The sequence below is a fragment of the Dendrobates tinctorius genome, unplaced genomic scaffold, assembly GCF_039654945.1.
Source record: "Dendrobates tinctorius isolate UK_male_01 unplaced genomic scaffold, ASM3965494v1 ptg000039l, whole genome shotgun sequence".
NCBI classification, from domain to species: Eukaryota; Metazoa; Chordata; class Amphibia; order Anura; family Dendrobatidae; genus Dendrobates; species Dendrobates tinctorius.
In genome coordinates, this window is record NW_027361707.1 from 12,639,812 (window position 1) to 12,711,900 (window position 72,089).

A 72,089-nucleotide genomic window follows, 5' to 3' on the forward strand; every position below is an offset into this window, starting at 1 on the left:
AGAAAAGGGGAAATCTAAACTGCCCCAGAGCAGACCCCAAAGGAATAGACTGCCCCCAAACATATATTGTCAGTGAGACAAGATGAAAACACAAACACAGGTAGGAAAATAGGCTGCGCAAACGATGGGGCCCACACTAAGTAGAAAGGACAGGAAAGGAAAGACACTGTCTGCAATCATGCAAAAAACCCTGCAAAAATGTCCAACACTTCTGATAGCAAAAACTCTAAAGTCACTAGACTTGTATCCATGTAGTTTCCAGTAGCGGAGAGTCTGGACTGGCTTAGTGAGATTGAAATATATGCAAAGATTTAAAAGTATCACAACACTGTATACTGTTGTACGCTTCGACTACCTTTCCCTTTTTCTGCTTGTTAAATTCTGGTGTATTACATACTGAGCCTGTGAGTGTCTGTGTGTCTGACTCAGGAAGTATAGACGGAAATTTACAATTACCCCTAGACTGGATACACCTGGTATGAGCTGATACAGTACCTTTGTTCAAAATTTTGTATTACGGTATCATCCATAGTGAGTGAGCGTGTGTGGTTTATGCCTTCTATATATACGGTGAATCGGAGATACCGATTTTTACCCTATACTCGATACAGCTTGTATCTTGTTATACAGTACCTTTATTCAACATTTAGTTTTACGGTCAAATCCATACTGAGTAAGCATCTGAGACTGACTACGGGACTATGTATACGGAGATTTCAATTGTACCCTATAATATATATACTTGCTACCTTGCTATCCAGTACCTTTTTTACATTTTTTATTATGGTCAAACCCAGACTGAGTGAGCGTCTGAGGATGACTCAGGAAATATATACCAAGATTTCAAATTTGGCCAACACTGTATACAGCTGTACGCTTGTGCTACATTACCCATTTACAGCTTTTCATATTCTTGTGTAATCCATACTGGGCCTGAGAGCGTTTGAGTCTGCCTCCTGAAATGTATACGGAGATTCAGAATGTTTACACTATACTATATATACCTTGTATCTGGTGATACTGTACCCTTTTTCACCTTTTTATTTTATTGGGTAATCCATACTGAGCCTGTGATTGTCTGTGTATGACTCATGAAATATATACGGAGATTTACTGTTATCCCTAGACTGTATAGAGCTGTACGCTTCTGATATAGTACCATATATCTGCTGGTATTTTGGGTCAATTTTCTAAAACATAAGGAAGTATGGTGGAAGAGGACGCAGACGTGGGCGTGGGGGGCCACATGGTACTGATGGTGGTGGTGGTGCATCTGCTGTTAGTGCCAAAAACACAATAGCAGCTAAGGCAGGAGGTGTTGAGCCTGCGTCATGTTGTAGCTCTGGAAGGCCTGTAAGGCTCCGTTTTCTGGGAGTAGATAGACTGCTTTTAAATCCATAGCATCCGAAACTGATTTTGGCTTACATTGCTGAAACAGCCTCCAGCTCTATCGCCTCCTCTTCTGAATTTTAAAAAAATGCAAGCACTGAGTCGTAAGTGCAGGCTTCTGGTCAGGAGCAACCCCTTTCCTCGTGTCCTTCACCTACACCAAAAGTGAAGGATGCGGCAGCACACACTTCAGATTACTCCATGGAGCTCTTTTCACATACCATGCCTGGGTTAATTAAAAATGGGGCCCATCATATACTGGAGCATTCAAAATGGGGGACATCTGACACTGGAGCATCATCCATGAGGCCCATCATATACTGGAGCATTCTAAATGGGGCAGATCAGACACTGGAGCAGCATCTATGTTGCACATGATACACTGGAGCATTAGAAATGGGGCACATTATATATGGAGCATTATTAGGGCCCATAAGACACTGGAGCATCTTCCATGAGGCCCATCATACACTGGAGCATCATCCATGAGGCCCATCATATACTGGAGCATTCCAAATGGGGCAGATCAGACACTGGAGCAGCATCTATGGGGCACATGATACACTGAAGCATTAGAAACGGGGCCCATTATATATGGAGCATTATTAGGGCCCATAAGACACTGGAGCAATCCATGAGGCCCATCATTTACTGGAGCATTCCAAATGGGGCAGATCAGACACTGGAGCAGCATCTATGGGGCATATGAAACACTGGAGCATTAGAAATGGGGCCCATTATATATGGAGCATTATTAGGGCCCATAAGACACTGGAGCATCATCCATGAGGCCTATCATATACTGGAGTATTCCAAATGGGGGACATCAGACACTGGAGCAGCATTTGCGGGGCCCATTATACACTGGAGCATTAGAAATGGAGCCCATTATATGTGGAGCATTATTTGGGCACATAACACACTGGAGCATCATCCATGGGGACCATCATATACTGTAGCATTATGTGGAGCTCATCACATACTGTATGGAACAATATATGTGGCCAATTATTCTGTATGAAGAAATATATGGGGCTCATTATTCTGTATGGTGCACAATGTGGTGGCCATAATACTGTATGGAGAAATATACTGTCCTTTTTTTGAGCTATTGTACAAATTAAAATAGATCAGTCATGTCAGGTAAGCAGTGAAGTATTTGTCATTTTACTATACCTATATTTCTGTGCCGTATTGGAGCATCATGAGTTGTGGTATGTATTAAAGGGGTGCACTGACACTCTTTGGCCCAGGGCACACGAAAGCCTGGAGCCAGCCCTACCCCCCCCCACAACTTTAGCCAAATAACCCCCTGTTTTCAATGCGTAACTATTATTATGAAGTAAATTAAGGTTGACAAGCTTCAGTAATAAGAATTGATGTTTTTGGCATTGAAATGGGCACTCTAGGTGTGTTTCCTGTCCTCCACTCCCTGCTGACTTTGCTTCCCCATTGATTTGCATTGGGTTTCGTGTTTCAGTCGGCCTCCGACTTTTCCCTATAGTCGGACGATTTTGTTCTACCCGACTTTTGAGAAAGTCGGGTTTCATGAAACGTGACTCGACCCTAAAAAGGCAAAGTCGCTCATCTCTAGTCCTGGGCCATTTTCTTCTCACTGACGTCCTGCTGGCGTCCCGCTGGCATCCCGCTGGCGCTGTCTAGCGACGCATGGACGCAGGTGGAAATCGTCATCATTGCTGCATGTGACAGGTAAGTAACGACCGCCGACGGGCTGCTGCATCGCTGGTGAGATCTGCTTGTTTGGCAGCTCACTAGTGACCATTTAGCGATGCACCAGCGATCCTGACTGGGTCGTATCATTGTCAGGATTGCTGGTGCATCGATAAATGTAACGGGACCCTAAGACTACAAGAAGATAACCTATCTCCACACACTTAATCTGACACTCACCTTTTACTCTGACTGCAAAGCATAAATTACACCCCAAAACAGTCCGCACACCCCAGATCCACAACACTCTTTACTACTCATCAAACAGCGTGATGAATCCCGAAAATACAGCTGTGTGAAAAAGTGTTTGCCCCTTCATGATTTCCTATTCTTTTGCACGTTTGTAACACTTGAATGTTTTAGATCACCGAACAAGTTGAAATATTAGACAAAGATAATGCAAGTAAGCACAAAATGCATTTTTTTAAATAAAGATCTTTATTATTATTAAGGGAAATAAATCAAAACCTACAATGCCATGTGTGAAAACTGGTTGGGCAACCCTAAGCACCAACAACTGCAGTCAACTGTTTGTCAATGAATATTTTACAATGCTCTGGAGGAATGATCACTTTGACTAGGCCACTCCAAAGTCCTAATTCTGTTTTTTAAGCCATTCAGAGGTGAACTTGCAGGTGTATATTAGATCTTTTCCCTGCTGCATAAACCAAGTGCGCTTCAGCTTGAGGTCACGAACAGATGGCTGGACATTTTCCTTCAGGAATTTTTAGTAGACAGCAGAATTCATGATTCCATTTGCCTTTACAAGTCTTCCAGGTCCTGAAGCACCAAATCAGCCCCAGACAATAACACTACCACAACTATATTTTACTGTTGGTATGATGTTCCTGCTGTGTTACTTCTATGCCAGCTGTAACAGGACAGACACCTTCCAAAAAGTTAAACTTTTATCTCGTCATAGTATTCTCAGAAAAGTCTTGGGGATCGTCAAGATTTTTTTCTGGCAAAACTGGGATTAGCCTTTATTGCTCACCAGTGGCTTTCGTCTTGGAATTCTGCTATGCAGGCCATTTTTGCCAGTCTCTTTCTTATGGTGGAGTCATGAACACTGACATTAACTGAGGCCTGCAATTCTTTGGATGTTGTTGTGGGGTCTTTTGGGACCTCTTCTATGAGTAGTCACTGCACTCTTGGGATAAATTTGGTCAGCCGGTATCAGGCGTTGGGTTTCTGCAGCTGCACAGCGGGAATCCAGAGCCTTGCATCCAGCGGTCTCCCATTCTCCTCCGACCACTCATGAGCCTGCACAGCAAACTCAGCGTCACAGACGCTCTGCTCAGACCAGCTCTGTAGGACTGGTTGCCGCTGCCACCTCTGGGCCAGCAATAGCAGCGCAGGCTCTCCTGCAGCAAGCCACTCCAGTGGCTAAGTCCTCTCGTTGCACTACTGGGCATGCTCACGAGACAATCTCCCATTGGAGAACCGGAGTCACGTGCTCAGGTCCTTCTCCTGATCTGATTGGTCCATCCCAGAGATCTGGAAGGTCCCGCACGGCTATAAAAGGTCCGCATGGCCGCTCGGCCATGCGCTAGTATAGACTATACTTGCTACTGTGTGAATGATGATGGATGCATGTACCTGTGAATGACTCATTAAGATCCCCTCCCTCTGATATTACGTGTGTGGATAGGGACTTAGTCTTAGAGTCAGCGCCAGTCAGTGGCATGCTTCAGGCCACATTGCACATCTACACAGTGCTAGCGTCCGACAGTGCGCCCCCTCTTGGGCATTGTCGTACAGTGGCTGGTTCAGTCGCCACGCTGCAGTCAGCAGCACTTGGGGCGTCCACGGTAATGACACCGCACACACGGTAGGTCTAGACGGACTCCGACCCTGTGTCTTGGGCCCAAGTCCTGTGACCATATACCGTGCGTGGACACCGCTGAGACCTGTGAGGTCAACAGGCTCGGCATTTATGTTTATGCCTTAAGGCGCCTCTGTGAACATAACAGTACGCCCAGTGCACACCGGGTGACGTTCAACCCGTGTGCAAAATACCGCCATATTGTGCGTCTGCCATTATATAGCAGCAGTTTAACACCTCTGCACGGTGGACCCCGGGCGGCGAATGCACTCTTTTATTTTATATTTAGTGCGTTCCGCCGTCACTAACAGCCGTCCACTCCTGGGAAGGTTCCTTACTGTTCCATGTTTTTGTCTATTGTGGATAATGCCTCTCACTGTGGTTTGCAGGAGTCCCAAAGATTTAGAAATGGCTTTATAACCTTTTCCAGACTAATAGATCTCAATTACTTTGCTTCTGATTTATTCCAGAATTTTTATGGATCGCGGTATTATGTCTAGTTTTTGAGGATCCTTTGGTCTACTTAACTTTGTACTAACAGAAAATGTGCAATCTGCATCGGTCAAATTTTGTTAAAATGCAGATTGCACATTTTCTGTTAGTACAATAAACCTCATTTGAATCCAGAAATATAACTGTGTCCATCAGTTATTAGATATATGAAACTGAAATAGCTGTTGCAAAAACCAAAATTGTTATAAAGAAAAAAGGTTAACATTAATAGGGTGCCCAAACTTTAACATATAACTGCAGTTAAGTGATTTATTGATTGAGAACAGTTGTGGCAGTAGTCAAGCCTGGGTGTGGCTAGGGAATTTCAACTCAGTTTCCCAAATAACCACAGTTAATTTATGTTCTAAGGGAGGAGGGTGCAAACACTTTTTCATACAGGGCTCTGTAGGTTTGGATTTATTTTTCCCTTAATAATAAAGACCATCATTTAAAAACTGAATTTTGTGTTTACTTGTGTTATCCTTTTCTAATATTTACTGTTATGAATGGGTCACCGAGGAGGAACAACAAAAAGCTAAGTCCCAGAAAACCAGAGAGGTTGGTCACTATGAATTTTGCAGATCCCTGATCTTAACCACACAACTAATAGTAGCAGTGGAGCGTTCCTACGTTGTTCCTAGACGCCTTGTCACCGCCGGAGGACTACATAAACCTAAAGAAAGAAAAGGGAAAACTAACTGCCCCAGAGCAGACCCCAAAGGAAAAGACAGCCCCCACACATGTATTGACGGAGAAGCAAGATGAAAACACATACACAGGCAGGAAAATATGCTGAGCAAACGATGGGGCCCGATTAACTAGAAAGGACAGGAAAGGAAAGCCACTGTCTGCAATCTGCCAAAAAACCCTACCAAAAATAATGTCCAACACGGCTGATAGCAAAATTAACCCTGAAGTCACTAGACTTCTCCCACTATATCAGCACTCTGAAATATTCTGAAACAGAGCAAAAAGAGGCCAATCTAATAAGGGACAAAAAGGCAAATTGGCAAATACAGATAAATAGGAGTGGCCGTTCAGCATAGCCCCAGCAGGTGCAAGCTGACCACTCAAGAAACTGAATTGACCAACAAGCGCAAGTGTGAACATTAGCAAAAAACAAACTTAACTTTAAGATGACTGGAAGAGAGCTGAAGTCGAAGACCTGAGAAGAGACTGAATCACCAGCAGCAGGATAGGGCATCGGCTGTCTTATATCCAGTCTGATACTCCAGAGATCCAATCGTTATCCTTCTCATCAGGTGGCAGATCACTACCACTTAAACCAACCTCACTACCTCCTGTCACCACCAGAGGGAGAACGGAAGGAGGACTCTCAACTGGAGGAGCAGAAAATGAGCTCATAACAGTACCCCCCTTGAGGAGTGGTCACCGAACCCTCATCCATGCCACCAGGCCGATCAGGATGGGCCCGGTGAAAAGCACGAACCAATTTATTGGCATGAATATCAGAGGCAGAGACCCAAGAATTATCCTCCTGGCCATAACCCTTCCATTTGACCAAATACTGGAGTCTCCTTCTAACCAAACGAGAATCCAATATTTTCTCTACCTCATATTCCACATTGCCTTTAACCAATACAGGGTCAGGAGGTGCCGCCACAGGAACTACTGGCTCAACAAACCTCTTCAGCAGTGACTTGTGAAATACGTTATGGATTTTGAACGTAATTGGAAGAGCCAATCGAAAAGAAACAGGATTAAGAATCTCCAAAATCTTATAATGTCCAATAATCTGGGCTTAAATTTTGAAGAGGCAACCTTCATAGGAATATTCTTAGACGACAACCAAACCATATCACCCACTTTAAACCGGGGACCAATGGTCCTATGCCGGATGGAAAAACGCTAGGCCTTTTCCTGAGAGAGTGACAACTTATCCACCACTTGGTCCCATATCTGCTGCATTCTCACAACCACAGTGTCCACACCTGGGCAGGACAAAGATTCCACTTGCCCTGAAGAGAATCAAGGATGAAACCCAAAATTACAGAAAAAGGGTGACATCAAAGTGGCAGAACTAGCTCTATTGTTCAGCGCAAATTCGGCCAAGGGCAAAAATGAGACCCAATCATCTTGATCAGCAGATATAAAACATCTTAAATAAGACTCCAGGGTCTGGTTTGTTCTCTCAGTCTGCCCATTGGTCTGGGGATGAAACGTGGAGGAGAAGGCTAACTGAATTCCCAGATTGGAACAAAAGGCTTTCCAGAATCTGGAAACAAACTGGACCCCTCTATCGGACACAATGTTCTCAGGAAACCTGTGTAACCGAACCACCTGTTGTAAAAAGAAGGGCACCAACTCTGAGGAAGATGGCAGCTTTGGGAGTGATACAAGATGGACCATCTTAGAAAATCTATCAGAAATCACCCAGATAACAGTCATTCTCTGGGAGACAGGAAGATCAGAAATAAAATCCATTGAGATATGGGTCCATGGCCTCCTGGGCACCGGCAAGGGCATCAACAACCCACTAGAATGAGAATAGGGTTTAGACCGGTAACAAGTCCCACAGGACTGTACAAAATTCCTGACATCACGAGATAAGGCATGCCACCAAAACGACCGACTCACCAAATCTCTGGTACCAAAAATACCCGGATGACCAGCCAATGCGGAGCAATGGACTTCAGACATCACTCTCTTTCTCCACTGGTCAGGAACATACAATCTTCCCATAGGGCAACGCTCAGATTTATCCTCCTGAAATTCCTCCAGGGCGCGTCTCAAATCGGGCGAAATGGCAGAAAGAACTACGCCCTCACCTAGGATAGTAGTAGGCTCGGTCACATTAAGAGAATCAGCAAAGAAACTCCTAGAAACGGCATCTGCCTTAACATTCTTAGTGCCCGGAAGAAAAGAGACCACAAAATTAAAACGTGTGAAAAACAAGGCCCATCTAGCCTGTCTAGGATTCAAGCGTTTGGCCGACTCCAGATAAATCAGATTCTTGTGATCGATGAGGACCACAAATTGATGTCTAGCTCCCTCCAACCAATGTCTCCACTCCTCAAATGTCCATTTCATGGCCAACAATTCCCGATTCCCCACGTCATAGTTGCGTTCAGATGGGGAAAACTTTCGAGAAAAGAAGGCACAGGGATTCATCTTAGAAATCACAGGGTCTTTTTGGGACAAAACAGCTCCTGCACCAATCTCAGAAGCGTCTACCTCCACTTGAAATAGAAGTGAGACATCAGGTTGCCGTAAAACTGGAGCTGAAGTAAATCTCCGCTTAAGCTCCTGAAATGCTGAGACAGCCTCAGGAGACCAATTCAGCACATCAGCTCCCTTCTTGGTCAGATCAGTCAGTGGTTTGACAATACTAGAAAAATTACCTATAAATTTACGATAGAAATTAGAAAAACCCAAAATCTTCTGGACAGCCTTTAAAGAAGTAGGCTGAACCCAATCATAAATGGCCTGTACCTTGGCCGGGTCCATTTCAATAGTCGATGGAGACAAGATAAATCCCAAAAATGAAATCCTCTGTACACCAAAGAGGCACTTCGATCCCTTAACAAACAGGGAATTCTCCCTCAAAATCCGGAACACAGTCCGGACATGTTCCACATGGGAATCCCAATCACTAGAAAAGATCAAAATATCATCCAGATAGATGATCAAAAACGTATCCACAAAGTCTCGGAAAATATCATTCATATAGGACTGGAAGACAGAAGGGGCATTAGAGAGCCCAAAAGGCATCACCAGGTACTCAAAATGTCCCTCCGGAGTATTAAACGCCGTCTTCCATTCATCCCCGTGCTTGATGCGAATAAGGTTATATGCCCCCCTGAGGTCAAGCTTAGTAAACCAGCAGGCACTCTTAACTCTGGAGAATAAATCAAACATCAGAGGTAACGGGTACTGATATTTAACCGTCACCTTGTTAAGGGAACGATAATCAATACACGGTCATAATGAACCATCTTTCTCGGCCACAAAAAACCCCCCAGCACCTAAAGGTGACGAGGATGGTCTAATATGACCCTTCTCCAACGACTCCTTAATATAGGATCGCATAGCATCATGTTCGGGTACAGATAAGCTGAAAAGCCGACCCTTGGGAAATTTACACCCAGGCATCAAGTCAATTGCACAGTCATAACTCCTATGAGGAGGCAAAGACGCAGGCTTACTCTCATTAAATACATCACAGAAATCAGCCAGATAATCAGGAACATTATGAGACTGAGGAGAGGTGGAGAAAACAGGAGCGTCCCTAAGAACACACTGACAACCCCAACACACCACAGAGACAGATTTCCAATCCAGAACTGGTGTTACGGCTGTAGCTAGTGAGAAAGAGGACAGAAAAAGATAGCCTGAAGTGGACCCTCTGGGTCACAGTTCCAGAGCCCCCGGGGGAGAGTTCCCAGGTGAAGACCACCCTCTATACAGGGAGCGTTAGGGACAAACCTCCAGGGGATAGCACCGCGACAGCCGGAACCAAAGGGGCGACTAGGCAAAAACAGATGGGTAGGGAGGCACAGCAGTATCCGCAGAGTTTGGACACCGAGACACGCTGGGAGCAGGCAAGGTACCGGTCAGGAGAGCCAGGGAACACAAGGACTGGAGGCTGCAATAGAGAAAGAGCACAATGAGGAGTAAGGAGGAGAGGGACGGAGCACAGGACGGTGCAGAAGGGGACCAGGTGGAGGCAGGGAAAAGACAGGGAGGCACAACAGTACCGGAGGCAAGGAAACCCAGGACACAGAGGGTACCGACAGAGACTGCGCAGGCAGAGCGCAGCAAACAGGTAAAAGGAGTAGAAGCAGCACGCAGACAGACACACAGGAGAGGGGGCCTGAAGATACAGCGAACGCCGCACGGGGCAGGGTAATCGCATATGATAATCAGGCGTCTTACCTGTCCCGACGCCAGGCATATGTAGTGATGGGGGCCGCCATGTTGGGGGCGGAGCCAGCGCATCATGCTACCCATGAGGCAGTGCGCCGGAAGCTAGGCTGTGGGAAGGTGCTGGATGCCGCTGGAGCCGGAGACCGGGCGCGGGGACGAGCTGCAGGACAGGAGCGCGCCGGGTGGAGTGCTCCGAGGGGTAAGGGGATGCAACAGTACCCCCCCTTTACTCCTCCTGACATTGGAGAGAAACCGACTCATAATATGCGGAGCATTAATATTCTCCTGGGGCTCCCAAGACCTCTCCTCGGGACCAAAACCCTTCCAATCAATCAAAAACAGATTCTTTCCTTTAACAGTTTTCATAGCCAGAATATCCCGTATCTCAAAGGTGTCATTAGAGCTACATGGTTGGGAGATTTGGGAGGGCACAGAGTGGAAGTGGTTAAACACTGCTGGTTTAAGGAGTTAGACATGGAAAGTGTTGGAGATCTTTAGTGAGGCGGGTAATCTCAACTTGTAGGCCACGTCGTTAATGCGGCTAAAAAACCTCAAAGGGACCAATGTAACGTGGACCTAACTTGTAGGAGGGGATCTTTAACCTGATATGCCGGGAAGCTAGCCAAACCTTATCCCCAGGACGATACGGAGGAGCATCCAGCCGTCTCTTGTCTGCATACCGCTTCATTCTAAGACTAGCATTCTCAAGAGCTAATTTGGTCTCCCTCCAGATCCGAGAGAAGTCCACAGACAAGGAATCCGCTGCCGGTACACCCGAGGTAGGGGGGACAGGAAGCGGAATGCTGGGGTGTTGGCCAAAAACCACAAAAAAGGGAGACTTGGTAGAGGCTTCACTGGGATGGTTGTTGTAGGCGAACTCCGCCCAAGGGAGAAGAGAGACCCAGTCGACTTGGTGAGCTTTGGAAAAATGCCGAAGATAAGATGTGAGCGCTTGATTGACTCGCTCGACTTGGCCATTCGACTGGGGGTGATATGCTGAGGAGAAGTCCAAGGTTATCTTCAACAATCCGCAGAGAGCTTGCCAAAAATGGGAGGTAAATTGCACTCCACGATCTGAGAAAATATGCTGAGGGATCCCATGGAGGCGAAAAACATGAAGCAGGAAGATCTTCGCCAACTCGAGAGCGGTAGGCAAACCTGGCAGTGCAATGAAGTGGGCCGTTTTGGAGAACCGATCCACGACCACTAGGATCACGGTACATCTGGAAGATGGAGGCAAGTCAGTGACGAAGTCCATGGCAATATGAGTCCATAGGTTGGCAGGAACAGGTAGCAGATTCAGGAGTCCCGAGGGAGGACGTCGAGGAACCTTGTTCCGGGCGCAAGAAGGACAGGAGGTGATGAAATCTTGGACGTCTCTGCGAAGTGAAGGCCACCAGTAATGGTGAGAGGCAAGCGAGAGAGTCTTTCTAATTCCAGCATGTCCGGAAAATCTTGAGGAGTGGCTCCAGCGGAGAACCTTAGTTCTATCTCCACTGCGAACGAAGGTCCTACCAGACGGTGGGGAGATCAGGCTTACTGGCGCCACGGTAAGAATTTTGGCAGGATCGATGAGATGAGTGGGACCCTCCTCCTTGTCGACAGACAGGAATGGCCGTGAAAGAGCATCCGCCTTGATGTTCTTCTCCCCAGGTCGGAAGTGGAGTTCGAAGTCAAATCTTTCAAAAAAGAGTGACCATCTGGACTGCCGTGGGTTGAGCCTTTAGGCAGACCGAAGGTAGGCCAAATTCTTGTGATCCGTAAAAATGATGAACGGATGGAGAGCACCCTCGAGAAGATGACGCCATTCTTCGAGAACCATTTTTATGGCCAAGAGCTCTCTATCTCCCACAGCATAATTGCGTTCAGGGGCCGAAAAAGCTTTGGAAAAGAATCCGCAGGTGAGAGTGCGACCTGAGGAAGACTTTTGCAGCAGAACTGCACCTGCTCCCACCGCAGACGCGTCGACTTCGAGTATGAATGGCCTACTGGCGTCCGGGCGATGAAGTACAGGAGACTTGGCGAATTCCTGCTTCAAGACCTTAAAGGCAGTCTCTGCATCCGGAGGCCAATGGTTGGGATCTGCTCCTTTGCGGCAAGAGTGGAGATGGGTTTAGTCAAGGAAGAAAAATGAGGGATAAATTGCCTGTAACAATTGGCAAAACCGAAAAAGCGTTGAATGGCCTTAACTCCGAGAGGGCGAGGCCAATTGAGAACTGCCGAGACTTTTTCTGGATCCATCTCTAATCCCGATTTCGAGACGATGTAGCCAAGAAAAGGCAATGAAGTCTGCTCGAAGAGGCACTTCTCCAACTTGGCAAAAAGGTGGTTCTCTCTGAGACGTTGGAGGACTTGGCGAATGTCTCGACGATGTGAAATCAAATCGGGGGAAAAGACCAAGATGTCGTCTAGGTAGACCATGACACAGGAGTAGAGGAGGTCTCGAAAGACATCATTAACGAGTTCTTGAAATACTGCAGGTGCGTTGCAGAGCCCAAAGGGCATAACCAAATACTCATAGTGTCCATCTCGCGTGTTTAACGTGGTCTTCCATTCGTCCCCGGAGCGTATGCGAACCAAATTGTAGGCCCCTCGTAAATCAAGTTTAGAAAACACACGAGCCCCCTTCAAGCGATCAAAAAGCTCAGAGATGAGTGGCAGTGAATACTTATTCTTCACCGTGATCTGATTTAAGCCACGATAATCGATGCACGGACGCAGGGACCCATCTTTCTTCTTTACGAAAAAAAAACCTGCTCCTGCAGGGGACGAGGACTTTCGAATGAAGCCTCTTGCTAAATTGTCTTGGATGTATTCAGACATCGCTTGTGACTCTGCCGAGGAGAGAGGATAAATTCTACCCCGAGGCGAGGTTGAGCTAGGAACGAGCTCAATGGGGCAATCATAATGATGGTGCGGAGGAAGAGTCTCTGCTTCCTTCTTGTCAAAAACATCCAAAAAATCATGGTACACCGATGGCAATCCATGGGGTACAAGGGGAGGACGGTGGTTACCTATGGAGCGCACTGACAGCAGACACCGAGTCCAACACGACTCCCCCAGCGCAGGACGTTACCACTATGCCAGTCCAAAATGGGCTCGTGGAGCCGCAACCAGGGAAGACCCAGCAGGCTGGGATGAGAGATACCTGCTAACACGTAAAACGTAATTTTCTCCTTGTGCAGAACCCCTACCTGTAACTCCACCTCATGGGTAACTAAGGTGACTGTCTCCAACAGGGGTCGACCATCTACGGAGGTGAGAACCTGATGTTTTTGTAAGGGCCTCACGGGGACGGAAAGTTTATTCACCTCCTCTAACCGAATAAAATTTCCGGCAGCACCCGAATCCACATAGGCCACTAGGGAAAACCGCTTACCCCCGACATTCAAGAGGACAGACAAAGTGAGATCACATACAGCTAGGGAGGCCTCTCTTACCTGGCCTAGGCGGAGAAGTTTTCCGGACGCTCCGGACAGGTTCGGATGAGATGGGCACCGCTACCGCAGTAGAAACACTGACCGTGGAGGCTCCTCTCCCTTCGACGCTGGTCAGAGAGCTTCAGGCGGTCCACCTGCATAGGTTCGGGTGCCGGAGGTGAAGGAAGACTTCAAGCTCGAGAACTGGGAGGTCTGCGGACAGAAGAAAATGGACGAGAGGCCCTTCTCTCCCTAGCCCGCTCCTGAAACCGGAGATCAATCCGAGTGGCTAAGGAGATCAGATCCTCTAGGACAGTTGGGGTATCGCGACCAGCGAGCTCATCCTTTATGCGACTCGAAAGGCCCCGCTAAAAGGCGCCCACCAAGGCTTCATTATTCCAACCTAAGTCGGAGGAGAGGGTCCTAAATTGGATAGCATACTGGCCCATAGTTAGAGAACCTTGGCACATGTTGAACAAAGCCTCTGTGGTAGAGGCTAAACGGCCCGGTTCATTAAAAACCCGACGAAAGGTGTCAAGAAAAACGGAAAGCTGAGTGACTACTGGGTCATCTCGCTCCCAGAGAGGATTGACCCAAGCCAAAGCGTCCCCCTCCAGGTGAGAAATGATGAAGGCCACTTTGGCTCAGTCTGTGGGGTACTGTTGGGGGAGCAATTCAAAATGGAGATGGCACTGATTAATAAAACGCCGGCATAATTTAGCATCCCCGCTATACCGGGGAGGCTTGGCTAACTGCGGAGGAGGATGGGAACCCGCAGCCGGAGGGGCAGACGCGGCCGAGTGCAAAGCGAGCAAGCGACCGTCTACTGAAGCCATATAACTGAGGATATGTGATTGGGTGTCTCGCTGCTAAGCCATTTCCTGTTGCAAACCAGCCAACTGGGCAGCATTACCAGGATCAGAGGACTGAAGGGCGGACAGACACGAGTCCATTGTTTTCATAAAGGACATCATGCGCGTCTGATTCTCCCGAAGGAAAACTAATTTCTTTTGAGCGGCCGTGGCTCCAGCGGGGTCCATGGCCTGATTACGCTGTTACGGCTGTATCTAGTGAGAAAGAGAAAAGAAAAAGGTAGCCAGAAGTGGACCCTCTGGGTCACGGTTCCAGAGCCCCCGGGGGCGAGTACCCAGGTGAAGACCACCCCCTATACAGGGAGTGTTAGGGACAAACCTCCAGGGGATAGCACCGCGACAGCCGGAACCAAAGGGGCGACTAGGCAAAAACAGATGGGTAGGGAGGCACAGCAGTATCCGTAGAGTTTGGACACCGAGACACGCTGGGAGTAGGCAAGGTACTGGTCAGGAGAGACAGGGAACACAAGGACTGGAGACTGCAATAGAGAAAGAGCACAATGAGGAGTAAGGAGGAGAGGGACGGAGCCAGGACGGTGCAGAGGGGGACCAGGTGGAGGCAGGGAAAAGACAGGGAGGCACAACAGTACCAGAGGCAAGGAAACCCAGGACACAGAGGGCACCGACAGAGACTGCGCAGGCAGAGCGCAGCAAACAGGTAAAAGGAGTAGAAGCAGCGCGCAGACAGACACACAGGCGAGGGGGCCTGAAGATACAGCGAATGCCGCACGGGGCAGGGTCACCGCATACAATAATCAGGCGTCTTACCTGTCCCGACGCCAGGCATATGTAGTGATGGGGCCGCCATGTTGGGGGCGGAGCCAGCGCATCACGCTACCCATGAGGCAGTGCGCCGGAAGCTAGGCTCTGGGAAGGTGCTGGACGCCGCTGGAGCCGGAGACCGGGCGCGGGGACGTGCTGCAGGACAGGAGCGCGCCGGGTGGAGCGCGCCGAGGGGTGAGGGGATGCAACAACTGGGTTATGAGTTTGCAACCAGGGGAACCCCAGAACAATAGTATCATGCAAATTATGCAGCACCAAAAATTTACAATTTTCTTGGTGGTCTGGGGCAACTCGCATGATCACCTGGGTCCAAAACTGAGGTTTATTCTCCGCCAAAGGAGTGGCATCAATACCCCTCAAAGGAATAGGCATCTGCAGAGGCGTCATGGACAAACCAAAATGTTTAGCAAAGTCCAAATCCATCAGATTCAGAGCTGCTCCTGAATCCACAAAAGCCTTAGTGGAAAATGTGGACAAGGAGCAGATCAGAGTAATTGCCAAAAGGAACTTAGGTTGTATACTGCCCACAGCAAATGTGTGTGCAAAATGTTTCTCTCATTTAGGGCAGACAGAAATAGTATGAGAGGCATCTCCACAGAAAAAACACAACTTATTACGCCTTCTAAACTCCCGACGTTGCGCCCTAGACAAAACCCCATCACATTGCATAGGTTCAGACATTTGTTCAAAAGGTGGCAGCACCTCCCGTGTAGTTTTACGTTCACGTAAACGCCGATCAACTTGAATGGCTAATGACATAGAGCCATCCAGACCAGAAGGAACAGGAAATCCCACCATAACATCTTTTACGGTCTCTGACAAACCTTTCCGAAAGAGAGCCGCCAATGCACTATCATTCCATGTAATAAGGACCACCCACTTTTGGAATTTTTGACAGTACAACTCTGCAGGATCCTGACCCTGGTCTAATGCCAGCAGGGTTCTCTCAGCTTGATCAACAGCATTAGGTTCATCATACAACAACCCCAAGGCTTGAAAAAATGCATCCACATTAGTCAAAATAGGATTTTCAGGTGTCAGAGAAAAAGCCCAATCCTGGGGATCGCCGCGCAGCAAGGAGATGACAATTTTAACCTGCTGCACAGAGCTCCCCGATGAATTAGGCTTCAAGGCAAGAAATAATTTACAATTATTCTTAAAATTCAGAAATTTAGACCGATCCTCAGAAAACACATCAGGAGTAGGAATCTTAGGTTCAGCAGCATGTTACTGAATGAGGTAGGTGGAAATTCCCTGCACCTCAGCAGCAAGTTGATTAAACAATCATTCCCTGCTTTTGAGTACCCTAGAATCTGCGGTATGGCTGGTGATTCTGTTATGAATGGGTCACCGAGGAGGAACAACAAAAAGCTAAGTCCCAGAAAACCAGAGAGGTTCGTCACTATGCAGATTGCAGATCCCTGATCTTAACCACACAACTAATAGTAGCAGTGGAGCGTTACTACGTTGTTCCTAGACACCTCGTCACTGCCGGAGGACCACATAAACCTAAAGAAAGAAAAGGGAAAACTAACTGCCCCAGAGCAGACCCCAAAGGAAAAGACAGCCCCCATACATGTATTGACGGTGAAGCAAGATGAAAACACATACACAGGCAGGAAAATAGGCTGAGCAAACGATGGGGCCCGATTAACTAGAAAGGACAGGAAAGGAAAGCCACTGTCTGCAATCTGCCAAAAAACCCTACCAAAAATAATGTCCAACCAGTCTGATAGCAAAATTAACCCCGAAGTCACTAGACTTCTCCCACTATATCAGCACTCTGAAATATTCTGAAACAGAGCAAAAAGAGGCCAATCTAATAAGGGACAAAAAGGCAAATTGGCAAATACAGATAAATAGGAGTGGCCATTCAGCATAGCCCCAGGAGGGGCAAGCTGACCACACAAGAAACTGAATTGACCAACAAGCGCAAGTGTGAACATTAGCAAAAAACAAACTTAACTTTAAGAAGACTGGAAGAGAGCTGAAGTCCAAGACCAGAGAAGAGACTGAATCACCAGCAGCAGGATAGGGCGTCGGCTGTCTTATATCCAGTCTGATACTCCAGAGATCCAATCGTTATCCTTCTCATCAGGTGGCAGATCACTACCACTTAAACCAACCTCACTACCTCCTGTCACCACCAGAGGGAGAACGGAAGGAGAACTCTCAACTGGAGGAGCAGAAAATTAGCTCATAACAATTTACATTTTTGGGGTGATCTGAAACATTTAAGTGTGACAAACATGCAAAAGAATAGGAAATCAGGAAGGGGCAAACACTTTTTCACACAATCAGTATACACTTATGTCTGACACTCAAAGACCAAACTCTCTCCGAAAGGCTATGCATTCTTTAGAGCATACTGTACAAGGATCAACTTATTAAAGTTTCAAAATTTTATATAAAAAGTATATTGCTTACAAGCATATGAGTAAAAAGAGAAACTAGGTCTGGTAATAGTTTACTCCTCTGTTTCCTGAGCATAAGAGAAGTTATGGATCACACTTAGTCTTGGCTGACCCTAGGATGTGAACTCTCTCCAATTAATCAATACATCTTTTTGTATTCTGCTCCTGGACCCAGGTTTCCATGCTGGCCTAGCATTTTATTTTGGAAATCCCAAGTCTGTTAATGGAGAATTAACCAATAAGGAGGTAAGTAAATTGAATATTATATTATTTTCTTGCATCCCTCTTACTATATGGAATGGGGGCAATCCAGTCTGGGTAACACAGGGCCATCTGACTATTATTTGAAGCCCTGGCCAACCAGACCTAGGCAGTTCCTGTTAACCTCGTGACCTGCAATAAAAATGTACAGATTTTGTGACCCTTTGTACCTAGTTAACTAGTCAGACTTATTCCATTATTATATTTTCACTTACAGGTTTAAATAGTATTTTACTTACCTTTCCTCACCTGTTGTTTCCACCATTGCTCAATGTACTTCATTCTGGCACTGAGGCAAACCTGAGGCCTGTCATAGCAGGTCTTGCTCCCCAACCCTTCACACTTGGCCAAGAGAGGCGAACCACAGACTACAGATTGACCTCATATGGTGAGATAGTGCGAGTAATGCACACCATGATGTGAATTCTCCCCCCCCATGTGATCCCATGTGGCCAATCTCAGGCATCAGTTTGGCCTCAGTGCCAGAAGGAAGTGAGTTGAGTGAAGGAAAAATGGTAGACCGGGGAGCTGCAGAGGTGAAGGTGAAATAATAAGAGGTGAGAAAAGATGAGAATAATTTTTTTATTCACTTTATCCCCGTCCTGGCCTTCAAAAGAATTCAGCTGGCCAGAATTTTGTTGCAAATCGAATCCCAAAAAATTACAATTCTGGTGAATTGGATTTTTCAGGGAAATTTTTAAAGACGCTGGTTTGTTCAGAATGAGATTTACTCTTCTAAACTCAGGCGGTAAGAAAGTGCACCCTAAAAAGGATTTGCGCAACAACATATAATCTGTCTTGTGCAAATTTTGGAGAGTGCGTTTATAGTTTATGTAAAATTTCTCTATAACAAAAAGCTGCAACATCATTTTATTGTCAATTAAAACGAAAACTTTCTTTCCTTCTTTACTACCCTTTTTATTTTAATAAGTAATTTTCCATTTCTGAAAAAAATAGTTTCAGCAAGTGTTCACATGTAATTTGCCTAAAATTTCCCCCAGACAAAATGCTGCTAAGATATTCACTGTGGTTGCAATATACCCTCATAATGCAATGATTTAAACTGTTACTTAATACTCTTAGAAAATGCACACAATGGAGGCCAGAAATTACACCTGTATAGAGCGGCATTGTTCATTAAATTGGATGCTCCATCTCAACTTGTTATGTGTATAGAACGGGGATGTAGATCTGGGATGAATATGCTTTTCAGAACAACATTCTGCTTCTCTTTCTTATTCTTTGCTGCATCAGCGGTCAGCACTTTCACTTTTTGGTACAGCACATTCAATTTTAGAAGCCCTATCTGCAAGATGTTAAACTCTGTGATAGATAAAATCTTGTTTAGTTTTGTATTGAACATAAAATAAAAAGACTAATTTATTTATTTTTTTTGCCCTGGATTGTCACAGACTCTTTATTTTCTGCAAAGTAGGAGAATATTTAGCTTCTCATGGAAGGCAATGAACTTAGTGGTCACTTTGAATGCTGCAAAGTTTATGGTTGCAAAATATAAAGAGGTACAGCTCTTGAGCAGTTACTTTCACACTTGGTGGGTTTAGTATCTTGAACAGCAGACAATAGTAAGAGTGATGGGCAAGTGGGCAAACTTAGTGTCCTTGCACGGACCCAAACACTGAATTCTCCTGGAAGTCTGTGTTACTGTTCGGGTTCAGCAGTTTCCAAGCTGTCATATATGTGACAGCGTGAGAAACACCTGCGGTTCTGATCAGTGGTAAGTTCAGTACCTCCAGTCACAGCACTGCAGTTCCCACGCTGTCAGATGACAGCATGCGACTCACCAGACTTGACAGGTGGTAAAAAGGATGCCACCTGTCACAGGTGTCAGCTGATAAGAGTACTACTCTCATCATCCTATACATGCTCTTGCTGATAGCAGCAAGAGCAGACGAGACTGATAAGAATTTTCATTAGCCGAACCTGTAAAATAAGTAAATAAATTAATAATAAATGGTGCTGGTTTTACTATATTTTTGATGACCAGCGCAGGTAAAGCTGACATCTGTGGGCTGCAACCTCCCAGCTGTCAGTTTTATATTGGCTGGTTATCAGAAATAGAGGGATCACAACTCCGTATTTTTTAATCATTTGGGTCCCCCCATTTTTGACAACCATCCAAACTAAAGCGGACAGATGGGGCTGGTAAGACTTTGAAGGGGCCATGAATGTTGGCTCTCCCCAGCATCTATTCTATGTGCCATTTCCATTGCCTTGCCTGTCTCTTTCCACTTGCCCTAGTGCTGTAGCAAGTCAGGTCATAGTTGTGTGGCCTCAATGACTCCCCGACAAGGGTGGCACGACCCCCACCCCCGGGAGACATGCCCCCACGGGCAATGTCCCAGACCCGCTCACAGTCCCCCCCTCCATTCTATTTAAAATTTGGGACAAACTAATCAACACATCCCGCAGGTGCCTCTGCCCCAGTTGCTCCACCCATCCCCCTTTCGCCCAATCCTGACCCCTGACTCGCCCAGACCCCTCTTGCTATAGCCCCTGTAGGCGACAGACAAGACATGAACTCATACTCACATGGCTGTGCGGGTGCTGTGTCCCCTCCATGGCGGTGCTGGCCGTCGGCCCTGGCCTGCGCACCTGCCCCGCTGCTGTCTCTGTTCTCTCCCGGGAGGCTGCCCACCTCCCAGCTGTGCCGTGAGCACCTGGTGCCACACACAGCGTCGCCGCAGGCCGCGCTTCTGGTGCGGCATTCGCCGCAGCTGCTCCCCTCCAACCAATGCCTGCTGGCCGGCTCTGTGGTTTCCTGCCGGGCAGTGTTGGGTGGGAGGAAGCCGTGCCGCTACAACCTGCCTCCTCAGGGTCCCCGGAGGGGCTCTGGAGCCTGCACCGGCTGCGCGTCGTTAACTCCGGTGAGAGCCTCTCCGGAGGCCTGGTCCTCCTGTCCGCGCTCTCCCAGGTCCCGGTATCGCCCAGCAGGGAGGACAAATGCTCCTCCAGCCATCCTCCTCTCCTGAAATGTGTGATGTCCCGCAGCTTCTCCATCAGCACGTCCACGGACTCCATCTGGTAAGGACTCTGATGCTGTGTCTTCTACTGCTGTCTTCCTGCGCTGAAGTGAAAGGTTTTTGCGCACTTTCCCCTAATCCCATATAACGCCCCACCCACAATTCTCCTCCCGTATCCCTGATCCACAAATCCAACACTATCCACCCTCATTTTGAAAACCCTTTAATGTCCCAACGCAGTCATGTGGGGCTTACATACAAGCTGCGCCTATTTCTGCCCCTTCTAATGGAATGGAGCAAGATCCCTCAGGATATCTTGAATTACCTAGTGGTTTCAATGCCCCATCAGTGTGGTGCAGTAATTAAAGCAAGAGGTTATGCGACAAAATACTAAGGCTGGTTTCACACTTGCGGTTTTTTGCGCTGTTTTTTCGCGCAAAAAAAGCATGCTTTTTTTTCCTATTAACATGGGTGCACATACACATGCGTTTGTACGCGCATGTGTTTTTTTGTAGTGTGCCCTCGGGCGCACAAAATGCACTCTGTTGCATTTTTTGAGCGTCCGACTTGCCCCAAAAAAACGCATGCGCACGCAACGAAATCCAAACCTACAGTATCCTGTGTTAAAAAAGTGATTGCAAACCCCTCCTTAAAGCATAAATGAACTGTGGTTTATCACATTTTTGGGAAAACTGAGTTCAAATTCCCTAGCCACACCCAGGCCTGATTACTGTCACGCGTGTTCTCAATAAAGAAATCACTTAAATAAGACCTGTCTGACAAAGTGAAGTAGACCAAAAGATCCTCAAAAGCTATACATTAAGGTCAGTGTTCTTGACTCCACCATAATAGACTGGGCAGAAATGGCACATCTCAGTTTTGCCAAAAAGTTGAACTTTTTGGAAGGTGTGTGTCCCATTTCATCTGGTGTACAAGTAGCACAGACTTTCAGAAAAGGAATATCATACTAACAGTAAAATATAGTGGTGGTATTGTAATTGGGACTGTTTTGCTGCTCCAGGATCTGGAAGATTTGTCATGATAAATCAAACCATGAATTCTGCTGTATACCAAAAAATCCTGAACGAGAATGTCCGGCCATCTGTTTGTGACCTCAAGCTGAAGCACAGTTGGGATATGCAGCAGGACAATGATACAAAACATTGAAGTGGCCTAGTCAAAGTCCTGACCTTAATCCAATTGAGATGCTGTGGAATGTCTTTAAAAGGCAGTTCATGCTCAGAAACCCTCCAGTGTGGCTGAATTACAGAATTATAACAGTTCTGTAAAGATGATTCCTCCAGAGCATTACAAAAGACGCATTGCCAGTTACTGCAACTGCTCATTGCCAGTTATTGCAAATACAAAACGGATAAGGTGCTTGAAAGATTTTGGTTTTGAATAAAGATTAAAAGAATTAAATTTATTTATTCTTGAGAACAGACAACTTAAGGACCGATATGATTAATTTGTACGAGTACATAAATTGTCCATACAAAAAATATGGTAAAAAAATCCCTGAAAAGGCGAGAAGGCATTCCCTTCATCTGGAGGAAAAAAGATTCAGTCTCCAGAGGAGACAAGGATTCTTTACCATAAAAGCTAGTGATCTGTGGAATAGTCTACCTCAGGAGCAGATCACAGCAGGAACCATTGATGGTTTCAAAAAGGTTTAGATGCTTTTTAAGAAATAAATAACAATTGCCTCTGTAAACGAGTAAAGTCCTTTCTGAATATTTATTCCAGTGGATCGACAAATAGGATCATGAGGGAACGATTAGCTCTTTTGGAAGAGACTGGACCATGCCTTATGATTGTGTGTGTACCACTTCCCTTTATCATTTCCCTTCTCTCTATTGAACTTGATGGACATGTGTTTTTTTTCAACTGTATTAACTTTGTAAGTATTAGCTATTAGAATAAGCAGTCAGCCGTCTCCTTTCTTTCAGTCTCTGGTCATGTGCTTGTAAGGAGGAGGCGGGGACCCTCATGTACCTTCTCTCTCCTTGATGCTGTTCACCTCACATGCGGCACCCTGATGTTTTAAAAAACATTTTGTTATTGTGTGCACTGTAATGTATTTGTCATGTACTGCAATGTGATGTATTGTGCTTTAGCTTAGGGATAGATTAGTAAGTAATGCAGGACCATAGGGGGATTAGAAAAGAGGGGGCACAGTAGAGGTAGAGCATAAAATAGATAGAAGTGTTAGTTAGATGAAAGCAGCATAGGGGTTAAGCAGATGGGAGGAGTCACAGAGCAGAGCAGCACAGAGCAGGGTGGTATAGGACAGATACTTCCTGGCTCTGTCTGATGCCTAGGCACCTTGCCCAAGGGCAGGACGTGTGAGCAGAGTATTACAAGCTGTGGGGATAAAGCTGTTTCAGTAAGGGGCCCCAAGCTGAGAATCCTGCAGTAGTCACCAGCTTATACAGGATCCAAAGCTAGTGGCTGAGATTAGGAGGCAGCTGAGTCGGCGAGCCCGTTACCCTATAACTCGTAGCCGGACCAGGGAAACGGCAGGAAGCTGGTGGGCCTGGAGCATGAGTGGGCCAGAGATTGTCGAGAAGAGGGATAGAGATTGTCCAAGGAAACAGGTGGGTCACAGATTGTCCAGGGATATAGTTGAGCTTGCTGGAAAATGGAAGCTGATGCAGAAGATAGAGTCTGTCCAGATGACAGGGAAAGATGAGAAGATGTCTCTGTGTTTATCTTGTGCTGATTGTGTGAAGAATGCAGATAAGAAGATGTCTCTGTGTTTGACTTGTGCTGCCTATGTGATGAATACCCTGCTGTGTAGTAAAGTTCAACTGTTGGAAAAGGACCTAGTCTCTGAAGTGATTTGCGGAGCCGACATGACAGCAGCTGAGGGGAATCTGATAGATCTTGTGAGTGTGCTGTGGTGCATGCTGCACATGCAGAACAAGAGACTTTAGTTATCTTTTCATGTGCAAGGTGCCAGGGTACTCACTGACTTGCTTAGTGAACTCTCCCACGACTAACACCCCGTGCCACCTTGTTATATGCTGACACAGGAAACAATGTCCTATGTTAAGCACAGGTCATTAAGCAAAGTGAAAAAGATTCGCGATGGGACGTCAACTGGATAATAGGAGCACTTGGTCAAATTTAACTAAATTAACATATCATCATTTACTATAGTTATTACAACTTTTTTTTATGAATATCTTTGTTTGGATGAAGATCTGCTGGAAAGAGGCACAACCTGAAAGTCTGAAATGTCAGAAAAGAAGGGGCTCAGGGCATAGCTGACCAATGTTACCCCTAGAATTCATAATAACCTCAACTCCGCTTTGCTCTGATTAATTATTGCCTCTGTCATGGCTGTTTATCAATCTGCTGAAAGCCAATATACAGTGGGGAAAAAGTAGTCAGCCACCAATTGTGCAAGTTCTCCCACAGCTTAGACCACAACTATGAGAGTCAAAATGAGAAAAACAAATCCAGAAAATCACCTTGTCTGATTTGGCAAGAGTTATTATGCAAATTATGGTGGAAAATAAGTATTTGGTCACCTAGAAACATGCAAGATTTCTAGCTCTCACAGACCTGTAACTTCTCTAAGAAGCTCCTCTGTCCTCCACTCATTACCTGTAGTAATGGCTCCTGTTTGAACTTGTTATCAGTATAAGAAACACCTGTCCATAACCTCAAACATTCACACTCCAAACTCCACTATGGTGAAGACCAAAGAGCTGTTGAAGGACACCAGAAACAAAATTGTAGCCCTGCACCAGGCTGGGAAGACTGAATCTGCAATAGGCAAGCAGCTTGGTGTGATAAGATCAACTGTTGGAGCAATAATAAGAAAGTGGAAGACATACAAGACCACTGATAATCTCCCTCGATCTGGGCCTACACAGAAGGTCTCACCCCGAGAAGTTAAAATGATCACAAGAATGGTGAGCAAAAATCCCAGAACCACACGGGGGACCTAGTGAATGAACTGCATAAAGCTGGGACCACAGTAACAAAGGCTACTATCAGTAACACACTATGCCACCAGGGACTTAGATCCTGCAGTGCCAGACGCGTCCCCCTGCTTAAGCCAGTACACGTCCGGGCCCCTCTGAAGTTTGCTAGAGAGCATTTGGATTGTCCAGAAGAGTTTTGGGAGAATGTCGTATGGTCTGATGAAACCAAAATAGAACTGTTTGGTAGAAACAAAACTCGTTGTGTTTGGATGCAACTCAGCATTCAGGCTCCTCCAAAGAACACCATACCTACTGTGAAATATGGGGGTGGCAACATCATGCTTTGGAGCTGTTTCTCTGGAAAGGGACCAAGACGACTGATCCGTGTACATGAAAGAATGAATGGGGCCATGTATCGTGAGATTTTGAGTGCAAACCTCCTTCCATCAGCAATGGCATTGAAGATGAAATGTGAATGGGTCTTTCATTATGATAATGATCAAAATCACACAGCCAGGGCAACAAAGGAGTGGCTTTGTAAGAAGCATATGAAGGTCCTGGAGTGGCCTAGCCAGTCTCCAGATCTCAATCCCATAGAAAACCTTGGGAGGGAGATGAAAGTCTGTGTTGAACAGCGACAGGCCCAAAACATAACTGCTCTAGAGGAGATCTGCATGGAGGAATGTGCCAACATACCACCAACAGTGTGTGCCAACCTTGTGAACACTTCCAAAAAATGTTTGACCTCTGTCATTGCCAACAAAGGATATATAACAAAATATTGAGATGAACTTTTGTTAAAGACCAAATACTTATTTTCCACCATAATTAGCAAAATAAATCTTGCCAAATCAGACAAGGTGATTTTCTGGATTTGTTTTCTCATTTTGACTCTAAGGCTAAGTTCACACGTACCGGAACTCTCGCGGCAATTACCGCGAGAATTCCGGAATTCCAGTCCGCGGGAAAATCGCATTTTAAATTCCCGCGATTTTCCCGCGGAAAAACTAGCATTTTGCAAGCGTAATTAGCTTGCAAAATGCTAGCGTTCTCCAAGCGATCTGTAGCATCTCTTGTAGAACTGATTGACAGGTTGGTCACACTCGTCAAACATAGTGTTTGACGAGTGTGACCAACTTTTTACTACTGAGGCCGCCTATGCAGCATCAGTAGTAAACGATAGAATGTAAAAAAAAATAAAAAATAGTGTTATTCTCACCCTCCGACGTCCCGCGCATCCGTTCCCAGTAGTCCTTTGCAAAAATGCCCGCGATGACGTCAGTTCTCGCGGGAACGCGACGTCTCGCGGTAATTCGCGATGACGTCGCGTGAATTCCCGCGAGACTTCACGATCCCGCAAGATCGGACGCCATCGCGGGCATTTTCGCAAAGGACTACTGGGAACGGGAGCGTGGAGAGAGGTGGGAAGGCTGCGCGGGACGTCGGAGGGTGAGAATAACAATCTTTTTTATTTTAAATTCTATTTTTTACAGGGATATGGTACCCAAAGCCCGGAGGACAGTCTCCTCTCCTCCGGACCGTGGGTACCATCCACAATTGTTCTGCTTACTTTCCGCATGGTGGGCACAGCCACATGCGGGAAATAAGCGGAACAATGCATTCCTATGGGTGCGGGATCGCCGCGATTCCGCAAAATAATGAGCATGCTGCGGTTTTTACCGCGAAGCGATTCCGCCGCGGTAAAAACCGCAGCATTAGCACAGCATTGCAGAATCCCATAGGAATGCATGGGATGCTTATTTTTCGCATTTTCGCGGCAAAATCGCGCGGTTAAAACTGCCGCGGAAACGCGAAAAAAACGCCACGTGTGAACTCAGCCTCATAGTTGTGGTCTACCTATGATGTCAATTACAGACCTCTCTCATCTTTTTAAGTGGGAGATCTTGCACAATTGGTGGCTGACTAAATACTTTTTTTCCCCCACTGTAGGTAGACACACTGGATCATTCAGTCAATATTGTTCACAGGCCGAGTTTGAAGTGTGATGGCATATTCATGTAATACATTTTGCACGCATGTAGGTGTTGCCTTTTACCCCATGATTAAAGCACCCTGTTCTATATTGGAAGCCTTGTTGGCAGATCATAGTCTCAGACAGTTTGTTCAGTCACAGAATCATTAAACTCCACATCTGCTCATTGCCTGGATGTGACATGTAATGCTACTGCTACTAAACCCCAACGAGCTTCAAGAAACACATCATGCTTCCCAAAAAGGTGCCTGAAATTCGGGACTGTCTTGTTGGATCTGCAGTGGTCATAACATTTGAATAAAATGTTGACTTCCTGCAGTCACCTCTACCAGTTACTTAGAAGATTAGAGTATATAGTAAAATTCATGACCTCATTGGGACAGTAAATATATTTATGTGTCAAAATACGTTCTACACAGATGGCGCTTTAATAAAATAACGCTAAGACAAGGCAGTCCACTGTGTAGTAAGTATACGGCGTAAAAACCTGGCAATAAACATGTGCCCATTACTGTCGCATAAGATGTGACAACACAAACTATCTACGCTCAGCCAGATATTTTATTTAGCCCTGTAAAACCAGTCTCTCCTACTGATATGATGTATTACTTCCATGTATATAACCATAAAAGTGAAGTAAATTATGAGACTTTCAATTCCCCTTTAATATGTGTATCCTCTCCCCAATATGACAGTGAATTATAAATAACATCTACGAGCAACCGCGCTCTCCGTTCTGAAAACTGACCTTCATATCTCTGTGACAACAAAGTCATAAATCTATTTCACTGTTTTTACGGTTGATTGAGTTACAAATTATTGCTTCGGTTACAGTCCGATTTTAAGCACCTCTGTGGGCTACGCAGATGCCAAGTTGCTGCATGACACAGTTGGACATTGTAGAGAAGCACAAGGCAGAGAAATGATGTTTGAAAAATTGCAATCTGTCTTGTAGAAATGCGCATACAACATGGAATATCCCATCTGTATTTTGTAAGAGTCTGGAGCGGCTGGGATTATTACTGAAAATACCATGTTGGAAAAGTGTCAGGGGGATGACTATTTTATATTATTACTAGCTGAAGAGCCCGGCGTTGCCCGGCATAGTAACTACCTGTGGTTAGTTATAACAAATTACAATGATTATATTGCACATAAAAAAATATTCACATCATATATTCAACATTACAGATTTGCAACACAAATTAACTATATGATTGCCCAAGTATTGATAGTATTTTTTTAACCGGCGCCATTTTTTTCAAGCCAAATTTTTTTTTAACACAATATTAACCCCTTAACGACTGCCGATACGACTTTCAATAGTGGCAGTTAAGGGGCCTTATTCCTCCTGCACCTCATGCTCCTTTTTACACAGCCTCCTCCTGCACCTCATGCTCCTCCTTGACACACAGCATTTTTAAGCAGCACACCTTTTCTCCTTTATAGTCACCTTCTCCGGCAGCACCTCACACTCCTCTTCCATATACAATTGGAAGAACTTGATCCCGAGAGAAATTGCACTAATTGCAATAAAGCGTATTGTATACACAGCCTACTTCATCTGCAGCACCACACTTTTCTCCTTTAGACCTCGATCACACGGTATTTCGTCAGTATTTTTTACCTCACTAAGCTAAAACTTGGAATAAAACAATCATTGGAAAAGTATATTAGAAACACATCACCACTTCCGTATTTTTCTCCCACTCGTGGTTTTGGCTTTTAAATACTGACATAAAATATTGACCAAATACTGAATGTGTGAATGTGGCCTTCACACAGCCTCCACCTGCAGCGCCTCACTCTTCTCTATACACAGCCTCACACTGCAGCAACACCTCACTTCTCTCATTTTCCCCCACACACCTCTCATTTTTCCCACAGTCCTCTTATTTTCCCCCTCACACCTGTCATTTTGACCTCACACCTGTCATTTTTCAATCACTCCACTATTTTCACCTCACTCTTCTCATTTCCCCCCTCACACCTCTCATTTTCCCCTCAATTCTCTCATTTTCCCCCTCACACCTGTCATTTTCCAATGACTCCACTATTTTCCCCTCACTCCTATCATTTTCCACTCACACCACTTCATTTTCACCTCACAACTCTCATTTTCCCCTCACTCCATTTTTTCCCCTCACTCCACTATTTTCCCCTCACTCCTCTCATTTTGCCCTCACTCCTCTCATTTCCCCCCTCACACCTCTTATTTTCCCCCTCACATCTCTCATTTTCCCCCTCACATCTCTCATTTTCCCCCTCACACCTGTCATTTTGACCTCACACCTATCATTTTCACCTGGCACCTATCATTTTTCTCTCACTCCACTATTTTCCCTTCACTCCTCTTATTTTCCCTTCACTCCTCTTATTTTCCCCTCACTCCACTATTTTCCCCTCACTCCTTTCATTTTCCACTCACACCTCTTCATTTTCACCTCACAACTCTCATTTTCACCTGGCACCTATCATTTTTCTCTCACTCCATTATTTTCCCTTCACTCCTCTTATTTTCCCCTCACTCCTCTCATTTTCCCCTCACTCCACTATTTTCCCCTCACTCCTTTCATTTCCCCCTCACTCCTCTCTTTTTCACCTCACTCCTCTCTTCCTCTCACACGTGCGCACCAACTTCCTTTTATGAGCACAGCAGAATCCATGAAGCTCCTCCCTTTCCCTTGACGTCATTCCTCACAGGAGCAACTCCATTCTAGACATGATGGAGCTAGATGTGTCCTGTGGCTGCCGCGTACTGATACTCTGAAAGCATCGGCCCTGATTGTCGCTCGCAGCGGCTGGGATTGTGTTTTGCAGGTTGGCTTTCAAGGTGAGTGTGTCTCCGCCTGTTTGTGCTAACAATGTGAGCCGTGTGGACAGGGCTTTGTGTGTGGAATGAGTGTGGCTATGCGGAGTGGGTGGGGCTATGTTGAGTGGCCGTGGCTTGATACATACACACACATACATATACTCAGCTTTATAATAATAATCTTTATTTATATAACACCAACATATTCCACAGCGCTTTACAGTTAAACAGTTTCAAACACAACAGTCATAATTAACAACATTAACAAAAATTTGATTAAAGCAAAATAAAACAAAATAAAACAACCCTGCTCGTGAGAGCTTACAATCTACAATGAGGTGGGGGAGATACAAAGCACAGGTGTGTATTTACAATAATGTATTTACAATGATGGACCAGCCATCTTGAGGGGGTGGGGGATAGATAGAGATAGTGAATGGGCTACACATGCACACTTTCACATAAAATGACTTTGATTAGGAAATTTGATAGTCTGCTCTGAACAAATGTGTTTTGCGGGAGAGCCTGAAACTATGCAAATTGTGGCTGGTCCTAATTTCTTGTGAAAAAAAAGGCAGAAATAAAGGAAGAGATGTAAGGGTGTGCCGCACTGTGGAGCACTTTGTGGGTGAGAACAAGTACTTTGATTTGGATCCTGCAGTGAATGGGCAGCCAGTGTAACGACTGTCGAAGAGCGGACACGCCACGTGGATGACCCTGGATGCTGCATTAAAGATGGACTGGACAGGGGAAAGTCGAGTGAGGGGGAGGCCAATTAATAGAGCGTTACAGTAGTCCAGGTGGGAGTGGATCAGGGTGACAGTGAGGGTTTTTGTTGCTTCTATGGTGAGAAAAGGGCAGATTCTAGAGATGTTCTTTAGGTGTAACAGGGAAGAGCGGGCGAGATATCGTATATGAGAAGTGAAGGAGAGATTGATGTCAAACATAACACCCAGACAGAGAGCCTGCTGCCGGGGTGTTATTATGGTGCCATCCACTGAGAGGGAAATGTCAGATTTAGAGAGGATAGTAGACGGCAGGAGCAGAAGAAGTTCAGTTTTGGAAAGGTTGAGTTACAGATATAGAGCAGACATGATGTTGGAGACTGCGGACAGACAGTCACTGATGTTCTGTAGTTCAGTGGGGGTAAGGTCAGGGGATGACATCTATAGTTGTCTGTCATCAGCATAAAGATGGTACTGAAGGCCAAATCTGCTGATGGTCTGTCCAATTGAGGCAGTGTAGAGAGAGAAGAGAAGGGGGCCAAGGACTGAGCCCTGAGGTACCTCAATAGTGAGGAAGAGGAGATGAAGTGGAGCCAGAGAACAGAACACTGAAGGAGTGGTCCAAAAGATAGGAAGAGAACCAGGAGAGAGCAGTGTCTTAATGTCTAGTGATTGGAGCCTAGAGTGTAGGAGGTAGTGGTCAACAGTGTTGAAAGCTGCATAAAGGTCAAGAAGAATGAGCAAAGAGTGGTCACCGTTACATTCTGCTGTCAGAATGTTGTTGGTCACTTTGATGAGTGCAGTTTCTGTTGAATTTAGGGGGCGGAAGCCGGACTGTGAAGGGTCTAGGAGGGAGGGAGTGGAGAGGTAATGGGTAAGGTGGGAGTAGACCTGGCACTCCAAAAGTTTAGAGATAAAGGGGAGATTGGAGATTGGTCTGTAGTTGTTTGTGCAGGATGGGTCGAGAGTGAGTTTCTTTAATAATGGAGTAATGATAGAGTGTTTGAAGGAGGAGGGGAAAATGCCTGAAGAGAGAGAGAGATTAAAGATTGTAGTTAGGTGAGTTGTGATGACTGGAGAGAGAGACTGGAGGAAATATGAGGGAAAGGGGTCAGAAGTGCATGTCATTGGACGTGTAGAAGAGAGGAGACTTCTTCTGTGATGGGATCGAATTTGGAGAGTGAGCCAGGGGAAATGCAGGGAGGGATGGGAGTCACAGCCCCTGGAGCGGATTTCCTGATGGATATTATCTTTTTTTCTCTATGAAGTGGGAGGCCAGGTCGTCATCACAAATGTTTGTGATAGGGGCTTGTGCTTTTGGCCTGAGAAGGGAGTGAAAGGTGTCAAAAAGTTTCTTGGGGTTGTTGGATAGTGAGGAGTTCAGGGTGGTGAAGTAGGCCTGTTTGGTGAGGTGAAGGGCAGAATTATAGGTTCTTGATATAAATTTAAAGTGGATGAAGTTTTCTGGTGTTGTGAGTTTTTGTCCATAAGTGTTCAGCACACCTAGAGCATCGCTGAAGAAATCAGGTTTGTGATGTGAGCCAGGGCTGTTTTACTCTGTGCTTGGCAGTTCTGAGGGTGGGGGGAGCTACTTGGTCAAGGATGCTTCTCAGAGTGTCATTGTAGTGATGTACAGCCAGCTAAGGACAGGAAAAGAGAAGATTGGAGACAATAATGAGTATAGGGAGTCTTAAAGTGTCTGAGGGTTAATGGCTTGTAGATTTCTGAATGTGTGGTAGGTAGAAGTGTGCTGGGGTGGGTGAGGATTTGTGAGCATGAAGGAGACAATGTTGTGGTCAGAGAGGGGAAGCAGTGAGTTATCTAGGTAGGAGATTGCACAGTGGGCAAAGACCAGGTCAAGGGTGTTACTGTATTTGTGTGTTTCAGAGGTTGAGAGCTGTGAGAGGTGAGAGAAGTGGTTAGTGATAGAAGCTGGGATGCAGATGTGGAAGTGGGGCTGTTAATGGGGATGTTGAAGTCTCCCAGGATAAGGGTTGGGAGTTCTGAGGACTTGAAGTGGCGCAGTCAGGCAGAGAAATGGTAAAGGAAGTGGGTGGGTGAGCCTAGGGGCCGGTATATGACCGCTGCTCTGAGAGAGAGGGGACAGAAGAGCCTGATGGTGTTGACCTCAAAAGACAGGAATGAGAGTGATGGAACTGGGGGGATGACCTGGAAAGTGCATTTTGGGGACAGGAGTATGCCGACTCCACCACCAAGTCTGTTTGCGGGTCTTGGGCAATGGGAGAATTGTAAGCCCCCATGGGAAATGGCAGCAGGGGAGACAGTGTCAGAATCCTGAATCCAGGTTTCCATGAGGGCTAACAGATTGAGAGAGTTGTTCAGAAAGTAATTGTGCAGGAAAGGAAGTTTGTTACATACAGACCATGGATTCCAGAGGGCACAATTAAAAGAAGGAGATGAGGGAGTGCAATTAATATTAATAAGGTTAGTAAGGTTTCGATGTGAGGTGGGGTAGGGATTGAGGATGGGGGATAGTGGACCAGGGTTGGGGGAGATGTCCCCTGAAATCAGTAGGAGTTGGAAGATAAAGAGCAAATAGTTATTGGAATTGTAAGAAATGTTTTCGTGTGATGTGTTTGGGCAAGGTAGATTGAGGTTTTTCAGGAAGGTGAGAAGTGCATGGAAGCTGTACATGGGAGAGGGAAGTATAGAGGGGCTGATGTGTATGAGTCATGATGGAGGGGGGATGGGGCGGTGAATGTGGATGGCAAGGGAACACAGGAAGATAGAAATAAAGCACATGGTTAAAAGGGAGTGCAAAATGTGGGTTGCCTGACTCCTGTCCTGACTAACTGCTATGAAATTACTGCTTTTTCTTCATGCTTAGCTTCTGAGATGCTTTGCTTATGGGATGCTTGCTACCCCACACATGCGTGCACCCCTTAGAATGTTTCTATGTATATAGCCCACACTACAAGATCAGGAGAGATGGATTGTGGGAGCTGGTTTGGGATAATTTGGCAGGTGGGGCCAGCACACCAGGGGGCGGTTAGATGATCAAAGACATTGGGCCTGGCTACATCTATTTGCTATAACACCTTCCACCAGATAACATCTAGACTGACCCCAGTCATGGATATACAACAGTGAGTATTAAGTACAATGCAACAAATGAATGATACCAATGATTTAGCAGGCACATTAAGATATATTGCTAGATGGTAAAGCGGCAGATGACAGACAGCAGACAGCAAGCAGAGATGGATACCATTACAGGCTGCTTGCTGATATAGAATAGAGTGAACACATGCAGGAGTTGAATCAGTGCAGCAGTTGAATGATCTGATTACCTGTATGAAGAGAATAGAGATGTGTTATATTCTGCCATGGAATAACTGCTTTTTCTTGATCTTAGCTTCTTAGGTGCTTTGCTTATGGGATGCGTGCTACCCCACAAATGCGTCTTTATATATACAGTGGGGCAAAAAAGTATTTAGTCAGTCAGCAATAGTGCAAGTTCCACCACTTAAAAAGATGAGAGGCGTCTGTAATTTACATTATAGGTAGACCTCAACTATGGGAGACAAACTGAGAAAAAAAAATCCAGAAAATCACATTGTCTGTTTTTTTTTCATTTTATTTGCATATTATGGTGGAAAATAAGTATTTGGTCAGAAACAAAATTTCATCTCAATACTTTGTGATATATCCTTTGTTGGCAATGACAGAGGTCAAACGTTTTCTGTAAGTCTTCACAAGGTTGCCACACACTGTTGTTGGTATGTTGGCCCATTCCTCCATGCAGATCTCCTCTAGAGCAGTGATGTTTTTGGCTTTTCGCTTGGCAACACGGACTTTCAACTCCCTCCAAAGGTTTTCTATAGGGTTGAGATCTGGAGACTGGCTAGGCCACTCCAGGACCTTGAAATGCTTCTTACGAAGCCACTCCTTCGTTGCCCTGGCGGTGTGCTTTGGATCATTGTCATGTTGAAAGACCCAGCCACATTTCATATTCAATGCCCTTGCTGATGGAAGGAGGTTTGCACTCAAAATCTCACGATACATGGCCCCATTCATTCTTTCATGTACCCGGATCAGTCGTCCTGGCCCCTTTGCAGAGAAACAGCCCCAAAGCATGATGTTTCCACCACCATGCTTTACAGTAGGTATGGTGTTTGATGGATGCAACTCAGTATTCTTTTTCCTCCAAACACGACAAGTTGTGTTTCTACCAAACAGTTCCAGTTTGGTTTCATCAGACCATAGGACATTCTCCCAAAACTCCTCTGGATCATCCAAATGCTCTCTAGCAAACTTCAGACGGGCCCGGACATGTACAGGCTTAAGCAGTGGGACACGTCTGGCACTGCAGGATCTGAGTCCATGGTGGCGTAGTGTGTTACTTATGGTAGGCCTTGTTACATTGGTCCCAGCTCTCTGCAGTTCATTCACTAGGTCCCCCCGCGTGGTTCTGGGATTTTTGCTCGCCGTTCTTGTGATCATTCTGACCCCACGGGGTGGGATTTTGCGTGGACCACCAGATCGAGGGAGATTATCAGTGGTCTTGTATGTCTTCCATTTTCTAATTATTGCTCCCACAGTTGATTTCTTCACTCCAAGCTGGTTGGCTATTGCAGATTCAGTCTTCCCAGCCTGGTGCAGGGCTACAATTTTGTTTCTGGTGTCCTTTGACAGCTCTTTGGTCTTCACCATAGTGGAGTTTGGAGTCAGACTGTTTGAGGGTGTGCACAGGTGTCTTTTTATACTGATAACAAGTTTAAACAGGTGCCATTACTACAGGTAATGAGTGGAGGAAAGAGGAGACTCTTAAAGAAGAAGTTACAGGTCTGTGAGAGCCAGAAATCTTGATTGCTTGATTCTGACCAAATACTTATTTTCCACCATAATATGCAAATAAAATGAAAAAAAAACAGACAATGTGATTTTCTGGATTTTTTTTTCTCAGTTTGTCTCCCATAGTTGAGGTCTACCTATGATGTAAATTACAGACGCCTCTCATCTTTTTAAGTGGTGGAACTTGCACTATTGCTGACTGACTAAATACTTTTTTGCCCCACTGTATATATAGATTTACCTAGGCAATGTTCACACATGGCAGTTATGGAGTCCAGATTTGCTGAGAAAAATCTGCAGGAAATTACAGTAGCAGATTGTAGCAAATTTCGATGTCGATTTGCCGCAGATCAACAGAAAAATCGAAAGAGGAATTTTTTTTCCCAAGAAAGCCCTAAACTGTTCCACAATAAGCACAGGGACACGATATATTCAGTGGGGCTATGTACATGTCTACATTTTTTAGGAGGCCAATGGACATTTTTAAAATAAAAAAAAAAACACAGACATGTTGCATTTCTGATTTGATCATGTCTTACTCTGGTCAACATCACCAAATGGATGCAGTAACCACCAATCGACCAAACCACTACACAACAGCTCTATCTTCACCTACTGTATCTTCACCCATCCCTTGTAGACTGTGAGCCCTCACGGGCAGGGTCCTCTTTCCTCCTGTACCAGTCGGTGACTTATGTTTTTAAGATTACTGTACTTGTTTTTTATTATGCATACCCCTTTTCACATGTAAAGTGTCATGTAATAAATGGTGCTATAATAATAAATAATAATAACTAACTCAACATAAAAGAAAGTGGGCGGCACCGCTGTTACCGTGCTTAAACTGGTGGTATATGGCTGGCAGAAGGGGTACACCAAAACTCCCGGGTGCTTGACCTCGTAGTGATCAAATCTTGACTTTCATGAAGAGAAAACATTGCACTCAACAGGATAAACTTTTTGCTACTTTATTGACACATGAAATCCATGTCAGGTCGGGGTGGTCACAAAAAGAGTGCGAATAGGCTTACAACGGCCGTAGAAGCGCGACCCGTAGAAGCTCTTTGATAGCGCGAAACGGCCGTTGTCAGCCTATTCACACTCTTTTTGTGACCACCCCGACCTGACATGGATTTCATGTGTCAATAAAGTAGCAAAAAATTTATCCCGATTAGTGCGACGTTTTCTCTTCATGAAAATCAAGATAATGATAATAACGTCCATTTTTGAAGAAAAGGTGGCATCACCATTATGTATACCGAAAATCTCCTTTTGGTTCTCCTTCCATTTTTTTTAGACATGGGCATGGGAATTAGGCCCTACATAGGTGCTTCTGTAAATCCCATTAAACTTTAGCTAAACGGTGTAGAAGAAGGCTGCCGACTGGCCATCCATGTACACTGCAAAGCTGAGTTACTGCATCTATGGGTAACAATCGTGATTTCTATAGGTGTCTGATTATTTGTCCATTTCCTGAAACCCCATCTTTTGCACAGATGCTGAATGGTATCTGAACCTTTTTAGCACATGCGCTGATACAGGTAGCAGATAATCCAGTGTCTGCAACGTGTTCTGCAAATCCTCAGTTACTGTTCAGCGCCCAGACGTGGCAACCATGGCTCTAAAGTGGTTATACAAACATATGATGAAAGGGATGTACTGTAATACGCCATACAATAATCTCAAAGGTCCCTGTACTCTTATCAAGACACAGAAGTACCTAAAATTGCTCAGTTAAGACCAAATAAATAAAACATGAATACAAATGGAAGAATTTTATTAAAAAAGCACTCCCAGCAAAGTTTTTTCCTCGTAATATATTCCAATTATCATATTATATAGCACTGTATACTTACTACTGCTCATTTTGCCTTAAATTCCTCTCTTCAACTCCTGTCCCAGCTGCTCCCTTCTCTTTCCTGCCAGGGACTTTTGCATTGGTTACTCACGCAGGGAAAATTGACCTCCTGTTTCTACATAGTTTATAATCACGTGATTTCATAGCCAGAATGGAAAAAATAAAAATTAACTGTGAAGAAAAGCAAAATGAGCAATTGTAAGTGAACAGTTCTATATAATATGATGACTGCAATATATTAAGAGGATAAAAACCTTGATGGGAGAAGGAGGAGTGATTAATAAAATGCTTCAAATTGCTGGACAGAGTGGACAGAGACAGATGAAAAAAAAGATATGACGATATGACAATTAAAAAATCATGAGAGGTGCAGAAACACGGCTCAATAAATAGAAGGGTATGTATACTGTATGTGTACAGTGTATACTGACAATTGATAGAAATGATAGACATTCATGGTACATGGTGCAGTAAAATAGTTCATTAAGTAGATGCTTAAAAAACTATCAAATTTATTCTAAATTAAATATATAAATAAATGGGAGTGTGGAGACACGGGGGTCAGTGGGTGCTCTCGTCCACCGGCCTGGCTGTCTTTAGAAAGACCACATGGACCACTGAACACCCCTACTCCTTTCCTGTGGGCATAATACTACTCAGACAACAGAGGGTGAAGGAAAAACAGTGTGGCAATACTTTATTGAACCACCAAACAGACAATAACATATAGAACAGTCCCAGCAAAATACCCAAGATGGTGCAAAATTGCAGAGTCTCACCCATCCACTGACTCGCCGGGATTAGAGCAGCCGCGACTTCGGGGCTTACAAGGCTGACTACCCCCACCAGTGGCACCCCACTTTTGGCATACACCCACAGAGAAGAGGTAACAACAAGCTTAGGAAGCTGACAATCCATTGAGGCATGTGGCCAAGAGACCGGAGCCTGTCCTCCAAAGATAGAAGACAACAACCTGTAGAAGCTGATATAAGAGGTAAACAGCAGCCATTCAACAATCCACAAACATCAACTCAAGAGTCAATGTTCAGATTCCTACGAACAATAGTCTATGTTTTTTGACCTACTGAAAAAATATATCTGGCATAATTAAGATTAAATGGTGTGTCGTCACAGGGAGCTAAAATAAACCTCAAAAAAATTACATAATATAGTAAGCAACATATTTGATGAACTTCACAAAAAGAAACAATATAAATAGATTCCGACACCACAGAATAAATTAGAAATGGGCCAGAGTTTGTTTATTCTTTATTTATTTAATTTACCTGCTTATATAGCACCTTTAATTTCACAAAGTGCTTTACAGACATCACCACTGTCCTTAATGGGGCTGACAATCTAAATTTCCTATCAGTATTCAAAAATAGGGAGAACTTACAAATTCCTCGCAGATGTTGTCCTTGGTAGGATGTCTACAAAGTACCACAACGCTGTAAGGCTAGAATGATAACCATTGAGGCAGTAAACCAATACAGATCCAGAGTCTTCATGTGGTTAAGAGCACTGGGTGGCCTCTACCTCACACATCAACGCATATTTCGCAAATGCTTCTTCAGGAAGTCCATACATGGGCAGCTGAGGGCCTTCTGCTGAGCAGCTACAGTAAACTATGATGAGAAGCCCAGATATATGTATCATATAAAACAGTTTAGAAAGTTTTTATAATGTTGCCAATGCTACATTTATAAATAACATAATATTCCAATACTTGGTGTGGATTACTGGGAATGTCTAGTGGATTTGACTTTAAATTATAGAAGAGAAATAGCGTGTTTGTTCTTTGATTCTTACATCCTCTGGGAAGTTATAAAATCCAGCCTCGCCCCCTGGAAACCATGGTATGGTAAAATAATTGCATACAGATCACTTTCACTGTATGACAGTGTATAATGTCACTGTCATAGCTTACCGTATATAGGAAATTTGCTGGAGATGCCAAGGAAAATTTTGCTTTCACTGATGATAATGTGAATACTCTTCCCCAGTCTATGCAGCAAAGCTGACAAGTCAGATAGCAAAAACAAGAAGTATCAGCTTAGTGGTTAAGCTGATGTCGGTTTAAAGGAGCTTGAGTTACTTGACATCAACATAACAATCAGTGAGAGGAGTCGTAGGCATTTACTGCTTTAAATGCTGGATAATTTACTGGTAGTCATAATAAAGTAAATATTGTGGCTGAACCTCACCCAAAATAAAGCAAACCGAGCTAATGTGCTTTTCATGAAAAGATCAGGGTGGCTCTAGAAAATATATTGGATAAATTGATGTAGAAACATCAACAAGACAGAATTATTTTTTTTTTTTAAATTCTATAAAGTTATAGCGTACATTTTGTTAAAATATCACAATCACCTTTTAGATGCTGCCTTTTCCACCTACAATATTTGGGATGCTGCCACTGTAAAAGCTGGGTTGGCATTAAGTGGATAATTTCTCAATTATACAACCCCTGGCAAAAATTATGGAATCACCGGCCTTGCAGGATGTTCATTCAGTTGTTCAATTTTGTCAAAAAAAAGCAGATCACAGACATGACACAAAGCTAAAGTCAATTCAAATGGGAACTTTCTGGCTTTAAGAAACACTAAAAGAAATCAAGAACAAAAAATGTGGTAGTCAGTAGAGTTGAGCGATACCGTCCGATACTTCAAAGTATCGGATCGGAATGGATCGGCCGATCTTAAAAAAAAGTATCGGTATCGCCGATTCCGATACCGGAAGTCCCATTCAAGTCTATGGGACTTCCGGTATCGGAATAAGAAAAATCCTGTTTTTCCCTTGTACAGCCTCTCTGGGGTCTGTACGGGCCTTTCGGGGGGCTGTGCCGGCCTGCCAGGGGGTCTGTACAGGCTCCGGTGGTCTGTGCCGGCCTGCCGGGGGGCTGTGCAGGCTCCGGGGGCTGTGCCGGCCTGCCGGGGGGCTGTGCCGGCCTGCCGGGGGGCTGTGCAGGCCTGCCGGGGGGCTGTGCCGGCCTGCCGGGGGGCTGTGCAGGCTCCGGGGGGCTGTGCCGGCCTGCCGGGGGGCTGTGCAGGCTTCGGGGGTCTGTGCAGGCATCGTCCGATGGGACTACAAGTCCCATCGGGCGATGCCTGCTACCATGACAGTGATTGACACATTAGCCAATGATGGGACAGTAGTAGTCCCATCATCCGGCTAATGTGTTGAATGTAAAAAAAAAAAAAAAATTACATGCTACATACATGCTACATACATACAACATGCATACTACATACATGCTACATTCATACTACATACTACATACATGCTACATTCATACTACATATATACTACATGCAACATACATACTACATATATACTACATGCATGCAACATGCATACTACATATATACTACATGCAACATACATACTACATATATACTACATGCAACATACATACTACATATATACTACATGCATGCAACATGCATACTACATATATACTACATGCTACATACATACTACATATATACTACATACATACTACATGCTACATACACTCACTGGCCACTTTATTAGGTACACCATGCTAGTAAGGGGTTGGACCCCCTTTTGCCTTCAGAACTGCCTCAATTCTTCGTGGCAGAGATTCAACAAGGTGCTGGAAGCATTCCTCAGAGATTTTGGACCATATTGACATGATGGCATCACACAGTTGGCGCAGATTTGTCGGCTGCACATCCCTGATGCGAATCTCCCGTTCCACCACATCCCAAAGATGCTCTATTGGATTGAGATCTGGTGACTGAGGAGGCCATTTGAGTACAGTAAACTCATTGTCATGTTCAAGAAACCAATCTGAGATGATTCGAGCTTTATGACATGGCGCATTATCCTGCTGAAAGTAGCCATCAGATGTTGGGTACATTGTGGTCATAAAGGGATGGACATGGTCAGCAACAATACTCAGGTAGGCTGTGGCGTTGCAACGATGCTCAATTGGTACCAAGGGGCCCAAAGAGTGCCCAGAAAAAATTCCCCACACCATGACACCACCACCACCAGCCTGAACCGTTGATACAAGGCAGGATGGATCCATGCTTTCATGTTGTTTACGCCAAATTCTGACCCTACCATCCGAATGTCGCAGCAGAAATCGAGACTCATCAGACCAGGCAACGTTTTTCCAATCTTCTACTGTCCAATTTCGATGAGCTTGTGCAAATTGTAGCCTCAGTTTCCTGTTCTTAGCTGAGAGGAGTGGTACCCAGTGTGGTCTTCTGCTGCTGTAGCCCATCTGCCTCAAAGTTCGACGCACTGTGCGTTCAGAGATGCTCTTCTGCCTACCTTGGTTGTAACGGGTGGCAATTTGAGTCACTGTTGCCTTTCTATCAGCTCGAACCAGTCTGCCCATTCTCCTCTGACCTCTGGCATCAACATGGCATTTCCGGCCACAGAACTGCCGCTCACTGGATTTTTTTTCTTTTTTGGACCATTCTCTGTAAACCCTAGAGATGGTTGTGCGTGAAAATCCCAGTAGATCAGCAGTTTCTGAAATTCTCAGACCAGCCCTTCTGGCACCAACAATCATGCCACGTTCAAAGGCACTCAAATCACCTTTCTTCCCCATACTGATGCTCGGTTTGAACTGCAGGAGATTGTCTTGACCATGTCTACATGCCTAAATGCACTGAGTTGCCGCCATGTGATTGGCTGATTAGAAATTAAGTCTTAACACACAGTTGGACAGGTGTACCTAATAAAGTGGCCAGTGAGTGTACATGCCACATATATACTACATACATACTACATGCATGCTACATGCTACATACATACCACATACATACTACATACATACTACATGATACATACATACTACATATATACTACATGCAACATACATACTACATATATACTACATGCATGCAACATGCATACTACATATATACTACATGCTACATACATACTACATATATGCTACATACATACTACATATATACTACATGCATGCTACATACATACTGCATGCTACATACATACTACATATATACTACATGCATGCTACATACATACTACATGCTACATACATACTACATATATACTACATACATACTACATACATACTACATGCATGCTACATACATACTACATGCTACATACATACTACATATATACTACATGCATGCTACATACATACTGCATGCTACATGCATGCTACATACATACTACATACATACTACATGCTACATACATACCACATATATACTACATACATACTACATACAATACATTCATACAATACATACATAGACATACAGTACATATAACATAGAGTAACATACTTACCAATACTTGTCACATTGTTCCCCGAAGCCATTGTCTTTTACGGAATAAATATTAACATAACAAACCACAAAAATACTCACCCACGATCCGAAGCAGTCCACGAGTGTGTCCCACGACGATCTTGGGTAGAGAACTGCAGCATCAGCTGTTGCTGCCGTTCTCTACGGGCTGCAGGAATCCAATGACGGAAGGTAGGTATCCTTCCGCACTGTATTCCTCCGCCACTTAAAAAAAAAAAGTCCCTAGTCTCACTTTATGCCATTGCTGCGTGGGAATTTCCCACACAGCAATGGCATAAAGTGAGACTAGGGACTTTTTTTTGTCTCTGAGGAAGAACCTGGTGTAAGGTTCGAAACGCGTTAGGCGTGGGGGGTCTGTTTTCCCCTTTATGGTTTTATCATGAAATTATGTGAATAAAACTTATCGTGGATTTTATCAAGTCTCCAGTGCCGGATCTTCCTTCTCTCTTTATGTAGCATGTAGTATGTATGTAGCATGCATGTAGTATGTATGTAGTATGTATGTAGTATATATGTAGTTTGTATGTAGCATGTAGTATGTATGTAGCATGCATGTAGTATATATGTAGTATGTATGTAGCATGCAGTATGTATGTAGCATGCATGTAGTATGTATGTAGTATGTATGTGGTATGTATGTAGCATGTAGTATGTATGTAGCATGCATGTAGTATGTATGTAGTATGTATGTAGTATGTATGTAGCATGCAGTATGTATGTAGCATGTATGTAGCATGTATGTAGTATGTATGTAGTATATATGTAGTATGTATGTAGCATGCATGTAGTATATATGTAGTATGTATGTAGCATGTAGTATGTATGTAGCATGCATGTAGTATGTATGTAGTATGTATGTAGTATATATGTAGTATGTATGTAGCATGTAGTATGTATGTAGTATGTATGTAGTATATATGTAGTATGTATGTAGCATGTAGTATGTATGTAGCATGCATGTAGTATATATGTAGTATGTATGTAGTATATATGTAGCATGTAGTATGTATGTAGCATGCATGTAGTATATATGTGTTATATATGTGTTATGTATGTAGTATGTATGTAGTATGTATGTGGTATATATGTGGTATGTATGTGGTATGTATGTAGTATGTATGTGGTATGTATGTGGTATGTATGTGGTATGTATGTAGTATGTATGTAGCATGTAGTATGTATGTAGCATGCATGTAGTATGTATGTAGTATTTTTTTTTTTTTTTTTTTTTTTTTAACATTTAACACATTAGCCGGATGATGGGACTACTACTGTCCCATCATTGGCTAATGTGTCAATCACTGTCATGGTAGCAGGCATCACCCGATGGGACTTGTAGTCCCATCGGACGATGCTTGCACAGACCCCCGGACATCAGCACAGCCCCCCGGCAGGCCGGCACAGCCCCCCGGCAGGCCGGTACAGACCCCCACAGGGTGCACAGACCACCGGCAGGCCGGCACAGCCCCCCGGCAGGCCGGTACAGACCCCCACAGGGTGCACAGACCACCGGCAGGCCGGCACAGCCCCCCGGCAGGCCGGTACAGACCCCGGGCAGTCCACACAGCCCCCCGGCAGGCCGGTACAGACCCCGGGCAGTCCACACAGCCCCCGGCAGGCCGGCAGAGACCCCCGGAAGGCCCGAAATGACGGCGCATCATGATGCGCACACACCGCGCATCATGATGACGTCAGGCTGTCAATCAACTTTGAACTTCCGATTCCGATGCCGACTTCCGATATTGAAAAAATATCGGAAGTCGGTATCGGAATTCCGATACAGCAAGTATCGGCCGATACCCGATACTTGCGGTATCAGAATGCTCAACACTAGTAGTCAGTAATGGTTACTTTTTTAAACCAAGCATAGGGAAAAAATTATGGAATCACTCAATTCTGAGGAAAAAATTATGGAATCACCCTGTAAATTTTCATTTCTAAAACTAACACCTGCATCAAATTAGATCTGCTCATTGGTCTGCATCTAAAAAGGAGTGATCACCCCTTGGAGAGCTGTTGCACCAAGTGGACTGACATGAATTATGGCTCCAACATGAGAGATGTCAATTGAAACAAAGGAGACGATTAAAAAACTCTTAAAAATGTTGGTTGTTCACAGTCAGCTGCGTCTAAACTCTAGACCAAATACAAAAAACATGGGAAGGCTGTTAAAGGCAAACATTCTGGTAGACCAAGGAAGACCTCAAATCATCAAGACCGGAAACTTAAAGCAATATGTCTCCAAAACAGGAAATGCACAACAAAACAAATGAGGAACGAAAGGGTGGAAACTGGAGTCAACGTCTGTGACCAAACTGTAAGAAACTGCCTAAAGGAAATGGAATTTACATACAGAAAAGCTAAATGAAAAGCCATCTAAAACCTAAACAGAAAATAACAAGGTTACAATGGGCTAAGAAAAAGCAAACGTGGAGCTTGGATGACTGGATGAAAGTCATATTCAGTGAAGAATTGCGAATCTGCATTGGGCAAGGTGATGATGCTGGAACTTTTTTTTGGTGCCGTTCCAATGAGATTTATAAAGATGACTGCCTGAAGAGAACATGGAAATTTCCACAGTCATTGATGATATGGGGCTGCATGTCAGGTAAAGGCACTGGGGAGATGGCTGTTATTACATCTTCAATAAATGCACAAGTTTATGTTGATATTTTGGACACTTTTCCTATCCCATCAATTGAAAGGATGTTTGGGGATGATGAAATCATTTTTCAAGATGACAATGCATCCTGCCATAGTGCAAAAACTGTGAAAACATTCCTTGAAAAAGTCACATAAGGTCAATGTCATGGCCTGCAAATAGTCCAGATCTCAATCCAATTGAAAATCTTTGGTGGAAGTTGAAGAAAATGGTCCATGACAAGGCTCCAACCTGCAAAGCTGATCTGGCAACAGCAATCAGAGAAAGTTGGAGCCAGATTGATGAAGAGTACTGTTTGACACTCATTGAGTCCATGCCTCAGAAACTGTGTGGGGAGGAGGACTCCCATAGAGTGAAGGATATAGAGAGGGATGGTGTAACGGGCGTTGGAGAGTTGAGAGATGTTCAGGGGTCTGTGAGGGGTAAGCGACGTATTCACCATTCAGTGACTAGTGCTTTACCCCTACCGGGGGCCGTACTCCGCCCACGGTCGGTCGCAACTGTTTCCCATCCTGCTGTGGCCGGTCCACTACCCCTAGCCGACGCCATCACTATACACCAACCCGCTGCAGCGGCCTGGACACTGCCCCCCTGCCTTCGCCCACTGCTGCGGCCCTCCCATCACCGGCCTCAGTGGAGGCCACCTCGCCATAGGTGGCAGTAGAGGCCTGCGACCTGTCTGCAGAGGGACCCTTAGCAGAGGCCAACTAACCGTCACTTTAAAGACTGCGACATAACTGCAAGACTGCGGGAGTTGGCTAAGACGTTCTGAAAGCCCTAACCGGCTGTGTCTTCAGGGGGTCATCTACACCGAAGATTACCCCAGCTCCAGAATTCCTTCAGGGCCTGTTGCGCCCCAACGGCACAGATCCTCCAGGGCCTGTTGCGCCCTAACGGCACAGATCCTCCAGGGCCTGTTGGAGGATCCCCCTGAAGGATCTGTGCCGTTGGGGAGCAACAGGCCCTCCAGGGCCTGTTGCGCCCCAACGGCACAGATCCTTCAGGGCCTGTTGTGCCCCCATGGCACAGATCCTTCAGGGCCTGTTGCGCCCCAACGGCATAGATCCTTCAGGGCCTGTTGTGCCCCAACGGCACAGATCCTTCAGGGCCTGTTGTGCCCCCAGTGTCAGGGTTACTTCAGGGCCTGGTGCGCCCCAACGGCAAAGATCCTTCAGGGCCTGTCGAGCCCCAGCTTCCCCTGGATATCGGGGTGCCAAAACAACCGCATCAGCGACCTCGAAGCAGCCACGCCTGTGATCCTGAAGGATGACTGGAAGGATAAGTTGACTTTAGGAAATAAGGACCATAGTTGGCCGTACGTGGCCCATTACACCCGGTCTAGCCGAATTAGTTGCATTCTCGATAAGAAAAGTGTTGTTATTGTTGAGTCCCTGCGTGGACACATTGGTGTTATACCTTTGGTTCATTAAGCATAGCCCCAGTGGCTCCAATTCATAAAAGTTGATTTCAAAAGCCACGCACAGTCTCGTGTCTCGTCACTGCATCCTGAGAACCTGCTGTACCCTACAACTGCAAGCTGTTATAAAAGCCAGAGGTGGTGCAACAAAATACTAGTGATGTGTTGAAGTGTTTTTTTGTTGGTTTGTTTTTCATGATTCCATAATTTTTTCCCACAGAATTGAGTGATTCCATAGTTTTTTCCCTATGCTTGGTTTAAAAAAAGTAGCCATTACTGACTACCACATTTTTTGTTCTTGATTTCTTTTAGTGTTTCTTAAAGCCAGAAAGTTGCCATTTGAATTGACTTTAGTTTTATGTCATGTCTGTGATCTGCTTTTTTTCTACAAAATTAAACAACTGAATGAACATCCTCCAAGGCCGGTGATTCCATAATTTTTGCCAGGGGTTGTAGGCTCGAATCACACATCATCGTTTTCTCCACCTCCGAGAAAATCGGTCTGATTATGCTAATCACACTCTGATCAGAGTTTGAACAGAGTGGGATCCAAGTTTTTGGGAGGTGGAGAAAAAAAAAGTTTCTCCCCCTCTTCTTTTATGTCAGCCAATGAAAATCGGACCATACTTTGATGTCATCTGAGTGCGGTCTCATGTTTTCCACAAACCAATAGGTAGGAATGGGCGAGTGCCATCCAATAACGGGAGGCAAATCGTGCATCCTGGAAAAAATCGAACATGTGCACAGCCCCATAAATAACACGGGGAAGATACTCAGATAGCACTCGTCCGGGTTATATGGTCGTCTGCACGAGCCCTTAGTTTGAACTATTACAAGATATTAGGGCAGGTGCAGATGACCCTGTAACTTGTTTGAGTGCAATCTGTTGTTTTGATGGATAGCACCCATCCCCATGTTATTCTGTGTGGCTGTGCATGTGTCTGAATTTTTTCCTCAGGAGTAAAAGAAAATAGCACAGCCGGTGGTGAAGGTACCTCCAGTAGGATCCCAAACCTTGAATTGTAGTATAGAAGACTGGGCACACTCTAGTATATGCAGTGAAAGGATGTTAATGTGCAGTACATACAGTAGTCACAACAAACGTTTCGGTCTTTCAAGACCTTCATCAGTGTACTAAGTAATATCGTGGTAGGATGTGTAATAAAACACATACACTGTGATGGTGATCAGTATAGATGGTATGGTGGTAGCGTGGAACGCCAGGTTCAAGTAATGGTTAATCAGGGTCTGAATGGGGCCATGTGTCCTAGGACACGTTATCCACCGTTGGACGTTTGTTGTGACTACTGTATGTACTGCACATTAAAACCCTTTCACTGCATATACTAGAGTGTGCCCAGTCTTCTATACTGAATTTTTTCCACAGCCCGAGTCGGTCCGTCAAAAAGAATCACAGACTGCACAATTTGCCTCTGAAACGGATGGCAGTGCACTCGCCCATTCAAGTCTATGGGTCCATGGAAAACATCGGACATCTGATTTTCACAGACTTACATTATAGAGGAGGTGGAGAAAATTTTTTTGCTTCCTTTCTACCTCCGAGAAAATTGGATCACACTCTGGTCAAACTTTCCTCACAGTGTGATCAAAGTGTGATTAGCAATCAGACCGATTTTCTTGGATGCGGAGAGTACGATCATCTGCACCTGCTCTTACAGAGGCTTCATGACTAAGAGATTCTGATGACGGATTTCCCCTGTGATTTTGGCCAAATGACTTATCATGCAGACATTAGTGTATGTATGGATTAAAACCACCATCTACATGAGTGTACATATGTACAGTCCATACACATATTCTCCACTGTACAAAGAAATGTTTTCGAAAGATATGTTTTTTCGAGTATATTACTAGGAATGTAAATCCACATTTTATAATAAAACAAGAACCAATAGATTTAGATGCTGTTATTATAATAAAATCACAACTGTGGTCAATGTGCCAACATCTGAAAACTATTAAACCCAAAACATCTTGCCAAACATAATTAAAATGCTGAAAAAAATATAATGAATTGTAATAAAAATAACATTCTTGTGTGATGTATCCCATAGTTATTGCTTTAGAAAAAAAAGAATTAATTTTATTGTTTTCCTCAGTTTAGTTAGAAATAATCCGCAACAGCTTAAAGTTTGGCATCCTCCAAAATAAAGACTTACATCGTATTGGATTTTAGTTCTGGAGAGTCCCTGAGGGAGCCACAAGCATAGTGTAGGATGGCTGCAGAATGGGTGAGAGGGCGAAAAAGGGGAAAAATAGTTGGGAAAAAGGAGTTTTCAGTCATAGAAGGAAGAGTTTTATGAAAGGTAGAAAAAGGAGAGTTAGGCTGTGTGCCCATGTAGCGATTTTTAAGCGTTTTTGCCGCGATTTTCGGCGTGAAAACGCTGTGAAAACATTTAAAAATCGTGTACAGAACGCCCCCCATGCATTCCTATGGCATTCCGCACATGCTGTGCTAATGCTGCACTTTTTTCTGCGGCGGAATCGCATCGCGGAAAAAATCGCAGCATGATCATTCTTTTGTGCGGAATCGCAAAGAATTGCCGCGATTCCGCACCCATAGGAATGCATGAGAATCGCTGACTTTCCGCATGTGGCTATGCCCACCATGCGGGAAGTTAAGCGTCTCATGTGCGGTTGGTACCCACGGTGTGGAGGAGAGGAGACTGTCCTCCAGGCCCTGGGTACCATACCCCTGTAAAAAAAAGAATAAAAAATAAAAAATCGGGGTATATTTACCCTCCGGTGTCCCGCGCTGCATTCCCGGCCTAAGCGTTCCCAGTAATGCCTTGCGGCAAGGCCCTGTAATGACGTAGTCTGGCGTGACTCTAGTGGTCTCGCGAGATCGCTATAGCAATGCGAGACTACGTCATCACAGGTCTCGCAAGGCATTACTGGGAATGCTGAGGCCGGGATGGCAGCGCGGGACGCCGGAAGGTAAATATACCCCGATTTTTTTATTTTTTTTAGCATTTTAACATCCTTTCTTTTACTATTGATGCTGCATAGGCGGCCTCAATAGTAAAAACCTGGTCACACTTGTCAAACACTAATGTTTGACGAGTGTGACCAACCTGTCAATCACTTTCCAAGCGATGCTTCAAATCGTTTGGAAAGTGCTTGAATATCGCATGCGAAAATCGCGGCAAAATCGCGATCATAATCGCGGTAAAATCGTGGTGAAATCGCGTGGAAAAAACCGCGCGATTTCTGGGAAGGAGTCCGGTTTTTAGTGAGCGTTTTAAAACGCTACGTGGGAACATAGCCTAAGGCTAGTTTCCCATTTGCGGTTTTTTGCTCAGCATTTTGTGCGCAATAGAAACGCATGCAAAAAACACATCATGCGTTTTGCATGCGTTTGCTTTTTTAGGCGCATGCGTTTAACCAGTTTCTAGCCATGTTAACTCTTAAAACGCATGCAATTTTAAACGCAGGCGTGCGCATGTCCATGCGTACACCTGCATTCCCATAGACTGTAATGTGCTATTTTGTCGCATTCCGTGCGCAAGCGTGCACATGCATTTTTTTGACAGGTTGGACGGACCAAAAATGCAACAGGTTGCATCCGGCGCGCCTAGGTGCACACTACAAAAAAACGCATGCACACGAAAACGCATACAAACGCGTGCAAACGCTAGACCATGCACCCGCCATGTTAAACCTAGGGGCGCATGGCGCATGCACATGGACGAGCACGATGCGCTGTGCTAAAATACGCTAATGTGAAACCAGCCTTAACTGGAGGAGAGTTCATGAAGGAGCAGTCATGGTTCAATAGTCTAAAATCCCGTTAGTTAGATTTGGCTTATTGAACGTTTTCATCTTGTAGCCCGATCTTGCAGCAAAGGGACATATATAGAAATGTCCATGAATTACATAAGTGAAGCTGTTACTCATGATACCTAATCAGCTTTCAGTTTTGATTTTAAGCAACGTTCATAGAGTATAGTTAAGAATATTAGTTGTAGATCGCATATGTCAAACTCTGGCCTGTGTGCCAAATCTGACCCTCAGAGTGGTTATAATTGGCCCATAATGCTGGGGACAATGTGGGGCCATTATACTGTATGGAGGACAATGTGGGGCCATTATACTGTATGAAGGACTATGTGTGGCCCATTATACTGAATGGAGGACTATTCAAGATTTGTATCCTTTATTATTACATTTTTAAATTAGGCCAATAACATGGGAATGGTGACAGTTTTCTTGCATAGGGGTCTTGCATTGAGAGCTGCTGCAATGACCCGGGTACTGCATTCACCAGACAGCAACACAGTTTCTTTCCGCTCCTCACGTGTTACCTCTGCGACAAGTCAATGGCTGTAAACAAAGAGAAACTTGCAAATAACTCATGAAAGAATAAAGTTACGTTAAAACCAGGCACACCATTGTTTTTCTTGTGAAATTCTCAATAAGTTTGATGTGTCACATGACCCTCTTCCCTTTGGAAAACTAAAGTTGGTTCCAAAACATACTCCTATATACTAATGTGCCACAAGCAGGAAGTTGATATCACCAACCATTCCCATTTTATTTAGGTGTATCCATATACACGGCCCACCCTCTGGTATGTCATGTTGGCTTTAATCTAAAGCTTTGGACTTGGATGTGGTGGCAATGAATTAGTTGCCATGCCATTTCTATGTCTGACTTCTTCACACCACAGTGACACTGATGCTATTCAGACTGTCCTCAATTAGTTAATTAATTGTGGTCATGTATTGACTATGTATTTATAAAGAAGCTGTTACCATGATAAAACAACTAATAATGTGGATGAGCGAATCTGTAAAAATTAAAATTTGGAAAATTTGATTGAGTTCAGATGGAAAATTGAGTTTGTATCAAATTTATTTACTGGGAATCACATGTGCTTTATTATGTTTTGGGGTCTCTCAGGAGAGCACAAAAACTATAAGGTAAAAGAAAATAAAAAAAAAATTCTCACCTCTCCATGACTTTCAGCTGTTGCTCCCTGTGGTCCAATTTTCTCTTCAGGCTTTCTGTCTTTCCTTTTGGTCTGGTGTTCCCTATTTTTTCTCCAGGCAATGATTCTTCTACAGTAAATGTCTTAAACAGTCTAAAGGGATCTTCATTAGAGAAAATAACTTTGCTGGAAGTGTAAGGATTAAAATTCAGAGAATTAGGATAAAGTTATTATTTCTGTTGAAGCCCCCCGTCAGACTATTTGGGACATATGGAAAAACTATTGTCTGGAGACTGAAGGTTGAGCACTACTATGAGTTTTCTATCATGTCAATAGTAATGTATCCTGACTAGTGTTGAGCGTTACCGTTCGATACCCAAAAATATCGTATCGGATGGTATCGCCCGATACGAAAAAAATATCGGGTATCTCCGATTCCGATACCGGAAGTCCCATTCAATTCAATGGGACTTCCGGTATCGGAATTAAAAAAAGGCCTTTATTTCCTTGTTGGCTAATTCTACATAATTGAAAACAAATAAGAATCATGTAGAATGTATTGTGGGAGGTGGAGGAGACATTAAAAACATAGTGGTTTATTCAAATCACATGGCATAGCATTAATTCCAATTTTTTTTTTCAAGACGTTCGGAGTTAAAAAGATATTGACTATGTTAACTTTTTTATATTTAGTCAGATATGTATGTTTCGCAACTTCCATGCTCTTCACCTTCTTTTGTACTTCTCCCACACTTTCTCCTTCATGATCCGCAGCAGTAGCATTTTTTTCATCAACTTTTTCTTCACCTTATTCATCTTCTTCTTCTTCTTCACCTTCTTCCCATTAATTTTTTTTTTCCATTCTTCATATTCTTCTTATTCAGCTATTATTAATTTTCATATGCTATTTCTTCATCTTCTTCCTATTCTTCTTTTTCTTCATTTTCTTATGGTAACAGGCATTCCTGTAGTACTTATCTATAAAAGTTATAAGATTACACCTTACGTTCTGCCTGTCACAAAAGATTTACAACAGGATTTGTCCGTGTTCAGTTTGGCCTGCAGCAGCAGGCATTTTCCAGGGGCACCACGAGGAGGAACGGACTCACCCCCATTTACTGCTTAGTCTTCTTCTGCTTATAATTTTGATTTCTTCTATGCTGATTTTTTGTCTTATGCTTAATGTTCTTCTGCTTTCTGTTCTTCTGCTTTTGCTTCTTCTGCTTCTTGTTCTTCTGTCTTTTGTTCTGTATCTTGGTGGTTGTCTTCATGTTCTTTGTCCTCTTGGTCTTATTATTTAGGGTCATATTTCTGGTCTTCTTTGGTGTGGTCTTCAGGGTCGTCATCATCAGGGTCATCGTCATGGAGATCAATAAGGATTACCAAAGACAATTTCAAAAAGCTTGATCTTGGAAATGTAGCAGAAGGTACAAGAAGGCTGAGAAACTGGCGAGAACCAGCAGACAGTGCTGGCACCCGGATGGGTAGCAGAAGGAACAAGAGCCAATGGCACTACCGAAGACCAACTGACGGTGCTGGACCACGGTTACTAAGCAGAAGGTACCTGTGCTAAAAATCACTACCAAGGACCAGCTGACGGTGCTGGACCTCGGATACCGAGATGGAGGCACCTAGGCCAAAGGCTGTGGCGAGAACCAGCAGACAGTGCTGGCACCCGGATGGGTAGCAGAAGGAACAAGAGCCAATGGCACTACCGAGGACCAACTGACAGTGCTGGACCACGGTTACTAAGCAGAAGGTACCTGTGCTAAAAAGCACTACCAAGGACCAGCTGACGGTGCTGGATCTCGGATACCGAGATGGAGGCACCTAGGCCAAAGGCTGTGGTGAGAACCAGCAGACAGTGCTGGCACCCGGATGGGTAGCAAAAGGAACAAGAGCCAATGGCACTACCGAGGACCAACTGACGGTGCTGGACCACGGTTACTAAGCAGAAGGTACCTGTGCTAAAAAGCACTACCAAGGACCAGCTGACGGTGCTGGACCTCGGATACCGAGATGGAGGCACCTAGGCCAAAGGCTGTGGCGAGAACCAGCAGACAGTGCTGGAACCCGGATGGGTAGCAGAAGGAACAAGAGCCAATGGCACTACCGAGGACCAACTGACGGTGCTGGACCACGCTTACTAAGCAGAAGGTACCTGTGCTAAAAAGCACTACCAAGGACCAGCTGACGGTGCTGGACCTCGGATACCGAGATGGAGGCACCTAGGCCAAAGGCTTTGGCGAGAACCAGCAGACAGTGCTGGAACCCGGGTGGGTAGCAGAAAATACCCATTGTAAGCAAAGTAGCCAGGCCGCAAGCCGGCCGCAGTTACCGAAACCCACAGTCCTACAGTGGGTCCATGTCCCATTGGCATTACGGATCCAGCCTTCAGTGCCAGTTCCCGCAGCCCACATAGGAGTCACCTAAACTGCAGGCACCGTAGAGTCGGCTAACCCGGCCGCAAGACGACAGGACAACGGATTGGTGGCATAGTGACCTTGACACTACCCAGAAACAGCAGGCGTGCTGGAACCAGGCTGGGCAACAGGGAGTCCCCGTGCCAAAGACACTGCCGAGAACCAGGTGACGGTGCTGGAACCCAGATGGGTAGCAAAAGCTACAAGAGCCAATGGCACTACCGAGGAACAGCTGACGGTGCTGGACCACGGTTACTAGGCAGGAGGTACCTGTGCTAGAAAGCACTACCAAGGACCAGCTGACGGTGCTGGACCTCGGATACCGAGATGGAGGCACCTAGGCCAAAGGCTCTGGCGAGAACCAGCAGACAGTGCTGGAACCCGGGTGGGTAGCAGAAGGTACCCATTGAAAGCAAAGTAGCCAGGCCGCAAGCCGGCCGCAGTTACCGAAACCCACAGTCCTACAGGGGGTCCATGTCCCATTGGCACTACGGATCCAGCCTTCAGTGCCAGTTCCCGCAGCCCACATAGGAGTCACCTAAACTGCAGGCACTGTAGAGTCGGCTAACCCGGCCGCAAGACGACAGGACAACGGATTGGTGGCATAGTGACCTTGACACTACCCGGAAACAGCAGGCGTGCTGGAACCAGGCTGGGCAACAGGGAGTCCCCGTGCCAAAGACACTGCCGAGAACCAGGTGACGGTGCTGGAACCCAGATGGGTAGCAAAAGCTACAAGAGCCAATGGCACTACCGAGGAACAGCTGACGGTGCTGGACCACGGTTACTAGGCAGGAGGTACCTGTGCTAGAAAGCACTACCAAGGACCAGCTGACGGTGCTGGACCTCGGATACCGAGATGGAGGCACCTAGGCCAAAGGCTCTGGCGAGAACCAGCAGACAGTGCTGGAACCCGGGTGGGTAGCAGAAGGTACCCATTGAAAGCAAAGTAGCCAGGCCGCAAGCCGGCCGCAGTTACCGAAACCCACAGTCCTACAGGGGGTCCATGTCCCATTGGCACTACGGATCCAGCCTTCAGTGCCAGTTCCCGTACCCTACATAGGAGTCACCTAAACTGCAGGCACCGTAGAGTCGGCTAACCCGGCCGCAAGACGACAGGACAACGGATTGGTGGCATAGTGACCTTGACACTACCCGGAAACAGCAGGCGTGCTGGAACCAGGCTGGGCAACAGGGAGTCCCCGTGCCAAAGACAATGCCGAGCACCAACTGGCGTTGTTGGAGCCCAGGGACAATCATGGTGTAGGCCGAGGCCTACTTGGTGGTAGTTTTAGATTGTTTGTAGGCTACAACAGACTGTCAACGTGCTCCAATTAGGCATCTGTCTCCACTCTGTTTCCAGGATTTCACATGACCACCAACACCGCCATTTTATGCGTACAGCAGCTGTCTGCCCAATCCACACGTGTTGCTGTGTTACTGGGATTCTGTAATGTCAGCAGATCCCCTGATGTGTGTCTGCCACTGTCTCCTGCTCTGTCCACCTTCCCACCTCTTGCAGTGGGAAGGTGGACAGCGCAGGAGACAGTGGCGGACACATATTGGGGGATCTGCTGACGTTACAGAACCCCAGTAACACAGGAACACGTGTGGAATGCGTGGACGGCAACTGTGAGCAGGAACTGGCGGTGTTGGAGGTCAGGGGAAATGCTAGAGACAGAGTGGAGACAGAGGCCAAATCAGAGAATGTTTACATCTGAAGTAGTTACAATTTGGAGGCAGCAGCAGTTTGCCCTCCACACAGCAGGGGATCAGCTGACGTTACTGAACCCCACTTTCACATGAACGAGTGTGTTTTTCTGTGTGGACAGTACTTCCGAGCACCAACTGGCGGTGTTGGAGTCCAGGGACAATCATGGTGCAGGCCGAGGCCTACTAGGAGCCAGGTGTAAAGCTGAGGTATTTTGACTTTGGAGGGAGCAGGACACTTTGCCCTCCACACAGCAGGGGATCAGCTGACGTTACCGAACCCCACTTTCACATGAACGAGTGTGTTTTTCTGTGTGGCCAGCACTTCTGAGCACCAACTAGCGTTGTTGGAGCCCAGGGAGAACCAGGGTGCAGGCCGAGGCCTACTTGGTGGCAGTTTTACATTGTTTGTAGGCTACAACAGACTGTCAACGTGCTCCAATTAGGCATCTGTCTCCACTCTGTTTCCAGGATTTCACGTGACCAACAACACTGCCAGTTTATGTGTACAGCAGCCGTCTGCCCAATCCACACGTGTTGTTGTGTTACTGGGATTCTGTAATGTCAGCAGATCCCCTGATGTGTGTCTGCCACTGTCTCCTGCTCTGTCCACATTCCCACCGCTTGCAGTGGGAAGGTGGACAGCGCAGGAGACAGTGGCTGACACATATTGGGAGATCTGCTGACGTTACAGAACCCCAGTAACACAGGAACACGTGTGGAATGCGTGGACGGCAACTGTGAGCAAGAACTGGTGGGGTTGGAGGTCAGGGGAAATACTAGAGACAGAGTGGAGACAGAGGCCAAATCAGAGAATGTTTACATCTGAAGTAGTTACAATTTGGAGGCAGCAGCAGTTTGCCCTCCACACAGCAGGGGATCAGCTGACGTTACTGAACCCCACTTTCACATGAACGAGTGTGTTTTTCTGTGTGGACAGCACTTCCGAGCACCAACTGGCGGTGTTGGAGCCCAGGGACAATCATGGTGCAGGCCGAGGCCTACTAGTAGCCAGGTGTAAAGCTGAGGTATTTTGACTTTGGAGGGAGCAGGACACTTTGCCCTCCACACAGCAGGGGATCAGCTGACGTTACCGAACCCCACTTTCACATGAACGAGTGTGTATTTCTGTGTGGACAGCACTTCTGAGCACCAACTGGCGGTGTCGGAGCCCAGGGAAAATCAGGTAGTAGGCCGAGGCCTACTTGGTGGCAGTTTGCGATTGTTTCTTGACTACTACTAACTGTCAACGTACTCCAATTAGGTCTCTGTCTTCACTCTGTTTCGAGTATTTCCGCTGGCTTCCAACCACGCCAGTTGCTGCTCTGAAATGCCGTCTGCACAACCCACACTTGTTCCTGTGTTACTGGGGTTCTGTAACAGCAGCTTCTCCCTAGAGGTGAGTCAGGCAATGTCTCCTGCTCTGTCCACATTTCCACTACAAGTAGTGGGAATGTAGACAAAGCAGGAGACATTGCCGTGCTCAACTCTGGAGATGAGCAGATGTTACAGGACCCAGGTACCACAGGAACAAGTGTGGATTGTGCAGACGGCACTTGAGAGCAGAAACAGGCGGTGTTGTAGGCCGGAGGAAATACTCAAAACAGAGTGGAGACAGAGGGCAAATCAGAGAACATATTAAATCAGAGGTAGTCAGAAGTTGTAGGCAGCAGGAGAGTTTGCCGTACACACAGCAGGGGATCAGCTGACGTTACCGAACCCCACTTACACATGAGCGAGTGTTTTGTCTGTGCGGACAGCACTTCTGAGCAACAACGGGCGTTGCTGTAGCCCAGGGAAAATGAGGTAGTAGGCCGAGGCCTACTTGGAGCCAGGTGTAAATCTGAGGTTGTTTGACAGTGGAGGGAGCAGGACACTTTGCCATACACACAGCAGGGGATCAGCTGACGTTACCGAACCCCACTTACACATGAGCGAGTGTTTTGTCTGTGCGGACAGCACTTCTGAGCACCAACTGGCGGTGTCGGAGTCCAGGGAAAACCAGGTAGTAGGCCGAGGCCTACTTGGTGGCAGTTTGCGATTGTTTCTAGACTACTACTAACTGTCAACGTACTCCAATTAGGCCTCTGTCTTCACTCTGTTTCGAGTATTTCCGCTGGCTTCCAACCACGCCAGTTGCTGCTCTGAAATGCCGTCTGCACAACCCACACTTGTTCCTGTGTTACTGGGGTTCTGTAACAGCAGCTTCTCCCTAGAGGTGAGTCAGGCAATGTCTCCTGCTCTGTCCACATTTCCACTACAAGTAGTGGGAATGTAGACAAAGCAGGAGACATTGCCGTGCTCAACTCTGGAGATGAGCAGATGTTACAGGACCCAGGTACCACAGGAACAAGTGTGGATTGTGCAGACGGCACTTGAGAGCAGAAACAGGCGGTGTTGTAGGCCGGAGGAAATACTCAAAACAGAGTGGAGACAGAGGGCAAATCAGAGAACATATTAAATCAGAGGTAGTCAGAAGTTGTAGGCAGCAGGAGAGTTTGCCGTACACACAGCAGGGGATCAGCTGACGTTACCGAACCCCACTTACACATGAGCGAGTGTTTTGTCTGTGCGGACAGTGCTTCTGAGCACCAACTGGCGTTGTCGGAGCCCAGGGAAAATGAGGTAGTAGGCCGAGGCCTACTTGGAGCCAGGTGTAAATCTGAGGTTGTTTGACTGTGGAGGGAGCAGGACACTTTGCCATACACACAGCAGGGGATCAGCTGACGTTACCGAACCCCACTTACACATGAGCGAGTGTTTTGTCTGTGCGGGCAGCACTTCTGAGCACCAACTGGCGGTGTCGGAGCCCAGGGAAAATCAGGTAGTAGGCCGAGGCCTACTTGGTGGCAGTTTGCGATTGTTTCTAGACTACTACTAACTGTCAACGTACTCCAATTAGGCCTCTGTCTTCACTCTGTTTCGAATATTTCCTCTGGCTTCCAACCACGCCAGTTGCTGCTCTGAAATGCCGTCTGCACAACCCACACTTGTTCCTGTGTTACTGGGGTTCTGTAACAGCAGCTTCTCCCTAGAGGTGAGTCAGGCAATGTCTCCTGCTCTGTCCACATTTCCACTACAAGTAGTGGGAATGTAGACAAAGCAGGAGACATTGTCGTGCTCAACTCTGGAGATGAGCAGATGTTACAGGACCCAGGTACCACAGGAACAAGTGTGGATTGTGCAGACGGCACTTGAGAGCAGAAACAGGCGGTGTTGTAGGCCGGAGGAAATACTCAAAACAGAGTGGAGACAGAGGGCAAATCAGAGAACATATTAAATCAGAGGTAGTCAGAAGTTGTAGGCAGCAGGAGAGTTTGCCGTACACACAGCAGGGGATCAGCTGACGTTACCGAACCCCACTTACACATGAGCGAGTGTTTTGTCTGTGCGGACAGCACTTCTGAGCAACAACGGGCGTTGCTGTAACCTAGGAAATAAAGTTCAGGTCATAGAAACATGAACACAACAGGAGACCTGGATCCTGTTGCCAGCCAATTATTTATTCTGGAAGAGGACTGGCAAATTCAGGTGAGATCCAGGCCTTGTTCATTTTCACAAAAGTAAGCCAGTCAACATTATCGGCGGATAGTCACGTGCGACGGTCTGTTACCACACCACCTGCAGCACTAAAGACACGTTCCGATAATACACTGGCAGCAGGGCAAGCCAGCACCTCCAATGCATACTGGCTAAGCTCTGGCCATGTATCCAGCTTAGAGACCCAATACTTGAATGGGGAAGAGCCGTCTGGGAGAACACTAACAGGGCACGACAAGTAGTCTGTCACCATCTGACGGAAACGTTGCCTCCTGCTGACTGGAGCCGTCTGTGATGGTGTAGCCGTTTGTGGCGGTCCCACAAAACTTTTCCACATTTGGGCCATACTGGCCTTGCCTTGTCCTGCGGCACTGCCTCTGCTACCTCTTTGTGCAGAGCTTCCTCCACTGCCTCTACCCACATGGCTGCTTTGAAAAGCACTACCAGCAACACTTGTGGGGGGAATGGAGAACATGATGGCCTGCACAAGTGTTTCTTGGTACTCCCGCATTTTTCGCTCCCGGTTCAACTGTGGTATGAGGCTTTGTAAGTTGTCCCAGTAGCGAGGATCTAGGAGGGTGTACACCCAATAATCAGCTGTGTGGAGAATGTTGGCGATGCGGCGGTCATTTAACAAGCACTGCAGCATGAAATCAACCATGTGCTGCAGACTGCCAACTGGACCGGAAACGCTGTCCCCAGCTTGAGGCAGCATCTCTGCCTGCTCAGCATCACCCCACCCTCGCTGTACACACTGACTACTAGAGCCTTGTGTACCTCCCTCCTCTGGAGAGATGTGTTCCTCCTCCTCCATTGACTGCTCGTCATCCTCCTCACTAAGTGTCCCCTGCCTGGGCCTTTGTGTGGAAGCACGTTGCGCAGACTTGCCAGAAGCAGATGGCATTTCTGACTGCTCATCCTCGACCTCTTCAAAAACCTCCTCACTTAGTGCTTGTAAGGTTTTTTGAAGCAGACAGATGAGGGGGACAGTCATGCTGATTAGTGCATCATCTGCACTGGCCATCCGCGTGGAGTCATCGAAGGCACGCAAAACTTGGCAGATGTCCCTCATAGTGGCCCACTCAGTGGTGGTGAAGTGTGTCCGGCGCACAGTGCGACTTGTTTGCGCCTGATGCAGCTGGTACTCCATTACTGCTGCCTGCTGCTCACACAACCGCTCCAACATATGTAACGTTGAATTCCACCTGGTGGGGAGGTCACATATGATGCGATGTTCTGGCAGGCGGAATCGGCGTTGCAGAGATGCAATGCGCGATCTTGCCATGCTGGAACGCCGCAAGTGAGCACACTCTAGGCGAACCTTGTGCAGCAGTGCATCAAGATCCGGATAGTCCCTCAGAAAGCTCTGCACGACCAAATTGAGCACGTGTGCCAGACATGGTATGTGAGTGAAGTTGCCTAGGCCCAGAGCTGCCACTAGATTTCGGCCATTGTCACTCACTACCAAACCTGGCTGGAGATTCGCTGGCACAAACCACACATCGCTCTCCTGCTTGATGGCATTCCAGAGCTCCTGTGCTGTGTGGCTCCGATTCCCCAAAGAAATTAATTTAAGGACGGCCTGTTGACGTTTGGCCACACCTGTGCTCATATCTGGCCTAACAGGCTCACGCAGTGCTGATTCCAAGGAACTAGAGTAGGAGGAGGACTCAATATGTACAGACTGCATTCCTGCAATCCTTGGAGTTGGCAGAATACGTACAGAGCCACTCTCCAGATCTGTACCCGGCTCCACAACATTGACCCAATGGGCAGTGAGGGAAAGGTATCGTCCCTGTCCATGGCTACTGGTCCATGCATCGGTGGTCAGGTGGACCTTGTTACTGACGGCATTTAGTAGCGCATTTTTAATTTTTCCCTCCACATGCTTTTGCAGGGCAGGGACAGCTTGCCTGCTGAAATAAAAGCGGCTGGGCACATTGTATTGTGGAACTGCCAATGACATAAAGTTCCGGAAGGTGTCAGTCTCCACCAGCCTGAATGACAACATCTCAAGGGCCAGTAGTTTGGCAATGCCGGCATTCAGAGCCAGTGCTCGGGGATGGTTTGCCGAGTATGGCCGCTTTTTCTCCCATGCCTGTGCTACCGATTGCTGGTGAGTGGCCTGGGAGTGTGCTGATGACTGCGAACGTGGTTCAGTGGGTGGAATTTCACTGGGTCTCTGGACAACAGTGGCAGTGGTTCTTCCATGGCGTTCCAGTGAGGAAGCCGAACCAGCTGTGTGTGAGCTGGAGGAAGAGACCCCAACATGAGCTGAAGAGGTGGTAGGTGCTGCTGAAGTTTGGCCTACATTTTCAGTGTGTCTGTGTAACTCCACCTCGTGCTTGGTAAGCACATGTTTCCACATATTTGTGGTATTGAGGTTGGTCACATTTTTCCCTCGTTTCACTTTCTGATGACACAGCTTGCATTTGACAAAGCAAATGTCATCTGCAACTGTGTCAAAAAAAGACCACGCACTGCAAGTTCTGGGAGCGCCCGTTTTGTGTTTTGGAAGAGGATTGCTCCTCACGGGTGCCAAAGTGGAGGCTACAGGCAACCAAGTCTGCCCCCGCCCTCTCCCTCCTCTTTTGGCCGTTCGGGGAATCTCTTCCTCAGAGCTGCTCCCACCACCTTCCTGTGGCTGACGCCATGATGGGTCAAGGACCTCATCATCTCCACTCCCCTCTTCAAGCACCGGCTGGTCCTGGGTTGTCTCGCCAGCACCGTACGCACCAGAAATTGGCAACTGAGTCTCATCATCATCTGATGCATACTGAGGTGTGCTGACCATAGGCACTGGCCCACCCGCCTCTTCAGATTCAGAGGGACAAAGCAGTTGCGCATCACTGCATACTCCCTCTTCTTCACGCTCTAGAATGCTGCTTGGCTGGCCACCTCTTTCCAAGCCAACAGATTCTGAGAACAGAAGTAAAGATTGAGATGGCTCCTGTCCAGGGCTCTCAGACTGCCTGGGCAATTTGGCAGGTGGTGAAGAGACAGATGGTTGCTCTTCAGTGCTCTGGCCTTGGGAGGATGCGGAAGTCATTGAAGTGGATGCGTTAGCTGCCATCCATCCGACAACGGCTTCAATTTGTTCGTCACGCAGCAGTGGGGTACGGCGAGGTCCTACAAAGCTGCGCATGAAGGACTGTTGCCTGGTAAAAGTGGGGGATGCCGGGTCACTGGTGGCCGCAGCAGATACCGAATCCCCACGTCCTCTCCCTGCTGAATCCCCCCGTCCTCTCCCTGCTGAAACTCCACGGCCACGACCACGTGCCTTACTCCCTGCCTTCTTCATCTTGGTAGACTGATAAAGATAGGCAGAAAAGTAAAAAAGGGGTGCCTTAGTGTTCTTATTCCTGAACACCTGCTAACCAGTATAAGAAACACTAATTTGGCTAAGAGTGTGTGTACTACACTTTAATATGATCTAATGTGGCCTAGACAACTGTAAAGTGGAGTGTTTGGTGAACTTTATTTCCTTTTTTTTGGGTGGGGGGAAAGGAAAGGATGTGACCAAAGTTTGAAAGCTATAGTATCACAAACTTTTTGGAGCGATTACAATGCAGGAAGCTAACCTACAATGCAATTGATGAGGCTCCAAAAAATAGGGTGATACTAGCCTGGCTGGCCCTGAAGGGCACAAGCCAGCAAAAAGGCTCCTCTATCTAATCCTATATAGTGTTTGCAACCAACCAATGACAATGGATGCGGTTGGAAGCACACTAATATAGGAGCAAAAATCTGGCTAAATTAGCTGCAAAAAAAGGACTATGTATGAGGCAGTGACGCACGCTGAGCGGACTACAGCTAGCGGTGGCTGTAGAACACACTGCAACGTGAGCTGCACTCACACACAGAGAGACCTATCAGACAGCCAAAAACAGTGCAGAGAAATGGGCTATAGCACTGAAAGGCTGCTGAAAGGCTCCGCTGTCCACTCCTTTAGTGTTTGCAACCAACGTATATGGATACGTATGGAAGCACACTATACAGGAGAAAAAAAAAGCAGCAATAAAAGAAAAATGTGTATGAGGCAGAGACACACGCTGGCCGGCCTACAAGCAGACGTGCCTGCAGGACACACTACACAGCGTGGGTCTGCACTCACACAGCCCTTGCAGACAGCTGTGAAAACAGCGCTGCTAGGGAAAAGCAAGCTACAGTGGTGGTTTATGTAGCCTGGGTTTAGCACTATATGTTTTGTGGAATCGCTATTTCTAACTGTCCCTCACAGTCTTCAACAGCAGCCTGTCCCTAACTGAATTCACAGCAGTGACCAGAAATGGCGGCTGCAGCGCTTTTTATAGTGCATCATGACATCATTTCAGCAGCCAATCACAGCCATGCCAGTAGTTAACATGCCTACATGCCTAACAGGATATGCCCACACTTCTGAGGATCCCCATTGGCTGAATCAAATCGAGCGGGCTCCTAGCATTATGGGAACTTCCGATTCCGGAATTCGATATGAAAAAAGTATCGGAACTAAGTATCGGAATTCCGATACAGCTAATATCGGCCGATACCCGATACTTGCGGTATCGGAATGCTCAACACTAATCCTGACGCTATTCATATGTGTGGGCTTGTCATCCATGGAGAGGGTTTGTCGTGTCTCATGATTTGGGAATCATACAGTATTGTGCTGTCATTGTATTATTGCTATGGAATCAGTTTATCTTTTAGAAGTTTGTCCTGTCTCTCTCCCTGTAGCCCGACTCTGATGTAAGTTAACCCCTCCCTTCCTCCTCCTGTGCCTATTTTTGTCATCCATCTTTGGTTAAGGTTCACCTCTATGCATCTCCGCTTCAGAATTGTCTTATTACCTACTGTAAGTGCATAATACAAGAGTTCAGTTTGACAATAAAACTTCTGGAATCTTCATTCGTCCCTCTGCAGTCAAGTTAAAGCTATCTTATAAAATCACTTCATGTAAGTAATGGTTCAATGCAGATGTTCACAAAAACATTGTCTCAAGAGACCCACATTTGCAGCCTAAATTTGTCAGAATAGGGCAGATTTACAATTTTAACTAAGAATAAGGCCATGAATAAATAATGGGATCTAAATATCATCCAAGAGCAACTTCCCCCAAAACTCCAAGAGTAATTTGGTGATGAATTTGTTTTTTTTCAGCATGTTACAAGACAAAAGTCACAGTAAGTAGCTCAGTGAACAAAACATTGAAATTTTGGATCCATGGCCAACCAATTTCTCCAGATCTCAATCCCCTCCTCAAAAAGTAGGAGAACAAACAAAAACACAGAAATTATTATAAACTCCAAGTACTGATTAGGTAAGAAAATGCGGTCATCAGTCAGGATTTGGCCCAGAAGTTGATATCCAGCTACCAGGTAAAAGGGCAGAAGTTTTGAAAAAAGGTGCAACACTATAAAATAAGGGACAACACTGTAAATATTGAGACTTTGCATAAACTTGATGCATTTGTTAATAAAGGCATAAAGGCTTTTGAAATAATTAAAACTGTACGTCAATAAACATCCGAATAAAAGATCTAAAGACAATGAAGCAGCAAACTATGTGAAAATCAAAATTTGTGTCACTCTCAAAACTTTAGGCCACGGCACTAGATGCATAATTAGTTTACAGAGCAAGATTTGGTTGCCAGCTTACTGCAGGGAAGTGAAAGTGAGTCCCGAATTAACATTTAAATCCTTGCAATCAATGGCCCCGACAGGAGAAAGATTTCTGGTATAAGGTAAACAACACCTGGTAATTGATTAGATGGCAGAACAGTATCATGCCCCGTTTCTCCCCACCTCCATCCATTTTACCATTTTGTCAGAACTGACTGGGTGTAAAAATGGCAAGAGTCAAACGTTTTTTCACAACTTTGCATAATTTTGAGACTTTTCAATGTGTTTTACGCTAGAAAACTGACGGAAACACTTTGATGTATCAGCCCTTATGTTTATTCAAATACACAGGACTGAATCCCTTAAAGAAAAATGAAAATAATGTCTTTAAAGCTGAAAAAGAGAAATCCAACTTAGTAGAATCTACCACCCTGACCATTTCTCAACAGTAAAAGCAAGATTTGTTAAAAGTGTTTCTTTTTATTTTGTTTGTGTTACTTTTTACGGAATGCTTTGCTGTCTGTATCTCACTAATTGTGTCTTGCAGAAAAATGATCCATGACTTCTGACTATGCCGCATTCCACACGAGAGAAGCGGTACTAGGAAATGTTTGATCAGAAGATGCCTGATCTCGGTATTTGCGGAAGCAGAGCCTGCTGTATGACTTTTCACATTGATAGCCAGCTAAAATTAAACAGAAATATAAAAATTGTAAAACTTTTGTAAGTTAGTCAAACTTTTGCAGACGTAAAGAAGAGCATCCAATATTCATGGCAGGTCCGTTGAGTTCCTGAGTTGATAATTAGCTGTATTCAGGGACCAAAAACTACAGCATATAAAAAATATATCCGAGGATCATAAATACATTGATAAAAGTACTTGTCTGCTTCAGATCTGTCAGCTGCTATATTCATTAAAAATTGGAGCTATTCCATCATTACCATACAAAGTGTAAAATGGGATTGCTTTCCACATTCCTTTATATTTTACAAAAATTGAGTTTAAAAGAGGAAGAATGATGTTGTCCAACTTTCTGAACCACCGATAATCAACTCATTCTCGGATCAACTCACTGTTTATAAGACACAGATCCATACTTCATAGTGGCTGTGTCTGGTATTGCAGCTCAATGACGTTAAAGAAGACATCTCGGCAAAATTTCTATTTCACAAACCATCCTAATTGTGTTTGTAATGGTGTGTAAGTGTATTAAAATACTTATCGAATGCTGTCTTCCCTGTTTTCCAGCACCTTTCCAGTCCTGTTCTGGCCACATGACCAGAAAACAGACTAGCCAAGTTACACAGAGGTTTATGTGTGGACAAGAAGTCACTTTCTCAATGTAAGTCTATGAAGCATCGTACTGAGTCTCATGCATTTACACAGCGAAAGCAGATACTGATCCATACAGTAGACGTTGTGTGAGCCTCAAAAGCTGTAGAGCGGTCACATGGGACGGCAGCACTGCTTTAAACCATAGAAGATGGCGATTGGTACCGTATTTTTTTGGGGAAAAGGGGGGTGCGTCTAATAGTCGGAATGTACTTACAGTTAGTGTGGTGGCAGCAGCAGGAGTCGGGAGATTTTTCCAGCGGTCCAATTATGTAAAAGCCCGAAGCCCCAGCAGTTCTATTGCCTTGATGCTGTGGCCTCCAGGAAAATGGCCGCTGGAGGCAGCGCTTGTGCAGATTGAGTTCTCGTAATGAGATCTCATTGCCGAGATCTCACTCTGCGCCTAGGGAATTAATCTGGACTCCGGGAAAATGGCCGCCAGAGGTGGTGCATGTGCAAATTGAAATCTCAGCTCCAACATCTCATCTCCCAAGATCTCGGGACAAGATCTTGTTGCTGAGATCTCAATCTGTGCATGCGCCGCCTCCGGCGGCTGTTTTCCCGAAGGCCACCGCATCAAGGCAATAGAAGTGCACAAAATGTCACTGGAGTCCCTCGCACCACCAAGCACCACCACCAGCGCTGCGGATACCCCCGGTAAGATGAATTCCGGACTGTAAGATGGATCACCATTTGATGCATTAATTTTTTTCCCCATTTTCATTCTGAAAATTTGGGGTGTGTCTCATGGTTTTATAATCTGAAAAATACAGTATGTTTTTTAATATACTTACACACCATTACTTAGATAATTAAGAGTAATTACAAATTTTGAAGTCTTTAACTTGAAGCCCAGATGGACTGATTGTTGGAGAGCTAATAGTCAGACCCAAATCCATCTGATATTGACGGCCAATAGGCCACCGATTTTGTATTCCGTTTCAACTATTTTTGTTTCATCTAAATTATGTATTATTTATTATTGTATTACTTTCATTGCGCAGCATTTCTGCTGAGAAGGTTTTCTGGGAGAGAGATGGAGCCTTTTAATAATGTGAGATATTTTAGTACATTATCCCCACAAAATCTAGAAGAAGAAATAATATGCACTATTGATATATACAACTTCACAGGTGAACATGTGAGAATGATGAGACCCCCAGAAGTCAAGCCCTTACTTATCCACTGGATAAATGTTATTAATCCGTCAACTCAAAAGGGCTAGCAAAGACACTTTGTCAGTAACTTCTCCATTACTTTCACCCCTATATAGACATCTGGACTTTTCTTCAGGGGACACTGGGTTGCATCAGCAGAGTAGCTGCTGGCTGTTAGTGTGAGTGGAGAGAAAAGTTTTTAGCAAACCCGAGTCAGAACAAAGAAGCTGGGAGCAATGACAACATTGGTTTTCAAAAAAGTATTCAAGGGAAGCAAGATTATAGAACAAAGGATTAGGTAGAGAAAATAGGGAATAAAGCCCCCATTACATTTAGCGATGCACCAGCGATCCCGACCACGATACGACCCAGTCAGGATTGCTGGTGCATCGCTAAATGGTCGCTAGTGAGCTGCCACACAGGAAGATCTCAAAGCGATGCAGCAGCGATACAGCAGTCGTTACTTACCTTTCAGACGAGGTGATCCTGATGTCCTCCCATCCGCGTCCACGCGTCGCTCATCGGCGCCAGCAGGAAGCGCCCGACGAGAAATGGAGCTGCGCGATATCACGCGATCAGCTACAGACAGCGGGGGAGCCTGTCAGAGGTAAGTATCACACATGGCGATATCGCTAGCGATATCGCTGCTGTGTCACCAAATCGGTGATGCTTTAGCGATATTGCTAGCGATATCGCTATGTGTAAAACCCCCTTAAGAGTTAAGAGAGAGTTTAGAGGTCAAATCCAGAATGCATGCAAGGGTTAAAGAATGGGAGAAGCATACTGTAGAAAAACAGAAATGGAAAAATACAAAGATAAAATCTAATATAAATACATCAATGTTACAGTGCTACAGTAGAGTGGCATTAATGATTCGGGGGCCATTGGGACCTTTGTTGCCATGTTTGAGTAAATTAATATTTATGGCTAGGCGGTTTCATAAATGTCCCACAGGAGGAGAGCGCATTGAAACATGAGAGCCGTCCAGCCCTGGTTCCTGTCTACGCCACATCCATGACTGTCTGCACCGCCCATGGGAAAAGAGCAGCATCTGATTGTGGAGGAAGCCTTTTATAGGTTTCGTGTATTTTAGGTATTTTATAGTGTATTAGTTGTGTTCAGTTTCCTTAAGCTTCTGTTAAGCATGTATAAATGATCCAAATCCAACACTTTCCACGCAAGTGGCACCTTTGTTATTTTCAGGCAAAATTTGTGAATACATGATTGATGAAACCATTGAAGCAAGCCAGGCATTTTATTTTTCAATTTCAAAAATAATTTTGGTGACCTTTCATGATGTCTTAAACATTAATGAAGAAATAAAAGAGATATAAAGTCAACTAACATTAGAGGCGAGTTTGGCTGAAAATTAATCTATCTACCGTCCAAATGAAGCGTGACAACCCGAGTGCAAAACATAAAATGAAGATTAAGTTTCTAAGGCATTATGAAAACTTGGGAGAGCTGAATGTTTTCAGTCTTAAACCTTTGTATACTTAAGGATATAATCCTTAAAGGTAAATATTCATGATTCATTATGTATTGTTTTTTTCAGTTTTGTTATCTGAATTCATGGCATTCAGCATTAGTTTTAAAGCCAATATACATGAAATAAATCTAGTCACATTGATTTGAAAAGATCGGGCTTAAAGTATTACCAAATACTTCAATCTCTCCCCTCCATGATCAATTATACGTTTTGCGCTTTCATTTTTTCCTCCCTTTTTACAAACAGTTATTACTGGTTTAATTTTCCATAGATGTAGACATATGAAAATTTGTTTTTAGCGGTTTAAGGGTCACTTGGGCCGAGGAACACTTGTGCAACCTTAGAAAAATATTCAGAATTGAGAGTCCTCAGTGGTTGATACCTTTTAATGGCTAACTGAAAAGATGGTAACACATTGCAAGCTTTCGAGACTACTCAGGTCTCTTCATCAGGCATAGAATAATACAAAATCTGAAGAGTCACATATTTATGCACAATACAGCACAGAAAAAATGCAATAGATGAGACAAGTGACGTGATGCAGAACTATCATTATGGGAGAGGGAGAAACATAGATATTGCTCCAGTTCATAGATAAGGAGTCCGGATGTTTTATTGTCCTCTGATTGGGGTCTCCTAATTAATGTGTTGTGATGCCCCCACACGGTCTTAGGAGCAAATTCCTTAATTGATGTAAAAAGACATAAATCCATGCAACCTTAAGCACTGGTGAAACGGGTATCTAAGGGTAGGTGGGTGTTGTTAACCTCTATAGTTGGTTCCCTCTTTAGCTACATACTTCAAGTTGATACAGGAACCCCAAACTCTTAGTGTGGAAAGGAAAGGAATCAGTCCACTTTCCAAAAATAAATTTCATTTTACTTTAGAACATGATGAAAAATATATGCAGCTCGTAGCAGATGCAAAACTTAGTGGTTATATCCTGTGTATTGAACAGACGCACAGGCTCAATAATCACATGTGGTGGCACATGGCTCGTGAGCAATATTTCAATTTCATGACATAAGTGATCTGAGCCCAGGCTTTCACTAACAGTTCCAGGTGTAGCCTACACGTTACCTCATTCACCATTGTCTCCTTTGCTGTCTCAGAGTCCCCACAAAGCCCACAGCTATACCTTCCTGTGCTTGTGGTTTCATACCCACTGCATATGAGCTTTCCTTTCTCTTTGCTTCACTTCCCAAGGCATCTAGGGTCTTCCCACCATGTCTGGCATACAAACTGCCATTTCTTAATCAGTTACTTTCATGCTACCCCGTTTCTCAATCCCACACACATTCTGTGGCCTATACTATCACACTCCCATGTGGACACACTGACCACTGAAGTACCTAGTAACATCTCCTCACACTCTCAAGTTTCCTCCTAGCTGCAGGGCCAACAAACTTTAAACAGCAGACAAAAAGGCAGCAACACTTACCTGCCCAGATCTTGAAACACATGCACTACAGGGTGCAACCAGCCCATAAAGCAAGATGTCAGCAACACAGGTGCAAAATACTAGATAAGCAGCCACTCTCCACCTACCCATTCCTGGAGGGGGTGGCTGCCCAGAATACAATTGCACAGTAAAGGCCCCAAAGGTACCCCACAGTGTCTGGTTCACAGCCTATTAGTGACGCCCCTACTTTTCGATTAGGTGGGCTGGCCAGCACACTCTCAGTGCATAGCTATGGAAACACCCCTCATGAGAGACCAGACGTATCTGGGATTGGCTGCACCCCGAAAAAAATAGTGCAAAAAATACAAAATTAATGAGGTATTAGTTGATATTTTGGCCAAAATATGTGAGCCCGTAACCTGCGCCAAAGGTCCTCACGCTTACGGGTCCCTACGCTAAACTTTCTCTAACTCTTCCCTGCTCAGATGTTTGCAAGCTGCTGCCTATTTTACCATTACTTTCACTAATAAAGTATTACAATAAACCATTGAATTAAGCATAAAAATCACAATACTTTGCATCAGTTTAAAGGGTAATGCATCAGAGTCATGCAAACACAGTATATCATGCAGCACGCTCAGAAGTTGCAATAAATCATGTTAGCAAATCTCTTCAGGGGTGTCAACAATCTTCCAGCCCTTTATAGTGCGGCCAGTTGCAGTTTTGCATGATTACATTCATTTTACCATGCAATGTATGGAAAAGCAAGAAAAAAAGCGTGATGAAATGGTGGAAAAAATGCAATTCTGTCTTTGTTTTGGGGTTTTTGTTTATACAGTGTTCATTGTTCAGTAAGGATGACCTGGTCTTATTTTCCAGTTTTTGTCTAGTGGAAATAACGCAGAAAAAAAAGTATGTAACAACAGGATTTCAAAGAATAACGTTTCTTTTTTTAAAAAAAAATGGAGGTCTCGACATCACTTGCCAAATGAACACCAGCACACTACGCAACACATACTCCATCACCGTGAAGAAGTATTCCAAAACACGTAGCATTTTGTCACAAGGTGTGGAGATCTTACCTTGTTTTAAAGAAGAAAATTTCGTCTTTGGAATCCTTTGGCAACAACATATCGGCATTCAGGTGAGCTGACAACATATCTTCCTGCTTAGTACCATTATGATGATATCAGTAAAAAAAATTTTGTTGCTGTTTTTTAAGTGGTGAAATAAAAATATATTAAAATGTGTAAAAAATAAAAATTGGTTAACATCACCATTTGTTGAGACCCGTAACTTCCTTTATTTTTCCATTGACAGAGCTGTTTTTTGTGTTTGGTGGAGCTGTTTTTTGGTGCTGCGAGCTGTCATTTTCAGTGATATCATTTTGGAATACATTTGAGGATTTGGTTTGTTTTTATTGCATTTTTTAGATGTGGGGCAACCGAAAAAATGGCAATTCTGGTATTTGGATTACTTTTTCTTTACCACATTCATCATACGGGTTATTTTATTTTATATTTTGATAGATCGGACACTTACGGACGAGCCAATACCAAACATATTTATTTTTTTATTTATTTAATTTTAAACTGGAAATAGGGGGAGATTAAAACTTATATTTTATTTTTTACATTTTTATAAACTTTTTTATATTTTACTTTATTTTTTAGCCCCTTGAAGGGACTTGAATATTTGATCACGTGTTGCATACACTGCAATATCGTATTGGAGTACATAGGGAAAATGTCTTTCTGCTATGAAGCCCAACTGTAGGCAGAGTGTTATGAATAGGTCACCGAGGAGGAAAAAACCTAAACATGCTAAGCCCAGAAAAACCAGAGAGCTTGGTAACTATGCAGATTGCAGATCCCTGATCCTACCAC